Raw genomic sequence first — 61304 nt, 5'->3', positions numbered from 1 at the left:
GCGTGCTCGCGGCCGTTTTGCTAGCTCCACGTATACTAAATTTGGTATCACGTGACGTGAATAAATGAAGGTAAACGACACATCCAAACATAATAATCTCGACACGGAAGTCATGTACGACATCATTTACCTCCACCTCGTAACGTTGTGCTGATTTTAAAGGGACATATCAATATCTCTCATTCGTGCTTCGCACATCATCGATTCCCAGTGTACGGGGATGTGTCAATTTTTTTTTTTGTGTGTGTGTGACCGGTTCGTAACTACCTAGTTGTATGACTAACTCAGCAGGTGGTACTAGTGTGAGTGACAGACAGACGGGCGGACGGACGCACGGATGAACGCTTCACCCCACTCATTTACTGGTAAATATACTACGATTTTTTTTTTGCTAGCATACGCTGCCTGCGTCGGCCTTGCGAAGCGAGAGAGCGGGAGCAAAGCGACAGCTCTGCGGGTGTTTTCCTGGACCCGCACGAGACGCGAGCGTGCGCAGTGGGGGTGTATGGAGGGACAGCGTTACACAAGCTAGTGAAAATAATTGCTCCACATATATTATCCTGGCCGCACGCTGCGCAAACACCCTTGGCTCACATATTCATAACCACGACTACCAATGAAAGTTTTCTGACGAGGCTCAAAAAGCGCGTCAGGGCTTCCTTACCACCACTGGTCCCTAGGTGGGGCTGGAGCATTTGTTCCACTGACGCAGCGATACGCTAGAAACTAGAATGGCATATAATAGCTCCGCTGCGAGAAACCACTATTGGATTTGCATTGTGATAACAAACCATTAGGTCATGCAGAAATCCTTGTAAATGTATAGTTCTCTCCAGTACAAGACCTTATTGCAAGCTTGGGAATAAATAAAGTGGGGTCCAAACGTTTGAGAAGTGAAGATAATAACAAGGTTTGGAGAAAGTTTTTATTACAGGAATGTTGTTAAAATTTAAATAAAAGAAGTCAAAAGCTAGCGCGCAATATTTACTTGTGCTAGCATCTGTTCGAGTGGAAACATTCAGGTTAGTTGTGAATTGTTTATAAATAGTTTCAAACAACAGTTGTTATAGCAAAATGTGCGATAAGTTCCGCGAATATATTTCTTAAAAGGAGACACGCATGCGCGAGTAATAGCCTACGTAAAAGGTGACAAAGTTTGCTGACGTGGCAGTTTAGACATGTTGCTGATTCGTATTAACTTCGTCTTCAAACACGCACAGCTAAACTAACTTCACTGCAACTTGCAAAAAAAGAAAATGCAGCAAGGTGAGGCGCCAAGCGTGTAGACTCTGGTGCACACTTTTAGAAAGCATGTACTAGCTTTTTTTTTTACCCGGTAGCTCCGAAACAATTAAGTTAGCGCGAATGTCCGACCTGAGAACCATTAGTCGTTCTCACGTGTGAAAGAGCAGACCATATAGTAGAGATTACAGGGCTTGAACTGTCGTTCCGTATTACAGCCGTAAGCATACGCTGCGTGCTTTCGTGCAGGTGAAGTTTTCCATTGTCCCAGCGACGGCCTCCTACTCGACGTTTGCGTAGTTACTGAAGTCGGGAAGGGACAGGGTTCCCCCTTCTCCCTGCGTGTCTCGCTGGAAAGCAGCGCCAGCGGCGGCCCTGGTGGAGGCGTCGGATGGGGCCTCGGTGATGACGATCTTGATCGGAGGCCGGATCCTCTCCGGAGGAGACTTGACGGCGCCGAACCGCAGTTTCACCCGTGGCGTGGTAGCGGCAGCAGTTTCCCTGCGTGAGAATGTAGCGGAAGAAGATAACACTGTGCACTTCCCCGCAAACAACAACAACAACAACAACAACAACAACAACAACAACAACAACAACAACAACAACAACAACAACAACAACAACAACAACAACAACAACAACAACAACAACAACAACAACAACAACAGTATGAACGTGCATCCCCGCTCACTTTAGGAATCCGCGGTACGCGGAACTATATCCCACCGTTATCAGGTATTATAGGTGAAGTGTTAACAGGTGAACCATGTTCATAAGTGTAACAGCACGAAGGAACCGAAGGCACAGGACATAACATTCTGTCCTGCGTCTTCTTGATGTTTCGCCTGTGACCTAAGCACCGCAACATGTCTTCAGCAAATGCTACTGAAAGTGAAACGATGTGTTTCGGTGCGGCGAATGATTTCGTGTCAGACACAAGCGTGTAAGACTGCGATAAGGAAAATCGTGTGACGTCGACATTATTTCTTCACTAGCCGTTCGTAGCAAAACCGAGTCATTATGAACATCATGTTCTACATATATGTACCGTAAAGCGCGCATGGTGTAGCCGTGGGGAGGGGGGGGGGAAGGGGAGGGCAGGTTTAAGCTCTTCCCGAAAATTTTCAGTTTTCATCTTTACATATGCAGCCACATGCACAAACGCACGCACGCACGTACATAAATTATTGCTGACCCCTCTCCCCCGCTTTTGAGAAAAGATGAGCGTAAATAAGAGATGGAAATAGCACTGTGATGTCAGCTACGATGAGCCATAAAGTAGTGCGTATGTATGTGTACCTTAGTGGATTGCCCGTCTGTTCATCAGTGGCGCCAGATGAGTGCGTCCGGACAGCCCCGCAGCCTCGATAAAGCGCTTCTACGGTCTATCTACCCACGTTTGCAAGTGGCCGGCCGCAAGATAAAGCTTGCTTCACCGTGAAACCCGGTTGCGTATTGTTTTCGAACGGCCGCTTTGTAATTATGTCACGTACTGTTATTTTGCAAAAAAATGTATTCGATTTGCAGCACATGAATAATGGTGCGGTTGCAATGATGAGTTAGTTGCATTTGACGCATCACTACTTGTTGCTTGTGAACAGGTGAAATGATGGACCGTAGTTTTTTTTTTTTTTTACGCAGACTGGCAATGTCACTGACTTCAATCAGAAGTATTTTGTTTAAATGAAAATTGCTTTTTTTTTGTCTACGACATACGTTTCATAAGGATCTTGAAGTGGAACGACAGGTGCCAAATGCATGAGGATTTTTTAAAGAAAGCGGAGAATGAAAATAATTATTTACCGAGTTTTGCAACCGTTAGTCTAACTTTCACCCAGCAATAAATCTATAATGGTGATCAGCACCTCAGAAAGCATGGCGCTTCATTTTGTCGATAGTTGAAAGCGCGCATACAAGGCAACCTTTGGCAAATGTATCTTCCGCGCATACAACTTGTATGCTCTATGACGATGGTTTATCATACAGCATTCAAGTGGCACATTCATGACTAGAAGAAATTTATAGATAAGAAGGTTACCTTCACGCCTCGAAGCATCACTATCTGATATTTCTGTGTGGTCCTGTACAAGCTGTCGTGACTGCAATCTGAAAAGCCTGCAACTATCGGGAATAGAGCTTAACAGTTGTTGATCCTTCGAGACATGGAATCTATAATGGTTTTGTTGGACATTGTATCTAACAACGTATGTCATGCCCAGAAAGACCAATTGCCGGTCTAGAATGCCATGTTAGCCGGTGTTTTGACTGCAACATCACAATTACACTATATATGAAGGAAAGCCATTGTTCCTGTTTCGTTTTTGTCAACCTTTCTCAATGCAGTCAGTTTTCACTTTAGCCTAAATACCATCCAAGAAAACAAAAACAAGCACAAACGCTAAAAAAAAAAAAAACAAAAAGAAATGGAAGGGAACTCGCGCTTACCTCGCACCTACAGAACCGCTAAACATTGAGTCCGAGTAGTCGAGGTTTCCGCCCCAAGATCGGCTTTTCCTAGGTGCCCATGAGCCGATGAATTGGTCCACTGAATAGCAAAGTACACACTTACGCGGATGGCTCAACTTTCAAAAGTTTAATCTTGGTCTAGATGAAGCTTGACGTTTTGTTGCAACTGATTACAGTTTTGTGGGGGAATACTAAGAATGAAGAATTCATAGGCATTACATGTAAACGAATTCAATCTGAACGGATGATGCGCAGCACCATAAAGCTGTTCTCAGTCTCACAGTATATGATTTCACCAGATACGCAAAATTTCCCGAAAATTCCTCGTATAGATGTTATGAATTAAAAGGAATCCTGACATGTATTTTTAATGGGGCGTTTGTTTTCGAACTTCGATGCACATTAAGTTAAGCGGTGTATGATTACTGAGCGGAAGCTGAGCTCTGTGTCATAGCGTCACTGTGACGTCATTCACAGCCAGTCCACTTTCAAATATGAACTTTAGTGTAAAATTAGTATATATCAAGCGTGATTTCTAAAATACACTTTTCAAGTGTGATTGTTTCAAGCAAGAAAAGCATGTTATCAGTTTACTACAACATCGCAATTATGTGCTCAAAATTAATCATTTTAGATTTCTGTATTTTATTCCAAATGCTTGTTCACAGTTATAGCCGATCAGTGTGCCAAACATGCAGAGACATAGACGCTATAATTGTGAATGCGATAATGAATGTCAGCTTATTATGTGGATAGTAATCGAAACCAGATCTCGCCATCAGGTTTGTATTCTCGCGATTAATTTTTAGTATCTAAAGATATATGTTATATATTGCTGCAAAAAGACAAGCATTTTGTACAAGTGCGGTTTTGCTTTCCTTACTTATATGAAAGCTCTTCAGTAAGCTAAGGAAGATAAACATAAGGGCTACGTATCTCCTTTGTTGGTATTTTAATGGTCTATAATAAACGCAACAGACAGTGGTGTTTTCCGAGGGAATGCGCTGTTGCGTTATGAACAACACAAATGACATATACCTGTTTTCATTCTGTACTCCTCTAGATTGTTCGCCCGATCAAGCTTGGCTTGAACTTCGGCTTGTGACTGGTCGACACGATTTACAACAATCGCAATGCACTGAAATGAAAAGACTTGGATTGCAGTAATATGTATAGATGAAGGCATGTATATTTTTCTAGGTTTAGGACAAAGCCAGGCAACGGAATCTTAATCCACACCTGAAACACAAATTTCGAAACACGATCAGAAAGATCATAGCGGTACATAACCATTGACTGATTACTTATTTGAGTATGGTTACCTTTAACCACGGTGTAAAAGCTATTTCTTACACCGTGCATTTAACACTGTGTACCTAGGAAAGTTTTTCCGTAATATTAACGCAAAGGGATCTTCACAAAGCACATTAAGCTGAATTTCCGTGACTGTTTGGAACCCAACCGCGGTAAACCGAAAACCAGCTGTGCTTGATGTGATATGATTGCGAAAAAAGATGGGAATGGTTATCAGTAGTTAGGTTCGAAAATCGGGTTCAGAAATTTGACTGGTCCCCCATCAATGTCCTGCTAAAACCGTATGGCTAAGCAATGCTTTCATAATTTTCGGTCTCAAGTTCATAAATAGGCCGTTATGGGCGTCACAGTACGCCACTACTTATTGGTTTAAATCCCCAAAAAGTCTTTTACGTGTGGTCATAGGACGTAACTATAGTATTTCAACTCTGTTTCGACAAGCACGCTGAGCCGGGGATGAAACGTATCGCTATAAAAAATTACAGCATATATCCACGCAGTGAATGATGATGACTGGGGCGAAGCGTCCATCCGTCCATGTATCCGTCCACGTACCCGCCCGCCCGCCCGAAGAATGGCCGTCTAGAGACTGGCCATCCTTCGCGTGCCCCAAACATAACTACTCCTTAGTAGACAATGGACTAGATAAAGGCTGGTGATGTACAGCTTTGTGTTGTTATATAGGAATAAAGTGTTAGCTCATATACTGTGAGCAATGCGTGCGTATAAACGCTTTATTGCAATGTGAACTTCTGCAAGTTAACTGTACACTACCATGTTATCTTGACTTGTTCCAGTGTGCTATATAGCCTGTATGTGTTTTAGCTGCTCATTGTTCGTTCGAGGTAACTATCCCCCCTCCCCTTTTTGTTTTCTCGCTGCAGAACTCATAGAAATGGAGTAGCCGACGTAATAAAACGTCAATCTCTTCATAGCAAAACAAATATAACGTAACGGAACAGTTGTTCAGTTGCATAAGATACACACTGTTTTGCGACACGACTTGGTAAATTCATTGCTTGTTTTGTACTCACCTGGGCTACACTGGATGTCAGAAGCAGGCTTCCTATTGCCGGTATGAGCCTGCCGCAGACGAAAATCATGTTCTTCAGACAGCCCTTTGAAAGAGGAGAAAAAGATAAGATTGCTAGATGACGTGTCTATGCAGAAAAAATGCTGCTCTCATTCACCGGTCTTCGAAGCACTCTCCATTTGAAACCACGTGTCACTGCTCTTGCGAAAGTAACACATGGACAAATCATATTGATACGCAACCACCGGCACAGCCTGTCTGGAAGAAAGAGAAAGACGACGTTCGTGGCTGGTTGTTGATGAACTGTCGCCATCTTGTTAACATTTCTTTTTATTCTGTCATCGTTATTCTTATCAGAGAAAAAGATTTTTAGTAACCCCATTACAAAAGAAGCTCGGAATACAAGTAAGTTTACCAGTAATTTTATCACTTGGCGGAACTTCATTTGGTTACTGTCACAGGGATGTATGCTCCGCTGTGTTTGATTACATTAACGCAACTAAACGATTACCATGCTAGTGAACCACTACCTTTTCAAATCTTTAGTTTATGATTCGTAGTTTTGTCTTTCAAAAACAAAAGATGGTTTGACCGCTTGCTCAGCACACATTTTTGTTTTTTTGGTAGTATTATTTTAAGCTACTTTTTTAGATTGGCTTCATTTTCAGTTTAGTTTCATTTAAGTATCCTGCCGCCCGGTTCTTGGCCCATCCCCCTTTGTGGGTAAGCGCCATCCATAAAAGGCCATCAGCATCAGCATCAGCATCAGCATCTTGTTCGCCGAGCACAGTGCATCGTATTTAACTTATTAAATACGTTACCCGTAACATTATTGGTGGAGGTGGACGACTCCCGTACCTCGATGGAGACGCGCAGCGGTCGCAACACCGGGGACTCTTCGGCTACTTCAACTGCCAGTGCCTCATCCCCACCGGTCTCTCGATCCGAGTCAACAACCTACGTCACCCTGCCACCCCTGCGGGATCCTGGAACTTTCTCCGCTGACGGCACCATCGACGTTGACTCCTGGCTGCACCGGTACGAGCGAGTCAGTGTTACCCACCGCTGGGATCCGACGCTCATGCTGGCCAATGTTGTGTTCTACCTCGACGGCACGCCGCGGACATGGTTCGAAACCAACGAAGCCGAAATCACAAGTTGAGATCTTTTCAAATCGAAGATCCGTGATCTTTTCGGCGATTCATCTGGTCGTCAGCTCGCTGCCAAGAAGACTCTCGCCACTCGCGCCCAGACGTCTACTGAATCGTACGTGTCATACATTCTTGACGTCTTGGCGCTTTGTAGCAAGGTCGATCAGCGCATGTCAGAAGACGAAAAAGTTAACCATGTCCTCAAAGGCATTGCTGACGATGCCTTCAACCTGCTGGTTTTTAATAATGTCACGACCATCGACACGATCCTGACAGAATGCCGCCGTCTAGAACAGGCTAAAGCCCGCCGCGTCACCCACGGCATCACGCGCCTGCCGAACACAGCTGCTACTTCCTCGTGTGATGACTCCGTCCGCCAAGTTCCCCGATGTGACAACCTCACCCGCATCATTCGTCGTGAGGTCGAGGCAGCCCAACCAGTAGCTACTCCATTTCCAACGCCTGATCCTTCACCGACCACAATCTCACTGATACAAGCCGTCGTTCGTCAAGAATTATCGAATGTCGGCCTACACCCCATTCAACCAGTCTACTCTGCCGAGCCTTTTTATCGTCGTCCATCCGCTCCTCGATATGGTTCCAACTACTCTCGACAGCGCAATTTGTCCGAATGGCGTACACTGGACGACAAGCCCATATGCTTCAACTGCCGACGTGTTGGTCATATTGCTCGCCACTGCCGCAATCACTGGGCTCCGCCGGCACGCTATGGGCCTCCTACCCAAGCCACTTCTGACCACCAGGCGTCCTCAACATTTGATTTTGGTTCCCCTATGCCGACCACATCCTCTGATCCTGCCGCACCTCTGACGAGACCTCGCTACGCCCGCTCGCCATCCCCTGCTCGCCGTCAATCTCGTTCGCCCCCACAACGCCGTCCTGCCTCTCCGACCTATTCGCAGCGCCCCCGACCGGAAAACTAGGCAGTGCAGCTTCTGGAGGTGAAGCTGCATTGACGACGACCTCTGCAAGAAATCCTCGTGTGACATTACCGACCACCCGGAATCTGTTGAACGTTACTTTAGACAATGTACCTGTGCGCGCGTTGATCGATACTGGCGCGCATGTGTCCATAATGAGTGCTGCTCTTCGTCGCCGCCTAAAGAAAGTTCTCACACCCGCCTTGAACCGAGCCGTTCGAGTCGCCGACGGGGGAACTGCCGCGATTATCGGCATGTGCTCCGCCCGTGTGACTATCGCCGATAGAAGCACTGCTGTTCTTTTCACCGTTATAGAAAACTGTCCTCATGAAGTAATTCTAGGCATGGATTTTCTCACCGCTCACTCGGCCCTTATAGATTGCTCAGCCGGCTGTCTTGACCTTGAAATGCCTCTACTTTCTGATCTGACCAACCCACCCCAAAGTCACCTTTGCTGCATTGATTTCGCACGCCTTCCGCCTAACTGTGTCACACATATCGACCTCTTCTCTACACCACCTGTACCTGACGGTGAATACATGGTGGCACCAATTCATGCCGTGATGCTTACGCATGGCGTCGCTGTTCCGCACACCATTTTGACAATCGTTGAAAACCGCACATGCCTTCCTATTGTCAATTTTTCCCTCACAGCCCAAATTCTTCCACAAGGTATCTCCCTGGCTGAAATTACTACTCTACAAGACCATACGGTTGAACCCTTCAGAGTGGATGATTGCTGCACCTCAGACAATGAACCAACTCTATCACGGTTATCGGGCGTCGACGTTGACCACATGGTACCTACAGACCTCGCTCCTGATCAAGCGGAAGCCCTTCGTCACGTCCTAGAGTCCTATAGTGACATTTTCGACTTCGCCAGCACAACTTTAAGCCGAACGAGTGTTGTTACTCACCGCATCAATACTGGTGACGCGAGTCCCATTCACCGACGTCCATACCGTGTTTCCGCGTCCGAGCGCACCGTCATACAACGGGAAGTCGAAAAGATGCTTGCAAAAGACATAATCGAACCCTCTTGTAGCCCCTGGGCTTCTCCTGTCGTCCTGATCAGAAAGAAGGATGGAACATGGCGCTTTTGTGTAGATTATAGGCATCTCAACAAAATTACGAAGAAAGATGTTTATCCGTTGCCTTAATCGACGATGCCTTAGACTGCCTTTACGGTGCTACGTATTTTTCCACTATCGACCTTCGATCTGGCTATTGGCAGATCGCTGTGGATGAGATGGACCGTGAGAAGACCGCATTCGTCACTCCTGACGGACTTTATCACTTCAAAGTTATGCCCTTTGGTCTCTGTAATGCGCCGGCCACATTTGAAAGAATGATGGACTCGTTGCTCCAAGGGTTTAAATGGTCAACCTGCTTATGTTATCTAGACGACGTTATCGTTTTCTCGCCCACATTCGACTCCCATCTCAAGCGTTTATCGGCGATTCTTGAAGTTTTTCGTCGAGCCGGACTTCAACTGAACTCGTCGAAATGCCACTTTGCTCGTCGTCAAATAACCGTACTTGGCCACATCGTCGATGCCGCAGGAGTCCGCCCGGATCCCGAGAAAATTCGCGCCGTCACGGACTTTCCTGTTCCGAAGTCAACAAAGGACGTTCGCAGTTTTGTGGGCTTGTGCTCCTACTTTCGACGGTTTGTTAAGGACTTCGCCATCATTGCACGCCCACTCACACACCTCCTGAAGAAGGACACCCCGTTTTTCTGGGGCGCTGATCAAGCCTCATCTTTTTCCCAGCTCACGACGCTCCTTACAACACCGCCGATTTTAGCCCATTTCGATCCATCAGCTCCAACCGAGGTTCGCACTGACGCTAGTGGGCATGGCATCGGAGCAATGCTAATGCAACATCAACGCGGCCATGACCGTGTTATAGCATATGCAAGCCGCCTGCTATCTACAGCCGAGCGCAACTATTCAATCACGGAACGTGAGTGTCTCGCTCTCGTGTGGGCAGTCGCCAAGTTTCGCCCATACTTATACGGGCGTCCATTCCGGGTAGTTACCGACCATCACGCGCTATGCTGGCTGGCCTCACTCAAGGATCCCACAGGACGCCTCGCTCGTTGGTCCCTACGATTACAAGAATACACGTTCACCGTAACGTACAAAACAGGGCGGTCACACCAAGATGCTGATTGCTTATCACGCTACCCTGTGGAAGAGGCTGCCCATACTGACACCTTTCCAGACCTTCTGTCTGTGACGCAGCTACTCAACCTTGGCCACGAACAACGCCTGGATGCTTCACTGCGAACCATCATTAGCAAGCTTGAGTCAAGGCCTCGCGACGCATCTCTACAAATGTTCTTGGTAAAAGACGGCATCCTGTATCGCCGTAACCTCGATCCATATGGCCATGACTTGCTCCCCGTCATACCAGCACATCTTCGTGCGACTGTTCTCAACCAACTTCATGACGCTCCTTTGGCGGGCCACTTGGGCGTCTCTCGCACATACGACCGTGTACGTCGTCGTTTCTTTTGGCCTGGTCTTGCCCGCTCTGTTCGACGCTACGTCGCCGCTTGTGAACCCTGCCAGCGCCGCAAAAAGCCATCTTCGCTACCAGCTGGATTCCTTCAGCCGATCGACATTCCCTTTGAACCTTTTTTTCGAGTTGGCCTCGACCTGCTTGGCCCATTCCCGATCTCCAGCTCAGGCAACAAATGGATCGCTGTCGCCACTGACTATGCGACACGGTACGCTATCACACGAGCACTTCCGACGAGTTGCGCAACCGATGTGGCGGACTTTCTGGTATATGATATTATTTTAGTACACGGAGCTCCACGCCAACTTCTCACTGACCGGGGCCGCACCTTCCTATCAGCTGTCGTTGAAGAAATCCTGCGCTCTTGCTCGGCCAAGCACAAGTTTGCCACTTCGTACCATCCGCAAACGAACGGTCTTACGGAGCGCCTCAACCGCACCATAACCGACATGCTTTCCAAATACGTAGCGGCCGACCACCAGGACTGGGACGTTCATTTGCCATTTGTGACGTTCGCATATAATTCGTCACGTCACGACACTGCCGGCTATTCACCATTCTATCTTCTATACGGCCGAGAACCCGCCCTACCATTTGACACCTTGCTGCCCTCGGTCACGGAGTATGCCGGCGAAGCCATCGCGCGAGCCGACCACGCACGCCAACTCGCCCGCAGCCGCCTGCAGGCTTCACAGGAGCACCAAAGACAGCTCTACGATTCCCATCATCGAAACGTGCACTTTTCACCGGGTTCCCTTGTCCTCCTCTGGTCCCCCACTCGGCGTGTAGGGCTTTCTGAAAAACTGCTGTCACGCTACACTGGACCATACCGCGTCGTTCGCCAGGTGACTGACGTTACATACGAGATCGTGCCAGCCGATTCAACGTCATCATCGTCACCTTCGAGTGACATCGTGCACATAGCCCGACTCAAGCCCTATCACCCTCCTTCTACCGCATCCGAGTTGCTCAAGCACCGAGACGGTGCTTCTACCGCCGGGGGGTTATGATACGCAACCACCGGCACAGCCTGTCTGGAAGAAAGAGAAAGACGACGTTCGTGGCTGGTTGTTGATGAACTGTCGCCATCTTGTTCGCCGAGCACAGTGCATCGTATTTAACTTATTAAATACGTTACCCGTAACAATATGACGAACCTCTCAACCTTTTCCATTCATATCACACTCTTTCCCGAACACACTTATTTATATTGTTTCAGATTTTTTATGAAATGTTGCTTTTGCCAGACTGCATGATGTGGAATACTACAACAAAAATGAGCACTATTTTCCACATACTGTCCATACTGCTTAGTTGACAGGACTAAGTTAAGCACGTGCTTGGTTACATTTCACCATGGTGTAAGAAAAGTGATACACCATGCACTGCACTAAAGCAACAGCTTTGAACTATATGGCAGCACTAAAAAAGTTGACGGTCATGAATAATAAACATAGTTAAAAGAGCGACACAATTTCTAGAAAACGAGACAAGGCGTTATATTACGTGTGATAATGCATAAATATTGTATGGATGGCGAGAATCAGCTGCAGCCATCTCGCGGGGTGCCGCGCAAGCCAGCAACCATGTGTGTATCCCTCTTGTGAGCCACGTTGATTGGCCGAAAAGTGCGACGTAGTAGTCTGACTTCTGACAAACAGAAAACCTGACAGAGCTACATGGCGCGTTTGGGACGATTTTGTCGGTAATGACAGCAAGTTCATTACGTGCCAAACGTCCCAGTAGTTTTCTCGACCCTCTCAAATGTGATCGAATTTAATTCTCTGGTTTGGCGCATCGAAACAACAAATTTCTAACATATTCCCGAGGGAGCAAAATTTTTTGTCCCTTGGGTGAGTCTTGCGAACTTCAAATGTCATCCTACTGACTTCTGTTAAAATTCTGAGGGTACCGTTTTTTGCTTCAATGCCAAATTTCGTTTGTGAAATGATTTAAACTCCAACCAAGAAGTTCGTGAAGCAACTCGACGTTTCGGAACCGACTCGGTTCCTTCCTCAGGGGAAACTGAGACTACGTAGCAGCGGCGTCTTCAAAGCACTCGTGGGGCTGTTAATGACCCCCCCCCCCCTCTCTCTCCATGGTCTGCGCTCCACAGCAAAACGAGCTCCAAAGTATGCTTCAAATCCACAAGGTCTCATGGCATGAAAATCAAGGTTAATGCTGTTTTATCACTTGACTAGAACATACAAAGAGGCTCACTTTGCAGTTGGTCCTTCCTGGCGGAATGTCGTTCTTGACCTGCAAGAATTCGGAAAGAAATCGCGTAAGTGACCGAGTACCTTATATACAGAAGAGGGCGTGTTTTCTGAGGGCTCATTTTTTCCTCTTTTAGGCTCAACACAATAAAAAAAAGCTATCAGAAAATGAAACTAGGGATTGATTTATTGATAGATATGTGGGGTTTATTGTCCCAAAGCCACCATATGATTATGAGAGACGCCATAGTGGAGGGCTCCGGAAATTTCGACCATCTGGGGTTCTTTATCGTGCACCCAAATCTGAGCACACGGTCATACAACATTTTCGCCTCCACCGGAAGTGCAGCCGCCACAGCCTGGATTCGATCCCGCGACCTGCGGGTCAGCAGCCGAGTGCCTTAGCCACTAGACCACCGCGGCGGGGCCTGAAACTAGGGAAACATTAGGGGACAATACTTGCTTGTTTAACTGTAGTATAGTAATTATTGCATAAATGGAAAGGGTTAAAGGTGATGAAAAATTAACTTGGCCAAGTGGGGACAATACCTACAACCTTCGGACTACAGCGCTACTGCAGTACCTGAACTCAACTAATCTGAGCGACCGCCTGTAGGCTGCATGCGCTCCCCCAAGTGTGATCGAAGTTATGTGTATCGTTCTTCCCTCTCCTCTGTCTCTTTTCCCCCTTTATATCTTCCCCAGTGCATGTTAGTCAACCGGACGTGCCTCATGTTAACATGCCCGCCTTTTTTTCCAATCTGTGTCTCGCTCTTCGGCTAACGCCAAATTCGCAGTTTGTAGGTTTGGTCCCTGGTGTCCCTGTTTGCGGCAAGCAGGCTATTCGTCTTGTTTAATTCTTTTTCATTTAATAAATCTAATAGTATGTGGGGTTTTACGTTGCAGGATAACGATACGACTTTCAAGGACGCCACAGGGGAGAGCAGCGGAAAGTTTGACACGCGAACGGGCGTAATCACCTCGAAGAGAGAGGGGTGGCAATTTTGACGCGGTTCCATATCATAACGACCGGTTGTTTTGCTCGCCACTGGATGACTGGAACAGAGGCTGTGGTTGCTATCGCTCCCGCTTGAACGCGCTACAAACAGCCCCTTCCATTAAAATTTACACTGTACAACGAAATCGTTACAACTTCCACAACTCACCATCCTAACAGTGCTAACAGCTACGATCCCATGTCTACAGACAAACCCGGCATCGCCTTCCGGCGAGCGCTGTCAGCTGTACTTACCGTCCCGCGCGTGACGTCATGGAGTATCGACAAATCACAGGTGGCGGCGAGACTCGCGATAGCGGCCGCGGCGCCTCTCGCTTGTTTTCGGCAAAATAAAGTTATTTACGTTGGCTTATGCAAATTTTCGACTTGATTTTCAAGTTCGCCACGCTAAATTATGTATCATGACATAATAAGCTCCTGTTTTTTTTTTTAAATGCTTAGTGTCTCTTTTTAACGCACATTCAGCTTTCGTGTGCACTGCTTCTTCGACCTCACCTACTTCAGTAAATTTTCAGTTCACACAAATCCGTCGGCTGTAAGCGATAGCTTGTATTTTGTAACCTTCTTTTAAACTCCGCCTGGGCCGTTTATTGATATGCTGAACAATTTAGTTGATGATGGATTGAACGCAGATATATAATCCAGCAGCGTTCATTTTTTTGCAACGTCAACTGCAATCGTTAAAAATATAATGTGTACAGTCGTGAGCACGCTTAGCAAGAACACGGGAACGCCTGGCGCGTGGTACTTCCAGCTACGCGTATAACTATACACTAACGCGAGGCTCGGCACATGCACAGTGTGTAAAAGATCATTTCATTTATCACTTGCACCATGCACGTCATCGGAACGCGCCTTGGTTGAAGTCACTCACCGATCACGTGATGCGCGATCGAGAAATAAGCACGACGCTAATGCACTGCGTATTTTCCGAGACCAAATGTGTACAGCCTGCGTGAGAAGTCTAGCGACCACATGTATCAAGAATTAAGGCACATACATATTCCTGCTGCTTTGGCAGACACCGTTTCACGGCCCTTTTTGAAACACGCTAACAACATATACTGAGCCTGTATAACGACGTGACTGAGACATTAACTGAATAAAGCCACAAATTGCGGGAGTTCAGTGCTTTCTCATAGGTAGTGTGCTGAACAATGCAACTGTACATGAGTAACGTTAAAAGGTGACTGCGAGTGTTGTATATAGATTTCGTAATAAGTTCCAGAATGTAATCTCATATGGCCTCTCATCCCGCGATATTATTACGTGAACATTCTTTCACTTTATATCTGCGACACCAAACGAAGAGGCTACGATAGTAGAAGTGCTGCGACCGTCGACTTCGCATTTTTTTAGCCAATAAAAATGCTCACAAGAAAAAAAAAAACGTAGTGTAAGCAAGTGAACATGTACTTCATATTCATCCTGTTCTGTGATGAGCTCCGCAAATTTTAGTGGGCTGTACGTAAAAATATCACCAAATATGGCCTGTCCAAATAAGCATTTTTCACTCACCCATATCATTAAAGTGAATCCTGCGGAAGCAACTCCAACTTGAGCCAAAATTAGGACGCCCGCAATGACATCCAGCTAAAGAACAGAAGAGCATTTTTTGTTTGAATACAAGGTCTCGCATCACGTTAAAATGCACAAATTACGTTGCATCGCAGGCCAACAGTACCGCTCTATACAGGTTAAAACACAGCGTGCACTTATATATTTTTTGAGTGCACATTATTGACAGTTGGCATGGTAGATTTCGTGCATATATGCATTACCAGTGATGCCGATATTACTATCAGGAAATATGTTGCGGAATAGAATCACGATAGAACACAACTAGTTTTTTTGAGAACGTTGTCAGGATAAAGGAATGCCGAACGAATATGTGGAACATTTTAGTTTTTTAGCTAAATGTATTTAATGAGAGGCTGGCGCCTATATGTGACTCCAGCCGCTCCAAATAGTTGCATAATAATTATGTGAGAAAGTGGACATGCACAGAACTATACAAACAGACACAGACGAAACCTTACTCAATAAGTAACCGTGCTTTGATGCGACCTGAATGATCCTCAACAAAATGCCAACATGTTAACGTGATTCTTTCCCTGACATGAAGCTCGCATGGGTTTTGTTCGCAAATGATTTACAAGCACCGGCCTGTGTTAGAATACGGGGCTTGAATCTCATTCTCAGCGGGATCTTTTGTATCTACATTTATTTTATTATTTCGCGCAGTAGCGGTTACACTATAGTGGAGCTGACGGACAACTATAGCGTCAAGAACAGCCATTGTTGTGATCACATAACTATTCTCGCTTTAAAATAACTTTCATAAGTGAGCTTGTGTCCATCAAAGCAACTATAGCGCTTTAAAAAGAGGGCATTTAGACCAATCGTCAGCCAGAAAAACCTGGCCTACTTGTCTTCACGCGCACCTATTCGTATATGAGCCGTCACACATGCAGTGCATACAATGCTTCTGCTGCTAGTTCACCACTATTCAATGTGATTGAAAAAAGCCTTTGATCGCAAACTCCATATGGATATCAAGAAAAGTTCTGAAACATTCTGCTTCGACAATACTATCGCGACGTTTGCAAGGCGATGAAAAGCAGTCATCTCAAGAGTAAATACTGCGCATGCGTCAATGCATACACTTCCCCAGGTGCATGCACTCACACCACTGAAACACGAGGAAACAACCATGAAATTTCATAGCAATCCCTGACTGGAAATAAAGCGTCGTGACAGCGTTCACCATCGTGCGTCTGTAATACGAAGAAGGTATGAAAGTATGAGCACCAGGTCACACCAAACGAAGCCGTATTGGCATCGTCGTTTCTGGCATTGGTTCTCGAGCAAGCTATCGTAGTCTTCCTTGCACATTGTCAGGAATGAATCGCTAAAAGTAGACAGCTAACAAATGAAACGACGACGAGAAGTGACATAGTGCTGGTCCTCGTCGTTTCCTTTGTCTGCAGTCTGCTTTTGGGGCTTCAATTGTAGCAATATGGCATTCCAACCAGCACGCACCACACTTTCCTTGCACAGCACTGCAGTGCAAGGAAAGGTAGGTAGGTAGGTAGCGCTAAAAGCCCTTAATTAGACACGAACCACAATACTGATAATCTGACTGATTTGTCGTCAGGATACCAGCGACAATGAGCTATAGCTTATCTATGTATTTGCAGAAACTTAAGGCATTGATTATAAGTCGCTGGATTTCTTCATGTTTCTCCGAAGAAAGGTCCTGCCTGCGCTGAAGTTGGTTTTTGTCATTCGTTACAGTGACCCTGTTACAGAACTAGGATTGATTATATTGTTACGAGGTGTGGTGCCTGAGCCGCGCAGTGGAAGATGAAGAGACGAAGGAGAAGGCTGGAGTGCCGCGTGAGATTCTGGCGGCTATGCAGTGCCGCCAGAAGCTCGCCAAAAATATTTTAAATATATTCGCTTCTGCCTCCCTTGTGGCTTCGTGTTCCCCGTGACAATATCAATAAATACGCCCCCTATGATAACTCCCATGACAGGTGAACAATCGATGCATCCCATGTTTCTCTAGCAAGTTCAGTAGGCCGCGCTTACCACCAGGTGAGGTCTTCTCGCCAGCAGCGCGTCCACGCAGCCAAGCACGGCTGCCAAGGCACACGCGGAACCAAGCACCACGGTGGCGACCGCGAGCGCCGCAAGGTGTCGCTGGTGTTCGTGGAGTCCCCAGCGCCGACTATCCGTGCTGAGCACGTTGAGCCTGGTCAGAGACGCATAGCCAAGCACGGCGACAACCACGCCGCTGCACTGCACTCACGTGCGACAGAGGTACACAGGCATGGTTTTATGGCAGTCTGTCCGCCAGGGACGCGTATCGTCACTGAAAGATGGCTAATATGCATATATATCATTAACCACAATCTTGAGTGCGGGCGTGAATAATAATAGAGTAAAGAAACAAACAACCGAAATTCACAGTGAACCGGCCGTTATTATGCTACAAGATTAATGTATTCTAATGAATTTATGAATGCTTCATAACATACTTACTTGTGGTTCATCATTTCTATAGATCTCAAAGATGCTGCACAATGAAATAGCACAATAGAACGACCGAAAGCATGCAAACTGACATCTTGTACACACACAACAACACAGGGGAAAATGACAAAAAGCAGGCATGGTGCATGCATAGAACCAGTTGCTACAGGCAAAGGCTGAGTGACGTTCACATTAGTCTGTCAAACGCATGCACATACTCTTTTCGCCGTTTTCTTTATCACAAGAGAAGCTGTAAACAAGTTGGTTTCATGAAACGCAGCACTGTTTTTGTTCCTTCGCGTATCGAACTCTCACGAAGCCATGGGGCCAGTTTCTCTCCCGTGAATGGTCTGTAATGTAATTTACCTAGCGAAAAAGGAAGGAAGGAATACAAAAGGGGTAAAGTAGGGGAGGTTAACTAGACAACAGTTTGGTAACGGACGCCGAAGGACAAGTGAAATGAAAGATGAGAGAACCAGTGAAAGAGGTACAAAATAAAAAGAATATCAACAAATACGCTAACACATGGAGCGTTGGCACTGCACAATAGTCACGGAAGTTCACGAATGCCTAAAGCTTCAGGAAGAGCAAGGGTGTGGCTAAAATTATTTGGAGGCCCCAAGACATGCATGAGACGGCAGCTATAAAGCTATTCGTACCACGTAACTATCGTGGTCGCAGATAAAGGCTTGAAATTTGCAGGAAACTCGACAAGCGGCACAATCACGATACGCACGAACGAAAAGTTCCTTCTGGGCCGAAAGACAGGTGTAAAGTTTTTATCGCTAGTGAGGATAGATTACGTACAAAGAAAAAACGTATCTATTGCTCTTCGAATATTTGACTACAAGGCAACACTACGGATGCAGCCTGAATTGCGCAAGATGTGCCTATTTTGCTTAAAATATCTCAGATTTCTCAAGTTCTCAGAACTATAAATAAAACTGTTGCGACTTTGTTTACTCCTGCGAACCAAATTTTGTAACGCATGAAAATGAGTGAATTGCGCAATAAAAGACAGAATATTAATTTTAATAAACTTTGTTGCTGAACTGCTGTCGGATGAGATAGTAAATTTGAGCACAATTTTTTTTGCGTCATTACTCGCCGCAAAGTTACTGTGACATTTTTGTCAAATCATTAGAACCTGTTACACCAGAAAAATTACAGCACGCCGTTTACGACTTGAAATTACCGACGTTAAGGAAATGTATTAAGATAAATTATCATTAAGAAGGCGTTGAGCAACGCAGGTTGATACATTGCGAGAACGGATAAAATACCAGCGGAAAACCCAAAGGAGAACAAGCTGGCACTCCCAACTGAAAGAAAGAAATGCATGCAAACTAGAAGGATTAGTCCCTTCGTTTTCTTCTTTTTAATGTTTTGCAATGGTGGTCGTTATTGTTTCACGCGATAAGATGCTTAAAAAGGTGCGGTTGCAATTAGAATGCATCCGGTACGAATCTCCGTAAAAGCCTTGTATCGCCCAGCAAGGTAAATGATTATCGCACTATCTAAGCAACCATCAGCGTCCACTGTCGCATAGGTCACATCTTTAACGGACATGCCATGGTGATACATCTGCGTCCTCGTACTGCAAAACGAAAAGGACCATTGATTTTTGAGCGGCGAATGCGCGTGATGTCGTCAATAGTCAGGCTTAAGTGACGTATGACCAGTAAAACAGTCGTACAGAGAGGCGATCAATTATAAAAGTAAAACTTAGTCACATGTTATCCTTGTTCAAGAAAGTAAAATTGGGAAAGAGTAACACGATGCTTTAAAGCGTGGCGGCTCATACAAATGGAGAACAGATAAAAGGCACCCACATTCGTGATATTTTCGTTCACGCAAAAATATTTGCCTGCGAACGGCCACATTTGTAAAACATGTCCGACGTAAGGTAAAGACGAAGATTCAGTCTGACGAAGCATGCTCGCGTGAGCGCTATCGTGACTACAGCTACTCGCGAAATGTTTACTCGTCGGCCTTAATATATGCTTAAACGTTACGACAACCGTTGTGGCGGGACAGCTCATCGTACCAGGTTGATGTTCGTGATGGAGGACCCCAAGTGATGTTTAAAAGGCCACTTTCAAAGAACCATGGCTCTAATTACTCATTTCTGCGTGGATGGGCATTGAGCCCGAAACGTACAGGAAATGCGGGAAATCTCTGAGCCGCTCAAAATGATAAAACGGTTCGATCTGTGCTCAGAGTGCCTTCTTTCACGTGTTGTGGACTTGCGCTCAACTGTGCCAATAGTGATGCCAAGATTATCGTTCGAAGACGCCTACTGCTATAATTAGCCAAATATCAATTTCAAGTGGATGGCAGGCATGTATTTACAAGCATTAGCCGTATGCACTTAGTCTTGTCAGTTGTTAGCACTGATCACTGCCCACGTCAAGAAGTTCTGGTGCGATTAACCACGTGTTCCCCAAAGAAAAATTCTTGTTTTTAAAGTTTCCACACCTTCACAACCAATCGCATTTCGAACACCATCGATTATATAGGCACCACCGCATCAGTTTTGCGCGCGGAACTGGCCACGTCTAGAAATCTCGACTGCCTCCGTAATGCTGCATGGGTCACCCACAGAGTTGAAGGAATAAGCATGACGTGACTTGACATTGATTCATGTGTGGGATTTAACGTCCCCAAACCACCATATGATTATTAAAGACGCCGTAGTGGAGAGCTCAGGAAATTTCGACCACCTGGGGCTCTTTAACGTGCACCCAAATCTGAGCACACGGGCCTACAACATATCCGCCTCCATCGGAAATGCAGCCGCCGCAGCTGGTATTCGATCCCGCGACCTGCGGGTCAGCAGCCGAGTACTTTAGCTACTAGACCACCACGTCGGGGCTAAGGTGTCGGACGCCTTCTTGTCATAGGTGTCGGACGCCTTCTAATAAACCAGAATCACACGAATCACCGCATGTCCATCACTGCTAAATGAGCTGTTTTCCGAGTTTCTGAGCTTTTTATTACTCTGTCTATTTTACTCACATCAGGTATTCCACACGGCAGCTTGTTTACCAGCCTTGTCATCCAGATACGGATTACGTAATATAATATCAAAAAGCGCACATACCCCCCCCCCCCCCACACACACATATACTTCTTCAGCGCCTGTGATCACAAGATAGAATAAATGGAACTTACGAGGCACATGATGTAGGCAAACAACTTCAGGTATCGGCACCTCTTCATGATACACTCGGTGAATGCTTTTGCGACGGCTGGCATGACCTTCGTTGGCAGTAATTACTGGTCTTGTGTCTCACGGAAGCAATCTTTTTTACATCGCCAGAATAAGCAAGGAAGTGCGAGAAGCCTTGACGTTGAGAAGCATCTGGGCGTGCCCTGCCCCGCTGACACTTCAGACAGCTCGGCGGTCAACTGCTTTTCTGGATTGACCGCCAGGTGACAGTTTGTACTGCGGAAATACACAGGAAATGTTCCGGGATGGCTGTACCGGAAGCCATACCTAGCGAGTGGCTCAATTTATTATGGACGTACATATTGGTCCAGTTGACGCCATACGTACTGATAGTTTGTACAACGCTAAATTTATGCGGCCATAGTCCTTCGGTGGAATCGCAGAAAGTGATGGTGGCTGGATTGCAACAAATACACGGTGTTATTTGTAAGCGATAATAGCTTTTGAATGGAAGGACATATAAGCGACGCTGGGAGACAATGTAGTATTTTGAGCTGGTTCAAAGTCGGGTTGACGAAATTTATGGCGCCGACAAAACGTTCGAATTCCATAACAGTCGGTTGTCGGACAATGTTCTGCTTTTTAAAAACAGTTTTCCGGGCAGGGTCGTAGAGCGCCGTCACGTGGATGTGAAACGTCACAAGAAAAAAATCGTGAACAATAAGACCCAATTTAGTAGAACATGAGCTGGAAAACACTTTGATTACTGTGAAATTAAGGCTTGTATTGCCTAACATATCTCGCATGACAAAATTTTTACGGGTGTTCACATTGTCTGTCACTACGAAACGGCAGGCGATGACAAACAAAAATGCTTTAATTGTCTGCATAGCTGAAACATATAGCGTACGAAGTGCCTCATTATAATGAAATGGTGTTTCGTACAACGAAGCAAGAGATGAAGCAGTCATGAGCGTGACGTAATCACTGCCGACTACTTAAGAAATGCAGGCAAATTATACGCTATAGTAAACGATGCCTGTTGTCTCCCATGTTGGATTATTTAGTCTTAGCTTTATTGAATAGTGCCCGCTAAGCGCTATAGAATGTATAGCCGAGTAGTGTGCAACAAAATGATTATGTGCCCTTTTCAGGAAGCACTATATAGGTACTTTCGGCGTCAAATAAAACGTGAACAGCGCCGCGCATGGTTCCAGTATTGGCAAAGGTACAGTGAGTGCAGTCCACTCGTCACCATTTAACGCGCACCCATTTTGTTTGGCAGCACCGCACCACTGCACGGTTCCGCTACAGCCCGATGTTGTAACCTCTGTTCTATTCATGATAACCGAAACAAACTAAAAGAAAAGAGAAGTTAAAGAAAATAATAAAAGTGAAACGACCAAAAGTGCTCGGTATGCCTATGGCTGCAGCTATTACCACTACATCAGAAAAACACTCACAAACACGAAAAAAAAAATGCAGTATAGGGAATGGCGCAGAGCTGCAAATTGCACGTCCATGCGTGCCAGTGGCGGTGACTGTATGACTGAGCGCGTTATATAGCTTTGCTGATATTTTGGCAGCGTCCTCGCTGCCCACATTTCATTTGACGCCCATAGTACACTCAAAAGGTGCCGTAATGAATGCAACTGTTCCACTGTAGTGACAGACCATATCAAGGTAAGTTAAATTATAAAATTATCAAAAGTTAAAGCGACAACGTAAAGTACGCTAGGGAACGAGTATACGTGCTTGGACGGCTCAATGATTACGACGTATATACAATAAAGAATCACAGGGATTACATGCTCCAATTCGATGCTCGTCCTCATCGCGACACCTCCCCATGTTAGAACACATTCAAATTTTTATGCCACAGGAGCACCAGCACCGAGCAAGCTCATAACATCGAAACAGCAGGACACACTATATAGTGACAAATGTATGGCATCAATGATCACTGGCAGATTTCCGTTCCGTAATCCGTGCCCATCTGGTTGTAGCCTGAAAGCTCGCACGTAAGCTGTAAATCTAGATGACAGTTTCATTTTCATTTCAAACAGCCACCAAGAAAATTGAGTTATTATTGTTTAAGAAATACTGCTGGACTAGGATGGTTCCAAGGGCTGTAGTGCACTGTAATCAACAAGGGGAGAAAAAGTGAACTTGAACATTTAGCAAGTTCTGAATGTCTGAAATGCAGGAAAAGCTATTGAGGCTAACTACCAGACTCCACGCACCACCGCGTCGGTCACCTAGTGGCTAAGGTCTCGCGGCTGCCGACCCGCAAGTCGTGGTATAGAATCCCGGCTGCGGCGGCTGCATTTTCGTTAGAGGCAAAAGTGCTGTAGGCCCTTGTGCTCAGATTTCAGTGCAGGTTAAAGAACCCCAGGCGGCCAAAATTTCCGGAGCCCTCCACTACGAAATCTATCATAATCTTATGGTGATTCTTGGACGTTGAACCCCACATATCGGTCAATACGCGCTGCTACTTCGGCCTGTGAAGACTCTCGCTGAAGTTCGGTAGTCGGCGAGGTTGTCGACGCCTGGTATTTTACACCAAATCTACCTTATGATTAATCCATGTTAGAGACCACTATTATGGTCATTTGGGAAGTGCAGCTCAAAAACTTTCTGTTGCTGTTTTTTAAGCGTACCTCATCCCTTCCAGTTATGTGTGACATAAAACAGTAAAACGTCACTTTTTTCGCACCCATTATATTAATCTTTTCACCTTCTGCATACGTCAGTAATCACACGTGTCAAAGCTATAGGTGCGATATAGCATCATTTCACAGTCGCAAGCTTATCTACATAGTCGCAGGCAGTAAATAGATAGTGGAAGGAAACGGTAAACATAGCTGCTCGGTTCTTTGGAAAGAATGGTGCATACACGTGGAATTTATCATGCCGCAAATCAATCCCAGAGGGCCCTTGGGCCCCAAGAAGAATCGGTCGCTCAGCGGGCGGTGCACACGGAAGAGCCATGCCGTCCACCACAAAAACGTACAACCAATGCATATCGAAGCGAGGACATGCTATCAAGCTGTCTGCCTACGCCACATGCCTGGTAAGTGTCGCTTAGCTGCTTCCATGCGCGCAGTCCGTTGTAAACTTGGGCAGGTATTTGGCGACTTCTGAGCATTGCTGCTATAGGACCATCCGTCTCACCAGCACTGCTGAGGAACACCGTGTAAGCGCGTTGGCATGCACAAGAGTCCAGGCGTCTAATTCATCACACTTCGGTTGATGAAGGCGTTCCTATAGGTGATTGTGATGCACCCAAACACCATTGCATCACGTTGTAGAGCGAGCCCTGAAACGTGCACTTGCAGCACTGTAAAAAAGCAGCGATTTTTTCAGCTCCTAAACCATTTACTTCAAAGCACCTTTCAGATATCGAATTTCTGGGATAAGTTCTTTTAAAAAGATAGAGTGCCATCTATACGCTGAGGACTGTGAGGCATCAAACTTGTGTGGAAGCTAATGAACCGCCTGGTTCTGACGTTTTTGCAGGTGACGGCATCTATGGAGCTACGTGTTGTACTCGAACAAGTGTTTCACAGCAAGCGCATTTTTATGTGCGGGCGATGTTTACAGCCAATCGTAAATATTGTGAGGCAGAACAATGTTTGCATGAATTGCATTTTCAGCCTGCGGATGTAATCTGTGCCTCGCTGCTGCTGCTGTTGCACGAACGTGCCAACGAGAAATTGCACACAAACATGCCACCATATTTTGAAAGACTTACATGCGATGCACGACTTGCACCTCGTCGAGCACTAGTTGCCTTGCTCTGTTCTTGCCTCCAAAATACAGACATATGGGTACCTCTATTTTTCTTATAACAGTGTTTGTTCTTCACAACACCATGTAGCGGTTACAAATAATTATTTCTTACTGATACCTTACTGATCACTATACTCGGTTTCGACAGACAAAACGAATGCCTAGCGGCATGAGTTAAGGTCCAAGCGAGAACAGCAGCAGCAACAACAAAAAAGGTGCATGAATAGAATGAGTTGCCTGGGCAACAGAGTTCCCCATTATTAGAGAAAACTCTGGTTTTGCGATCGATTTGCCACCATGAGAATGATTAGTACACCGATTTCACTATTCTTCCTGCTTGTGGCTTCGAACTCTGTTGTGCTTTTGTTTACTCTTGCATTCGTTTTACCTAATTTTATTAACTTGTTTTGTAGCGTTGTGCAAAACATACCGACTTTCTTTAATATTGTTTATGTTTTAGTTACTATTTTTGACTTTTCCCAAAACGTGTTCGCTGCTATACCTTTTTTATTGCCATACCTGCTTGAATTATATAATAAATAGATAAAAGCATAGGTCTTTGTGAACTTCATGACCACATTTCAATTTGTGAGTCTAAAAAAAAGTTCAAGGTGGTGAAGTAGAACTGCTGACCGTTTGCCGAAGTTACTTTAGTGACAAAGTGAATGCAGGCTTAGAATAAGAGAGTGTTGAGCTAGTTGGTCAGTGTTCATTGTAAAGGAGAGCACGTGCGAACACGGAAACAAGAAGTGAAGACACCCCGAATGCGAACAGACAACGAGAAGGCGCACAACGACGAAAAAAAGAAGCACAAAAACTTATCGGCGCATGCACATGTGCACGTGGCGAACTTAATAATCTGGCACGAGTGGGAGTGTACGTGAAAAATAACTGTTCAGACATTTGATTTCATCTTTCTGTAAGTTAATTGATGGTTGCTCCACGCATGCGTTACCCATATTATCAATATGCCGAGCCTCAATCATAGCACGCGTTTTTTTTTTTCATTCTATGCCAACACAAAACTGCGCATTCATCAAATTTTAGCTTGTGCTTGCGGTATCGTCAATGTACAGAAATAATAAGTGAGCCTCCCGTTAGCTTTCTTATGTTCTCATAATCTGATTAATTTGGCAGCCCGGCTGTTCTGCATACAGGAGGCCGCAGCTGAAAGGAACCTTATATCCCGCACCGCACCTGCATGGCAATCAGTGAATTTGTTGGCGTGTTTTTCGAAACAAATCTCGGTCCACTTCTTGTTTTTCACTGGCTCATTTTTTCTGTGCGAAGCGGCAGAAACCTTACCTAGCCTATTGGCAGCTGTAAAAGCATTAACGCCCCGCAGGAGCACCTGCGCAAGTAGGCGTTTGGTGTGTAGCGACACCACGGACCCGAGCTAACGGGGGAGTTTCTACTCCCTCCCACGCCTAGCCATGCGTGGCTTTGCCGTGTCCGGGGAAAAGGGGATCCTGGGGGTTGAGCCGACGCTGGGTGATTGGACCTTTAAGGCCCCCCGGAAGAGGCAACACACCCCTTTGGCCCCGGCTTCACGTAGAAGGCACCCCTGGGCTGACCCACCCAGGGGAAATCGGCAGTCGCCTTTTCCTATCTCTCTCTTCCTACATCTTAGTCTTTTCTCGTCTTTAAATCTATCCTGTCTTCTTCTCTCTTCCATTTACTTCCGATTTTTCCTGGCGGCAAGGGTTAACCTTGTGTAATTACTCAACCTTGAGTAGTTATATTTGGTTATAGTGGCAATGTACGGCTGGCGTCTGCAGCCTTATGCTATTAAGTGCTTCAGCGTCCCCTGGTTGGACTCCATGGTGGGTGGTCGCCATTGCTGCCGAAAAAAAAGTACACTACTATGGGAACACCTGCATTTCCCCGTCTACTAGATCGTCCTCCACCTAAGAGGGGACGCACCGATGACATCTCAATTTTCAGCCAACCCAGACAATGTTTTCCCAAATTCCATGTTGTGCACAGCGAAAACCCAACAAAACAAGCCAGAGCCATATCTCCATTTCTTGTTGCTAAATCTCTGACTGAGGTCTTTGGCCCAGGATACAAGGTTACAAAAATGGCTAGCGGAGACCTTCTCCTTGAGCTGCCTGAAAAACACCACTATGAAAAAATTGGCAGTCTCGTAGCATTTGGTAATATCCCAGTATCTGTTTCACCTCATAGATCAATGAACACCTCACGCGGAGTTGTTTCAGAAGCAGACCTTCTTGAAATGTCTGAACAGGAACTGCTTGAAGGGTGGAAAGAGCAAAATGTCACAGATGTGAAACGAATCGTTCTGAGACGAGAAAACAAAGAAATACCTACCAAACATTTAATACTCACCTTCGCATCTAGCACACTGCCTTCATCTGTAGACAAAGGCTACATCAAACTATCTGTCCGTCCCTACATTCCCAATCCAAGACGGTGTTTCAAATGTCAACGATTTGGTCATGGCTCGCAGAACTGCCGGGGTAAGGAAACTTGTGCAAGATGTGGTAGCCACGGCCACCCATCTGATAACTGTGTTACTACGCCTCACTGCGTGAATTGTGACGGGCAACACGCCGCGTATTCGCGTTCATGTCCTGACTGGAAGAAAGAAAAAGAAATAATCACTCTTAAAGTCAAAGAAAACATCACATTCAAAGAAGCAAGACGAAGAGTGTCGCCATTTTACGGCGCAACATATGCTGATGCGGCGCGTCAGGGGGCACCGCCGCACCAGCCCTCGCCACTCCTTCGGCCCGCGCATACCGAGCCGGTGGTTGTGGCACCTGCCCCCAAGGCGGCTGTAGCCCAGGCTACACCGCCTACTCCCAAACAGAGACCGGAGACTCCAGAGTCCTCGGGTCTCAAGGCCTCCCCTCACCAGGCGAGGCCCGTAATCCGAACTAACAGCCCGCACGTGCGGGCATCCAGTGCCTCCGAGGAGGCAATGGATACGTCGGTACCCTTGGTGCCGAAAGAGCGGCGTGGCTCCTTGGAGCGCGCCAAGAAAACAAAAAAGCAAATAACAGGGCCTGGTGGTGGCCCTGTTAAGTGAACTCAAACTCCCCCGTCTAAACAGCCACTCGCTTTTCGTACACACAGCATTATTTTACATTCACCATGAACACTCAAATTATACAATGGAACGTCAGGGGCCTTCTCAGAAACCTTGACGACATCCAAGAACTCTTACAGGAACACTCACCAAAAGTGCTGTGTGTACAAGAAACACACCTTAATTCAAAACACACAAATTTTCTTCGTAAACACGTTATTTTTCGAAAGGACCGTGATGATGCCATGACATCATCCGGAGGTGTTGCCATCATAGTGAAACAAGGAACTGCATGCACACACTTACAAACACAAACATCCCTTGAGGCAGTGGCTGTTCGAGCGCTTCTTTTTGATAAACTGATCACAATCTGCACTATTTACATTCCTCCTAGCTATCAGCTGCGAAAACGTGATTTACACTCCTTAATTGATCAACTTCCGGAACCTTATGTTCTCCTTGGAGACTTTAATGCGCATAGCAGGCTATGGGGTGACTCTCGGTATGACGCGCGAGGTCGACTGATCGAACAGTTTCTTCTCTCGTCGAGCGCGTGTCTCCTAAATCGAAAAGAACCAACCTATTATAATCTCGCCAATAACACCTATTCCTCCATAGACCTAAGCATAGTATCTCCATCTCTTGTGTCTCTATTCCAGTGGAAAGTCGTCAGTAATCTGTATGGAAGTGACCACTTCCCCGTAGTTTTGAGCACAAATACAGTAACTGAGTCTCCACCACGTGTTCCCAAGTGGCTCATAAACAGAGCCGACTGGGAACAGTTTTATACCATCGCTCGTCTAGGTTGGAATGACATATGTACTTTGAACATTGATGTTGCTGTCAACTCTTTCACAGCGTTTTTAATTGATGCCACAACAAAATGCATCCCACAAACAAATGGACACCCTGGAAAACGGCGTGTGCCATGGTGGAACTCTGAATGCCGAAACGCGCGCAAACAGCAAAACAGAGCTTGGAGGCTGCTTCGGAACTCACCGACAGCCGAAAATCTTGACACCTTCAAGAAAATAAAGTCTCAAGCTAGGAGAACGCGTCGGCAGGCCAGAAGAGAAAGCTGGCAGAAGTTTTTGTCAGGGATCAATTCTTACACACAAGAGGCCAAAGTCTGGAACATGGTCGGTAGGATAGCAGGGAAACAAGTACACACACTTCCACTCGTAAACACTCAAGGTGATACCTTGGAAGATCAGGCAAACTTCCTCGGGGCACATTTTGAACGGGTATCCAGCTCGTCCCACTATACTGACACTTTCCAAAAATACAGAACAAGATTAGAAAAGCAGAAACTCGAACACAAATCCACTAGATACGAGACATATAACCAAGCTTTCAGTCTAGCGGAGCTCCGAACATCTCTAAACTCCTGCAGTACTTCTGCCCCAGGTTCTGACTGTGTGATGTATGAAATGTTAAAAAAACCTACCAAACGAAACCCGAAAAACCTTACTTTGTTTGTACAATGCTATTTGGTCTTCTGGCACTATTCCTACCTCCTGGAAAGAGGCTATTGTTATTCCCATTTTGAAAGAGGGCAAGGACCCTTCTTTACCCTCGAGTTATAGGCCTATAGCACTTACAAGCTGCTTGTGCAAAGTCTTCGAAAAAATGATAAACTGCCGACTTGTACATTTTCTTGAAACAAATAATTTGCTCGACCCATTTCAGTGCGGGTTTCGAGAAAGTAGATCCACCACAGACCACCTTGTTCGTATCGAGGCACAGATCAGAGACGCGTTCGTCCATAAACAATATTTTCTCTCTGTGTTCCTCGATATCGAAAAGGCTTATGATACTACATGGCGTTACGGAATTCTAAGAGACCTGTCCCACCTTGGTGTGCGCGGAAGAATGTTTCATATAATCGAAAGTTACCTGTCAAACCGGACATTCCGTGTCCGTCTGGGCAGTGTGCTCTCCCAAACATTTGTCCAGGAAACAGGCGTGCCACAAGGTGGCGTGCTTAGTTGCACACTTTTTATTATTAAAATGAATTCTTTGCACTTGTCCATTCCCCGCAATATGTTCTATTGTACATATGTCGACGACGTTCAGCTTGGCTTCAAGTCATGCAACTTGGCCATGTGTGAGCGGTAGGTTCAGCTGGGTTTAAATAAGATCTCCAAATGGGCAGATGAAAACGGATTTCGACTTAACCCACAAAAAAGCACGTGTGTCTTGTTCTCTCGAAAGAGAGGCATGCACTCGGAACCCAACATTCAACTGAACGGGCAACAACTGTCCGTCAAAGCCGAGCATAAATTCTTAGGCTTAATCTTGGACAACAAGTTTACCTTCGTACCCCACATAAAGTATTTAAAAACAAAATGTTTAAAAGCCATGAATGTTATAAAAGTGTTGTCACGTACTACGTGGGGTAGTGACAGGAAATGCCTCATGAACCTGTATAGAAGCCTTATTCGCACCCGCTTAGATTATGGGGCCATTGTTTATCAGTCAGCGACTCAAAGTGCTTTGAAGATGCTGGATCCCGTGCACCATTCGGGCATCCGCCTTTCTACGGGTGCTTTTCGCACCAGCCCCGTAGAAAGCCTTTACGTTGAGTCAAATGAGTGGTCGCTTCATCTGCAAAGAACCTACATGTCCTTTGTATATTTCCTTAAGGTGAAAGCAGACAAGAGGCACCCCTCATACTCTACTATTAATGACTTGTCGAGCTCCATTCTTTTTCAAAACAGGCCTTCAATGAGGCAGCCCTTCTCAGTTCGCCTGAAGGGTCTAGCTGAGGACACTGGAGTGTCACTCGAACACAGTTTAATGGCTCCTGTAGCATACCCGCCACCGTGGCAGTGGCAGACTATAGATTGCGATGTGTCTTTTTTAGAAGTTACTAAACATGCGCCTATTGCCCATATTCGAACATACTTCTTGGAACTTCAACACAAATACACACGTCCTGAGTTTTTTACAGATGCCTCTAAGTCTAACTCCTCTGTGTCCTACGCTGCTGTTGGCCCTTCCTTTTCGGATGCTGGCCCTCTACATCCAGGCACAAGTATCTTCACAGCGGAAGCTTACGCGATACTTGTGGCAGCTAAACACATCAAACAATCACAAATACAAAAAGCAGTAATTTATACAGACTCCCTCAGTGTGGTAACGGCTCTGCACAGTCTTAAAAAACAAAAAAACCCTGTCCTCGTTTCACTTTACTCCATTTTATGCACCCTCTACACACTCAACAGACATGTTGTTGTGTGCTGGGTGCCAGGGCACCGTGAGATTCAAGGCAACGTGATGGCGGATCAGCTTGCTGCATCCGCCCACGAAAGCACCGCCATTACACCGACATCAATCCCGGCCCTTGATCTTAAGCCGTCTCTCAAACGAAAACTCAGGGACTACTGGCAGAGCAAGTGGGATACACACACACAAAACAAACTACACGTTATCAAGCCACACCTTGGCCATTGGCCACCAGTATCAAAATCACGTCTAACAGAGGTAACACTAACAAGACTCAGGATAGGACACATATACACGACACACACACATCTTTTGTCCGGTGCTGATCCACCATTGTGTGATAAATGTGGTGAGGCATTAACAGTTCTTCACGTTTTAATTCAATGTAAACATTTAGACACTCTAAGAAGACAACACTTCGCACTATCCTACCGACAACATATACCTTTACACCCTGCAATGTTCGTCGGTAGGAACCGCTTTTTAGTCACAAATCATTATTAGCGTTTTTTAAGGAAATTCATAATTTTGATATCATATACCCGGGCATTCCGTAGCACGACCTCTCCAGAGAGGTTTTTGCTGCGGTGGCTACACAGGAAAGCACTTGCCTCACGATCCTTGCACGCAAGGGTACTAACGTGTGAGGTACTTGTGCTAATGCCATACATGTCCACCATCGTTTTTCATTATCACCAACTTTTGTCACCTATTCACACCACACACACCTTTCACGGCATGGTCATGATTTTATTACTTGTATGTTTTTACCCGCTTTACTGCGAGGAATTTTATGGCCCTTATACAGCCGCTAATCACAACCATTGTCCACATTCCTGTCTCATGAACTGGCGCTCTTTGGCCATCAAATGGCCCTTGCGCCAAGAAAACACCATATATCATCATCAAAAGCATTAACGCCATATCTACCTTCTACTTTGAGATACGCAATGAACGTACAGTTTCTTCCTAACGCTTTCTGCAACCAGGCTCGAACTTTGCATAACGGACTTTGCATAACGTTCAGCGACAGTGCCCATCCCAACACGAAGGTAGAATACATCAAAAAGACACGTAGCCGTAGCCTTGAAGCTATCACTCATTTTTTTGCTGGCACGACTTAGTAAGGGCCACTTCAAGGCAAAAATAGTCATACCATTTTTTACAACAAACATTTTCACAGGTTGTAAAAACCCTTCTACGCATGTTCATGCGTGCGTTTGTATGTGAGCGCATTCACACACGCACACGCGCACATGCACACACACACACAGAGAGAGAGGTGGGGGGCGCAGGTCATGGGATCCAATCCCGGCTGCGGCGGCTGCATTTCCGATGGAAGCGTAAATGTTGTAGGCCCGTGTCCTCAGATTTGTGTGCACGTTAAAAAACCCCAGGTGGTCTAAATTTCAGGAGCTCTCCCCTACAGCGTCTCTCATAATCATATGGTAGTTTTGGGACGTTAAACCTTGCATATCATTCAATCACATTCAGGCATGTTAAAGCGAGATCTAGACAAGAAAATGACACGTTTTCTGAAATACACAATGACAGCTTATTTGCTTGTCATGTGATGTGCCCATCTGTCTCAATCTAGAGACTGGTGCTGGTTTCTGAAAGAAGGAAAGGAGTGGTGGCCTCGTGAATATTTTGCTGGAGATAAGACAGGCGTTGTGCCAATGTTGTAGGGCTCGCTTGCACACAGCTCGTATGAGAGGCTGATGTAAACACCAAACACTACACGCAAAGGCACTGGTGCAAGAGAGACGACTGCCCACTTTCCTTGACAAGACGATGCCACAACGCACCTCGCTCAAATTTCATCGTTTTTTTTGTCACTGGAAGTTGTGGGTTGACGTAACAAAACGCCCGCCTTTCGAGCACTGTGCCATTAATTTCGGTAGTGTCCTTAAAAGTTGGTGGTGAATATCTCTTAAGTTACGAGTGACTATCGTCATGCATAAGTAAATGGGCATGGTATAGATTGCGACCGCTTACAGCTTTGTTTTATAAACTAAGACCTTGAGAAGTCAGTAAGTGAAACGAACAAGTTTTGGTAATTATTCACTTTATTGCCACTTTGGCTTTGATAAAAAATTCCCCCCTTGATGCAGATTGTGTGTGCGAAGACTGCCACAGAATTACTACAAAATATGTATTTTTCAACAAATATTGCAGGAACATAATATTTAAATGTGGCTCTTTTATTCTGTTTTCGCTACATCCGTATTATTTCTTAGGGTTTTCTGCTTTCTTTGTTTGTTCTTTGTAGCAAAAGGAAGTCACTGTTCAGGCCCAGAGCTGTTCATGAGCACACATAGAAGTGAATGCAAATGACTGCGTCATTTTTTCAAATTATCTGTTTTTTGTGAGCGCAGGGAAGCAGTTTGTTGGTGGCCTCACTTGGTTTCTGCCTTCGGCATCGACTCGAAGTGCTCGCCATCTTATGGAACCAGACCATGGACCAGGGACACCAGCGATACTTGCTTGGACTGGCTGTCATAGCCGTGGTGCTGGGTTTTAGCTGCGCCCTGGTCGCCGTTGTTGGTGTCACGATTTCGCTGCTGGACAGGAGCACTCACATGGCGGTAGCTGTTTCTAGAAAGTTCCATGGTAGTATAGTCTTGTGCTAAAGCCCCACTCGGCAGACATGCGAGCATCCCTAACGAGAATTATGTTGATGCGAGCGCCTTAGGTACATCATAAAATGCGAACATCGACAGCTGACCAGTGACATCAACACGAGTGATGCAAAAAAAAATCATAACGGGGTGACGTCTCCACATGGCGTCATCATGGTTTCACAGATCGAGAAAATTTGTGATGAGGTGGCATCTCAATGTCGTCAGTGAGGTTACAACACGTGTCGTCATGAAATGACGGCATCAGTGGGTCGACAGTGGGTAAATCACGGAGGCATTGAAGCATCAGGTGAGGTGCCTCCGATCCCGTAGGTAGGCCAAAGGGAAGGTTACGTGCAGGAATCTTTTGGTGGGTCTCGGAGCATGTATAATACATCGACTGTGAAGAAAAAATCTTTTTCGAGCTTTCATTGATAACCTATTCATGTATAGTGAGGTTATTTGTAATTTTCTGCTTGTTTTGTACATTACAAAGCTTTTCGTGCATAGGATAAACGCATGTATGCATGCAATGTTGTGCGCCATGGAGGAGCTGTGCTTATGGGCTCGGCTGATGAGCCGTAGGTCACGGGTTTGATGCTGACCGCAGTGGTTGCCTTTCGATGGAGACTAATTGGTATAGAGGTCCATGTACAGTTGCTATACAGTGCGATATCAGTTCGTGTTGAGACACAATGGTCGATATTTCCTGATTTCACCACTACAGCGTCTCTCAAAATAATATTGTGGATTCGGGACGCAAAAACCCTGACTTTAATAAACACGTGAACTGCAATAGTAGTCATGAGAGCGTACAGTGGAAAATACCCACATTTAGATGGTCTAAATGCAGTTAATCTCCCACACTGAAGCAGGATGAAATGTTGCCATCTCAATATGCAACCATTTTTCACGTATTGATGGAATGAGCCTGATGGATATATCCTAGAAGTGAAGCCATTTCTTTTTTTGTAAGAAGTGGCATTTGCACTCCCGATGTTACACGAACCTTGTTTTTCTGTATTAACTAACTTTCAGCTCTATTTATCTTAGTAACCCAACAGTAGGAGAAATAACAGAAATCCATTACGATTGGATAGGAAACCTAGCCCTTGAGAATTGCCTCAACCAGTATGTTGATATTGATCTATTCTAATGCGGCACTTTTGACGCTGACACGCCTTCGCCTTAGCATGGACGCGAGGCGTCAGATAACGATGCTGACATCTGTTAACTACAGCTATGCTTACAGATGCCATGATTGGTCGTGTAGGGGCCGTGCTGATAAATTTCGAGCTCACTTACTTTTTACATCATCGATGCTTATCTTCGTCAAACATTTCATCTTCTTTCTTCAGTTGGACGTCATTTTCGCAGTCCTAATCCTGGCTGAAGTCGGAATTGCTGCAGCAAGCTTCATGCTCATGACGTGGGTATGTGAAATTAATATACTCAGTGTGCATTTGGAGCGCACTGTACAGTCACTACACATGGCAGATTATGAATGCCGATGGTGACCATAAGTATACATCAACAACGAATGCAAATTCTATGACATGCTAAAATTCAAACAAAACGTCTGGCACTAATGTCTTGGCCGTGGCATTGTTCGAAATCCCGCACCTAAGTCATTTCTGCGTAGGTCTCGGTGCAGTTATTAATGCTCATTTATTGCATCTCGGCTATCGCACGCTATAGCTGAGGCGGTGATGGATGCTTGCGTGGCGTATCAGCTTCAGAAGCGTTTTTCGCGATTACAGGTAAGCTATTACGATTGATGCTTGTTTTTATTTTCCTGTTCTTCATGTTATCTCAGACTTTGTTAGTTCATTCTGCTCTAGTTTAGTGCATTTTTGGGTTCGTTTGAGCCTTGTAGTGACCGTTGCTTGACCATGCGACATGGGAGAGTGGATGGAGGACAAGGCGACCCGGGTGCCTAAAGTAGTACGCACTAAGAGGTAGTTCAGGTCAAGCCACTTGCCTGAACTGATGAAATACATTAGCAGTGGCTCAGCTCGGCAACGCCAGATTATATGTAGCGTGGGCTACGGACCGGCGGACAGACTAGTGATGTGTTCGGGGGTCTGCCCATAAGACAGGAGCCAGCCAAAGTCTAGGTGAGATGTCGAGGTGAGAGCCGGTGCGGTTAACAGGAGCGTTTATTTACATTATATACAGGTTCAAGACAGCGTGATACTACAACATTTTTGGTAGCATGCCTCGAGCGTCTCTGTGCTCGTGTTTTTCAAGTACATGTCTTCCCAGGATCCCTTGCAGGGGAAACAATGAAACCCAGGATGGTCCAATCAAATTGTCCTCTTCACCTCCGCCCTCGAAATGGGAGAGTGTAACACCACCTCCTTCCCAACCCAGGGAAAGAGGGGAGAAGCACGCCCAGTTCGTACCATAGTGAGAGAGAAAACACTGCACAAACACTGCACCAGACGCACGACACAGCACAGCGCGAATATGTTGGGTTCTATGTAGAAATCAAGTCCGTAATCCGTTGCAGTGAGGAGTCAACGGCGCCAGGCAAGCCGTGGTTTGTATAAAAGGTGGCATGGCGGCAGCACAAAGAACTTGAGAACGCACTCGAACATGGATCTCAGTCTCTTGGCCCATTGTTCGCGGCCCTCCGACTAGCAAAGACGTACAAAGATAACCACCCTTTTTAAGCCGCTTTGATTGTAAAAAGCCCTGCATAGACTATCAGTCGGGTGGGTAAGTTCAAAGGCTTCTACGAGGGGAGAAGTCTGCGCCACAAAATTCCAAGTACGGTTGGCGTGTCTTTGTCGCTTTTGGTTCACCTCTGGGAGCGCTGTCCAGCAACCATCTCACGTCTAAGTGGTGCCATGCCAGGGAGGCTGATCACAACACTAGCGAGCTCACGCGAGTCAAGTGTCAGCTACTCCATGAGCTTCAAGGCCTTCTCTGGTGTGCCATCTGTGCGTTATGTGACGTCACTGCTCCTCAGGCATGCGCAGCACGGCTCTCGATAAGCCACGCGAAAATGGTAACCCCGCCAGTGTAGCTTAGGCTATGAAAATAATTCAACAAGAAATGTCCCTGCAGACAACTTTTCCCACAAATGGACTTTAATTCGTAAGCGTAGTGATTGTCTTCCTTAGAAACCAATCTATTTGCAAGCATTTCTCGCTCTCCACCAACGTCAAAAAAAAAAAAAGGAACGGGAACAAGGGCGAGCTTGATCACAAAGAAATGGAAGAATGGAAGAGGGAGGGGTGGTACTGAAAGCTTCCAGTTGCAGCACTAACGAAGACTCGCTGTCTCTTGTCGGCGCGTTGCCTCCAGTGACACTGCCTGTGAAAATTGCCTTCACTCCGTGATTGCGAATCCTATTTAGCTGAAACACGGTTGTATAGAGTCCAAATAAAAGTACATTTTAAAGTTACTTTGTGGCAGCATTAGCTTCTTGTGTTTGCGTTGTAGTTTGCGTTGTTGTTGTAGCGCTGTGTGTGTTTGATCCTGGGTGTGTGCGTGTGTGAGTGATCGTGTCGTGTGTTCGCGCTTGAATTAACTTTTAGAAATGCTGTACCAACTATTCCAGCCAATTTTTTTTAACTAGGTAAAATTCTTTTTAGCTAGGTTCTGTGACAGCTAGGTTTTTACCTAGGTGTCACAGAACGACCTTTCGCGGCATACAAAGTGTCGCACACACCAACCGAAACAGCATAAACGAACCGTGAAATAAGCCGCGGACCGGCCATTCTTCGTTTTATTGTTGTCCTGGATAAAAAGTGAGACCGATGTATATGGTTAGGATATAGCTTTAGGCAGGGCGAATGCTCTTTTTGGCCTGGACGAAATCCTTGCCTATGATATACTTACTATAGTGTTGCTCAACGTGATTTTGGTCTTTTGCACTTTTCAGATTCACACTGACGTTGCCCCTGAAAAAGATGACTGCGAGGTAAGCTGCTTTTGAAACTTTCGCAGTTCACGTCTTTTGAGTACGGAATGCGTTGCATATGAGCAAAGCGCTCATGAAGGGAACTTCACTTAGGGGCCTCCTGTTTTAGCCTCTTCAACTTAGTGCACGTGTCACCTCCTTTTAGGTTCCGAGTCCTAAATTCTAAGCGTTATTTGGCACCAGAAAGTAAAAACTTTAATATCTTCCTTATTACGACATTCTTAGACACGAACAATTCCAACTTCAAAAGCACAGCATAGCCAATAAGGGAAAGCAAAGCATAGCCATGGTATGGCATCAGGAGGGGGGAAATTATTTATTGCATGGCATTGTATAGCTATAGGTATATCGAAGGTGCGGGAAAGAACAGGCAGGTTGAGGATGTAATAAAAGAGAAAATGGGGTAAAGGATAGCATAGCCGTGGATGGCACCACTCAGGCAACACCATCTGGGGCACAGCCATGTTAACAAAACCATTTGAGGGTGAGAAGACATATAAGGAAAAGAAGGGTAAATCATAGCTGTGCATAGCACAGTATAGTGCAAGGGAATGAGAAAGGGAAGGGGAGCATATGTGAGGTTGAGGAGGTTGGAAATGATGGAAAGGGAGGGCAAAGGATGCAACACAGCGGGAAACTGGGCAGGTTGGTACAGGAGCTTGTAGAAGGCAAGCAAGGAGGTGGGAAGAAAGCGCCACTGTATCACAGATAAATGCTTCCCTTCTCGCAATTAATGACACGCAGGCTGCACATTTAGGAACTCCTGCACGTGTTTGCCCGTAAACGTGAGCGTCTCTGAAGGCAGGTGAAGAGCCTTCACGCTGACTGAAACTGCATACATTTTCCCTATAGTTGATTACAGGGACATATCTAGTGGTACAAGTGCAGAATTTGAGCAAATAAACCTCCCCGACTTCAAAATAATTACGGTTTAACCATGGAGAGCGCCAAGGTAGCGTTTTATCAGCAGCAGTATTGTTAATCTGTGTCATTGATTTGCCCACTGACATTCGCGCCTGCTTCATACTTTTTGCAGGCCACGTTGTACACTCTGCGATCACGCCTTGAAACTTAGTCTGGCGAATTTTTCCTTTATTTCGCTCCACAGGAAAGCCTGAGGAACGTTGTCATCGTCACCGACAAACTGCTTCCAGCGATTGGCAGCCTGTTCTTACTGTCTTCTGTGACCCAGGTGAAGCACTCATTGCGAAATTTGCACGGATAGCACATAGTTTCATATTCGCACACATAGGAACATTACCCCTTTCAGTCACGGTGTGCACAAATGGAGACACACTTCAATAGCACGTCACGCACCACGTGTTTGATCAAATGACTTGTAACTTAGTATGCACATTCGAGCAGGCCTCCTGAGTAGACAACTGGCGTTTATTTAACATCATTACGCTGTGTAATACTGCAGAAGATCACTTTGCTGGATGTACTATCATGTTCGACGATTGTTAGACTGCGCGTCACCGCGGTGGTCTAGTGGCTAAGGTACTCGGCTGCTGATCCGCCGGTCGAGGGATCGAATCCCGGCTGCGGCGGTTGCATTTCCGATGGAGGCGGAAATGCTGTAGGCCCGTGTGCTCAGATTTGGGTGCACGTTAAAGAACCCCAGGTGGTCGAAATTTCCAAAGCCCTCCACTACGGCGTCTCTCATAATCATATGGTGGTTTTGGGACGTTAAACCCCACATATCAATAAATCAGTTGTTCGACGTGACGCATTCCAAGACCTACGTGAAAAGTATTTTTTTCTTCACTCGAAACAAATTCAGCCAAGAAACAAAGTGTGTATCTACTTCGAGCCTAATCGCGGATTCTTTTTATGCAAGTACTGAAGCTGACTGGTGGCAGAATAATCAGGTGTTTAGTTACACTCATTAACATAATTACTGAAACTCACACGGCACAACGTCTTCCTTCATTTTGTTACTTGGAATGTTATACTGAGGGCCTAGGGATTTTGCCACGCGAATTTAATCTGTTTCTGACAGCACATCATAATTCGTGACTGAAGGGGGTAAACTCCGGTCAGTTTTATTCTGGTCGTTCCAAGCAGCAGCTGGCAGACTTACACACGCAATAGAACGCGTTTTTTTTTACCATCATGCTTTTAAGTCCTGTAGGCGACTTTGAGGCATCAAACAGACAATTATAGGTAGTTCTACTTCGCGTTTTAGATGCCCCGAAAACTCGGTGTTCGACTTTATTATGCGATGCCGCAACATCTTGCCAATCCCCACCAATAATCCCTTCCCAACGTGAACGGCATTCAGCGTATGACGCTGCCCGCTACCGCTCACGTCGGCTTGCAACGCTTTAGTGTATGTGATTTGGCCTAGTTTGACCGCCATACCAATACCAGACTATAATGAAACGAGAGTGCACTCGAAACGAGAGTGAATGTAGCACGGTGAGTTGTGAAGTGGGCCCACACACACATATTAAACCACTTTAAACGGTGAAAGTTTTATAATGCCTGGCAAAATAAGAAAAAGGCATTCTCACTAATAAAAACACCTTTAACACGGGTGACTTCCAACGCAAAAACACACCATTCACTGAAAAGAAAAATATAAAGGCTAGAGATTATTTAATAACATCGGTATTGAAAGCTGAAATACCACACTATACACGCAACAATACACAAGACAGCAAAATAAGACTCTACACTGAGAGACTGCCTCATATACGAAAACTTACGCCGACCCAAATGGTATATGTATAGCCATGATACCACTCAATGCCGGCGGGCCTGCTCTGCATAAGTAAAGAAACTTTCACAGAATGTGTGCGAAGTTTCAGTGGTCTTGTAGGTGGCTCTAAAGCAGACAGATCTTATTATTATAAATGTTCCTTATATTGGCGAATTTATTTTTATTTTGCAAATTTTATGGGTAACTGGCACCCTTTTGTGAAGGCCACTGTGCTTCGACAGTTCGTAGCGCCGTGAGGTAGAGGGTGTTTTAGGTAAAGTATACACGCTTCAGCTTATGAAAATGCTGTTTTTGGAAGCAAAACACTTGCTCCATCCCATGTGGAAATAATGCTTGTTTTACAAAAAGAAAGGGAGTTTAGAGTGCTTGAAAGGCAACAGGTGTTCGCATTGCACGTGTACATGTGTGCATGTGTGTGTGTGTGTGTGTGCGTGTGCGTGTGTGAATATCGTCACGTGACAATATATACGGCTCACCGAGGCGGCCAACAAGCTTGCTCTCGGGCGGATCCGAAAACAACGCATCGACTCTCAGAGGTACGGTTCTCGTCATCGCCATGTTATTTACCAACCCGGTGATCTGGTGTGGCTCTGGATTTCCTTTCGCCAAAGGGGTCACTCGAAAAGCCACTTCTACGCTACATCGGTTCTTAGAGTATTACTGCGCATCAAGGATGCCAACTACGAAGTCTTGCTTGAAAACACAGCTCGGCGATGTCGACGTTCCCAGCAGGCGGACATTGTTCGTGTATCGAGGATGAAGCTGCACATACCCCAGAACCACCTGACACTGCTTCATCGTGCGTGTGCACAATTACTTTCAATTCTAATCAGCATTACGTATCGGGATGGTATTTTTTTTTTCGAATAAAGGTAATGCCACGGGCATTCAATGACGCTGGGCCATGCTAATGCGTGTATGTGCCATTGTGAGAAAGAACAGTAGACGATGAGCTCGTCTTTCTGGTGACTGGTTCGGCTCGACGTCCACTGCTCCTGTGAACAGAGGTTGTGCTATCCATAATCATGTGACTATTTTATATATATATATATATATATATATATATATATATATATATATATATATATATATATATATATATATATATATATATATATATAGTGTGTGTGTGCATGTTTATTCCATTCTCAATCTTTCATCATTGTCTTCCTACGTCACAGGATTTCCCATCCCCCCAAAAAAGTGCGCGAGCTACAAACTCTAAACCATGAACAAGCGGATTCTCATAATAAGAAAAAATGACAGAAAATGCAGTAGTTCAACGTCACATGAAGGTTACATAAACTTGCACAAACATTTCAGATGAGAGGGCGTCTTTTGATATCCAGTGGAGTTCTGGTGGGCGTGGCTGGCTGTTGTGTTCTGGTCAACAGAAACACGGCTTTGAGGCCAAAATCGGTGATGACACAGCAATTTGCGAGGAATGTACAAGGGTGGAACGCCATGGTACACTCATGGCTCGAGTTTCGCACACGTCATGTTCTTTCTCGTGAATGGTACGCACGAGGCACTACCAGTTTGCGTATTCGTTCGCTAACGGGGCAATGCCTGCGTCTTTCTGAAAAACGGGGTGTGGTTTTACGCAGTATGTGTCGTTTTGTCTCCTGTTGTTTCAATCGCTTTTGGCCTCTTCTGGAAAAACTTTTTAGACGAGCCTCGAGAAATTTTCCTGGATTCGATGCTTTCCTTGTCGCGAGTGAGACATCTTGAATATGTCGTTGCTTCACTTTTCTTGGGCTGCGCCCGGATACAATGTCGCTTTGCTTGTGCTGACCTTGCTGGTGCTGCGAAAAATGCTAATGTGGAAGCCCTTCTGGAAGAGAACAATGTTTTCTTGGCAAAAGGACGTACTTGGTAGCCGTTGCGATTATTTCTGGGCAGTGAAGTTTGTAGGATAGGCCTGACTGGAGGACTGTGTGTGGCGCTTGCGATATTGTTTATTACGGAGGCTTCTGGCCCATGGCACCCAGTGAGGGATAGTGCTTCTGAGCCTCCTGTGTTTTGATTTCCAGGTGCCTGTGCACTGGATGGTGACACCGCAACAGGCGTGGTTTGGTCAGATTTAAGTTGGGAATGACCGTCTTTTTGTGCAACTAAAAATGCGAGCTTTTCTGGCGCATGACGCTCGACAGTAGGTCCAAGGCTTGGCTGAGTATCTGCCGAGTTCGTATGCTTTATCCCGACTGTAGTAAGCGTGTTAGTCGTGAGGTGGGTGAAGGGAGCAACCGAAGGGTCTAGTGCCGGAAAACCAGGTGATAAGCCAAGTGTTCGAGACCGGGAGCACAGTGCATTGGGTGGTTCCGTAACACGAGTCCTATGGTGAAGTAATGACGTAAAGGTCAAATTTCGCGCCGTAGCAAAACGCGATGGAACATTAACCCTTCGTGGAAACAGATCTGAATGTATTTCAGCGAGCGCATGTTTTGATTGGCTTTGTCGGAATGGCAATGACTGGCTCATTTAGGGTGTTCCAATGCGTGAAGACTGCTGGGGGTTGTGACAACTGAGATCAATTGCCTTCATATGACGGGTTGTAAGCGAGTCATCATCTTAGTCATTGCATTCTTCAAATCGAACGATCATTTTGATTTTTCGCCATGATTCATAGTTCTCGAATATGTGGGTGAGGTAAAACTTAAATGCCTCACCGGAGATGTAGTCAGTGAAGTTGGTGATCATCTCCCGTTCCGACCAGGATGCAGCGGCATCGTGGAGCTCGAATAGGTCAAACCAGTCCTGTACGGGTACATTGCGCGTTGATCCGGTGTACTTTGGGATGTCAAGGTCGTCCGATGGTTCTAGCATGGAGCTGGTCGCTGTGTACTGCTATATAATTCGATAGTCGATGTATGGTCAGCGCGTCTTGTGGGAAACTGCGTCGATGATGAACGACTGATGAAGGGTGGCAGGTCTTCATCCTGTCGACTTGTGTAACTCTATGATGACTGAGACGTGGCCCGACTGATATGCCATGTTTATTCCGTTCTCACTTCTTCGTTATTTGATTCTACCATCATTCACTGCCTTCCTGCGTCAGTCAGTCAGTCAGTCAGTCAGTCAGTCAGTCAGTCAGTCAGTCAGTCAGTCAGTCAGTCAGTCAAGAACTTTATTAAATGGTCCTGAGGAGTTTAAGGCAACGTGCAGGGTGTCCATGAGGGACATTTTAGCAGGCGCCATTGTAGGCGACGCCCGAGTCGGGGCGGGAACATGGTGGCGTTCCGCCAGTTGTTGGACCCTCTCGACTGCCTTTTGTTGGTTTCTGAGACTGGGGCTCCCGAGTGCCTCCTCCCAGTCGGACTCACTGGTGAGAGGTCCTCGAGGTAACGCGGGACATTGCCAGAGCATGTGTTCGAGTGAACAGTACACTTCTGAGCAGTCTGGGCATTGTGAATTTGAGTTGTAGCGGCTGAGTTGTAACGGCTGAGTGCAACTTAGAAGTGTGGCAGCTTGGGCTAGTTGGTATGGCATGAGGATAGTTATAGTGCGAGAACAAAACAAGGACACAGAGACAAGAAGAACACGAAAGACACGAGCGCTAGCGCTCGTGTCTTTCGTGTCTTTCTTGTCTCTGTGTCGTTGTTTTGTTCTCGCGCTATAACTATCGTCAGACTGAGTGCAGTCAGCGGTTCTTTTCAGGAAGTTAGTTTAACAATAAAAGAACCAATTGAGTTCTGAACATTCAACGTAGCCAACATGAAAAACTTCCAGGACGCTGGAGTTTCGCCTTCAAGAGCAGAACGCGATAGTCTAACCGGGTCCACGCGCCACCTTCTCAATCGCTATAGCGTAGCTTCGCTACTTGGGCGACACCTCGACCGGGAAGAAAAAAAAAAAAGCGACTGTGTGATTGCATATTGTCCCCTTCAAACTATCCTAGAATGCCTACTGCAAATACAATTGCGAAACGCGGCGACACAACTTTTTTTTTTTGCGAGTTGGCAAGTAATGCATGTCCGTAAAGCAACGAGCACTTCTGCGCAGCTTTACATTTGATGTTGGTATTTATAATGATAATTATGCGTGTTTTTTTGCAGTTAATGGGTTTCAAGACACAGTTTGTGCAACTCACTTGTTTTGACGCCTGGTACATGTCATTATACGCTTCTGTCATGCAGTATTGCGTGGTGATAACACTTAACGCACTGCATAATATTCACCTAGTGCTTTGAAGGAATTTCGAGCACACTGCAGGCGTGGTTCTGTGGCGTAAAGTCTGCTTGCTATAAAGAAGCCATTGGTTCGTTTCCTCTTGAGTCTAAGGTTTTATTGTTATTTATTTATTTCAATCTGTCTCGAGTTTTAGCTCACAGACAGCGCCGATTTTTCACTCGCAAAGAAGGGGGTCTGACAGCGACACACGAATGTCCGCTAAACAAGCTCATTATAATAATTACTATAAGTTCTTAACAGTCTAAAGCTGCTCTCGAAGTCGATTTTGAGGTTAGTGTTCATGTTGGCACTGCTTTTTATATTGTGTATTTATAGGCACTGATATTCAACTAGGGCTAAGATATGTAAATATATATATCTCGTATTTCCATTTTTGCAGGCTATGATCGTCCTGATTAACCGTCTAGAACAGCAGCAAGACCAACTCAGTAACAGTCTTGAAGGAAGCATCAATCTTCAGAAGGACGAAATGATCCCAAGTATGTGGTTTTTACAATGTTTCAGCAATACATGACGCATTAAACTCATTAGTCACGGTGAATGTTCGTTCCTTCTGTTTATGATCAAAAGCGTGCTTATTTTCCCCAATTCCTGTTTTAGATTTATTTAACAACCACAACTCACGGATACTCTATTCTTTATTAGATTATAAAATTTATAAGCGCGGACTTTTTTGTGAGCAGAATATAGGTGCAAACTTTACGCCAATGCAACGGTATTCTGGTGCATCGGTACGACGCTGGCGCTTTGCCAAATTTCGCCCTCTAGAATTTCTACTTCCTGCCCTTCTTACCCTCATGTACAATGAGTTACAGACGTCTAACCTTGTGCGCATTGCATTTGGTAACGTCAGAACCGCATATTTATATGTTGCCATGGATGCCTTTATGCCTTGTCATCCGTGTTGTTCTTGTTGTTGTTGGGGTGTAGTCACGCCGTGGATGACCAAGCATCACCAACCAGCCAAAATGTCAAATTTAAGAAGTAACCGCTTCCATACCACTCCGTCCACTTCCCTCTTCAGCTAAAGGCACCAGTCCTCGCTTTAACACTTGATGCAATCAACCATGTGTTTCATACACTCCGCTTCATAATGTGTAGCATTGTCCGCCAAAACATAATGTTTTACTTACCTTTACAGCAATGCCTTGCTATTTTCGGAGTTCTATCTATCTATCTATCTATCTATCTATCTATCTATCTATCTATCTATCTATCTATCTATCTATCTATCTATCTATCTATCTATCTATCTATCTATCTATCTATCTATCTATCTATCTATCTATCTATCTATCTATCTATCTATCTATCTATCTATCTATCTATCTATCTATCTATCTATCTATCTATCTATCTATCTATCTATCTATCTATCTATCTATCTATCTATCTATCTATCTATCTATCTATCTATCTATCTATCTATCTATCTATCTATCTATCTATCTATCTATCTATCTATCTATCTATCTATCTATCTATCTATCTATCTATCTATCTATCTATCTATCTATCTATCTATCTATCTATCTATCTATCTATCTATCTATCTATCTATCTATCTATCTATCTATCTATCTATCTATCTATCTATCTATCTATCTATCTATCTATCTATCTATCTATCTATCTATCTATCTATCTATCTATCTATCTATCTATCTATCTATCTATCTATCTATCTATCTATCTATCTATCTATCTATCTATCTATCTATCTATCTATCTATCTATCTATCTATCTATCTATCTATCTATCTATCTATCTATCTATCTATCTATCTATCTATCTATCTATCTATCTATCTATCTATCTATCTGTCTGTCTGTCTGTCTGTCTGTCTGTCTGTCTGTCTGTCTGTCTGTCTGTCTGTCTGTCTGTCTGTCTGTCTGTCTGTCTGTCTGTCTGTCTGTCTGTCTGTCTGTCTGTCTGTCTGTCTGTCTGTCTGTCTGTCTGTCTGTCTGTCTGTCTGTCTGTCTGTCTGTCTGTCTGTCTGTCTGTCTGTCTGTCTGTCTGTCTGTCTGTCTGTCTGTCTGTCTGTCTGTCTGTCTGTCTGTCTGTCTGTCTGTCTGTCTGTCTGTCTGTCTCTATATATCTTTGTCTGTCTGTCACATTTAGCTCTCCTGGCAGTTTCGATAATGGTATCTATACCAAACCTGGTATGACATAGCATGACTGTATGAAGAACATTTGATTAGTCATAACATGAAAATCATGACATGTATGTCATGAATGTCATGATTTACATTTCATGGTCCTGCAGCTCTTGCGGTGGTTTCGTTCACATGGCATGTTGGAAAACTGGTATTGTATGACATGCTTGCATTGCGAACACAAGCGACAGACCCTAACATGAAAATCATGACATGCGTGTCATGTAACAACATGACTACCTACATGCCACGCTCATGATGCGCTGGCGGCCGTTTTGCTAGCTTCTCTTATACCAAACTTGGTAATATTGGACGTGAATGGATGATAAAGGTACGATACTGGTGTAAACAATATAAACATGAGATGCGTGCCTTGTAACAACATGATTACATGCTACGCTTATGATGCGCTCACCGCTGTTTCGCTAGCTTGAAATGTACCAAACTCGGTATACGCAGCTAATTCGTTTCTGAAACAGGCGCTTGAATTTAACTGCGATTATATTCATTTCTTTGTTTTATGTGTTAAATTCACAGAAATTATCATGTCTCCTAAGTAATGTATCCAGGGCTGTCATTGAGCAATATTTCACGCACAATATGCATGAAATATAACTTTTGTTGGTTTTGGGTACAACTGTATATTGTTCTTAATTAGTTAACTAAGGTCAAGTGTCCGAAAGTATTGATGTTCCCAGTTAATTTCCTCCTCCTAGATTAGCTTCTACACTGGCTAAGAAGGGAAGATGTTTGAGGTTCGATATGGGTCCCCTCGATGACTCGAGAGCACGGTGGCAGCGCGACGGAAGAGCCGTAGTCTGCTGAAGAGACGCTTTATTGCAGCCTCAGGCGCCTGCCCGAGTCCAAGCCCGAATCTTCGCTCTCTCATTTGAGATTCAAACATTCTCTTTTCAACCCTCGGTTGAACAAATAGTCTTAACACAAGCCAATCACACGTTGGGACTCGTATCATCTCAACCAATTGCGGAAACACTTTCATAACACAGTTCATTGGTAAAAACCACGTGACCAATTACAACACTCAAAGGGATAGGTTCTCCGCGTGTCACACTTTCTCCCGTGCCAGGCCGTATCACGGCCGACCTCTGTCGGTAGCCATTCTCACGCTCGGGCTTTATCAACTTTCTCATTAACGTTGCTTCGTAGAAGCCTCCGTAAGCGCGCAGATTACAGTTTATGGCCCTGTGCGCTGACCAGGTGTGCATGCGACAGCGAGGTGCCCCGACATCCTAACAGCACTCGGTAATGACGTACAGCGGGGGAGGTTATGCTCGTCTCCCTGCCGCCACTACGTCTCGGTCAGCCAAGTGGTCGCGTCCCCGCGTCATTCTCAACGGCACGCGTGCTTGCCAACAATGGCCTAAACTCAGACGGTGGCGCCTGGCCTGCTTCTTGCCAGACGGTCTTCCAAGTAAGCCTTCCCCTTCTAATCCCGAACGGGGGCGACCTTGACGGATCTGCTCGTAAACCGTGTGAACGAAGGAGTCTCCTTCATTTCCCTTGCGCAGGTCTCCCGCGTTCGCCTTCGCGGAACCGATCAGCTTCGTTAGTTGACGGGTCGGGCACTGTCTCCGCGCTCTGCATCAGCCACAGAACACCTATCAGCCGCATTAATTGTGCTACACACAACACGCCGCCAAAGGTTACCTCATAATAACTTTCCCTTTAGGGCCAACGCTGTTTCATTACAAGTATATATATATATATTTACGTGTTATAGGCCAATACAGATTGACCGATCCAATTTTTCGTAGCAGCGTACATTCTGCGGGTGATTTTAACTGGTGTTGGCAAAGAAAGCCCATACACTATGAGAATAAATCCAGGTGATTTCACGCATGCGGTACTGTATTTTGGCACTCTCAAGTGTGCTTTTATATCCCATTTGAAAAGCATGTTGGTTGGTCGGAGGCGGTCTAAACTGATGAGATATTTGCGTTTGTACAATTAACGAGCAACTGCAGTCCTACGCGGTGACAACCATATACAAAGTTTGTTTTGTTTTTGCTGCCTTCCAGTGGAAAATGTTACCGGGTTCTCGAGTGTGGATGAAAGTAATTCCTTGAGTACTTATCTCGACTGCTCAACGACGTCGCTTGATCAGTCTCCGTCGAAAGCCAAACGGTGAGCTTATCGCTTTTTTACAGCGAAAGCTGTTATGAGATCACAACTAGGGACTCGCGCAAAGCCGTAGTTGTCCGCCGCCGCTGCCGGTGTGCGTAACCACATCGCGCAAAATTAGAAAAAAAAAAAAAACTTAGCGTGCTAGCCCAGCATTCTACCACTGAGCCACGCCGTTTTTTTTTTCTTTACTAACCACTCAGCCACGCCAATGCTTGGGAATCGTTGGCCAATTTTCCTTAGACAGGCTTTATGTCGAGAAAGCAAACGCGCTAATACGACTGATAAAGCGTCTTAAAACAGCGAAAGAACAAGCAGTCGTCGCACATTGCGAATAGCGTAACGAGTGGGCCGGCCAATGCTCCAACCCATTACAAAAAGCGTGTTCTGGTTTCCCTATTAATTGTGGTGCATACCCAGTTCAGCCATAATTCCTTGTCATCGTCAGCCACTGCATGAACAATTGGCACAAAATGTCTTGCAAGTGTTTAGCGGATACCACGCTTCTCAGAAGAATGACGAAAAACAGCCAAGTGAATGCCGGCGTACTAAACTAAAATTTTATTATTAATGCCGTAGTGGGCATCGAGCAAGTGTGCTTGCATCAGTTACCCAATGAGTGTTTAGAAAAGGTTCTGAAAGGCCGCTCTTCTGGCCTTCGCTGTGAATGTGCTGCGCCTTCCGCGCGGGCCTGACGTTTTCTTACCTTCGATCGTGCACGCTGCAGTCCTGAATAATTATGAAGAGATGGCGTTTTTCTCACAAGTATAAGCGCCTCAAGCGCAGCAACATTCGACGGGTTACAAGCATGATTGTTTGCTGTGCTTACTGCACAGAGCTTTACCTGCAGTAAGACAGAATCAGCAGTGTTATAGCATGAAAAGAAAAGCAATACATGGGCCTCGTGTGAATGCCGAAGTTGTGTAACGACTCGTGGTAAGTGTTAAACAAGAATTGTCGTAAATACGGCTATATTTTATTTGATAGAAAAGACGTGTAAGTTATGCACGCAAGAAATAATTCTGAAACATGAAGTCAATGAGATGTGCATTTATTTATTTATTTTTATTTAACAATGCTGCCTATGTCATCAGAGATTATAGCAGGTAGGACGTACGAAAACGAATATTTGTTTTCGCCAAGCCATATATGAATTAAATCACATAATCACACGGTCAAGTTTATTAAATGACACACAAAGTCACACATTAAACATTACCATTATAAGATTGCACAATCAAACCGTTTTAGTAACAACGAAATCACGGGCGAGATTAGCGCTAAAAATAACTTCAAAAAGATAATGTGTGCACTTGTAGCGTGATGTGCGGTCAGCAAGCACACATCAGTAATAAAAAAGTATGCAAAAATTTATTACTTGAAATCATACTATCCAAAAAAATTGAAAAACAGCAACTTTGTAGTAGTAACATGGCTCACTGTTTTATACTTCATGGGTTTACTGAGTTGTAATTTTTTTGTGAAGAATAAAGTTATTTAAATGAATAAAATTTCATTCAATCAATTTCGTTAGCGCTATTCGTGAGGCAAGCTATTGTTTTTCAATCACAGTGCTAAACAAGTTTGTGAATGATTCAGTGATTAGATTAGGTTTGAGTGGGTTCCAATCTTTAATAGTTAAATGGGAAAATGAATACTTGAGACAGGCAGTGTTGGAAGAGCATTCGACAAAAGTATTGTAATACTTATTTCGTTATGAAAGTGAAAGTATTCATTAGTGCAGGCCAGAGCAATCGGCACGTCAAATGGGAGAGAATAGCAAGAGAGGAGCCTAATTTAGACGTCAGATTTCGAGAAACACACGCATTATTATTTCTGCAATGACTAAAATTAGGACGTCGACTATGAAATGCAGAATTTTTGTTCCAGAGTGAAGTTTCAACTAATGTTGACTGCAAAGATGGCCTCAAGCAAAAAAAAAAAAAAAAAGAGAGAGAGAGAGAGAGAGAGAGAGAGAGAGAAGACCAGTCTCATCATGTGTAGCTTTGCGAGTACTATTTAGCAAAGGAACAAAAGCTTGTCCAGGGAAAAACAATAGGCTACATGTTTGAAACCCTTGTGCTATAGGCTGCGTTCTCAGGGGCTTCTGTCGCATATCGAAAACGCTTGTTACCTAAACTAGGAAAACAAAAGAAAAATAGAGGATTGTTCCGCATGACCAAACACTATCTGTGTTAGGGATAATGACAAACTTTCTCCAGAAGTCACTGCACAATCAAACGGCCTTCTCTTTTTTTTCAGAAATGAAGGGTATGTTCCAAAACTTGACCACTATTTCTAGCAACCCTAGCGACAGCATGGGTGAGCGCCTAACCGATATATTGTAAATGGTGATGCGTTTACAGAAAATAGACGAGGAACTTCTTTTCTGCACAGTTAAACGGAAGTACAAAGATTCTCTGGGCTACGTTTTGTCGTTCCTTGGGAAGTTGGGGATCGGGGAGGGGGGTGGTAAGGGTGTCACGCAAGCTTGAAATATCCCAGAGGAGATAGCCCAGTTAATGTCCCAAGAACAAAACTTAGATGCCCAGTGCTTCTTTTGAATCATCGCACCCATTAAAAGATGAATGAGTTACAGGAAGGAAAGGCTTTTCGGCGTTGCAGCAAGCGGCAGTGAAGAGCACAATTTCCTCAGACAAAATTATTTACAAGATAACGATGGTAGAACCACCTCGCTCATCAAATTCAAAAACACGAATGTGAAATTCGCCAAGTGGTGTTGCTGTAGCCGACGTTTCGAGAAGTGAACTCGTCTTCTTCAATGCATAGAGCTGAAGCCTCGAAGAAAAGTCCACTTGTCGAGACGCCGGCTTCAGCAACACCACAACGTTGTCGAAATTTTCATCATTCCCCCGAACTTCTTGCTGTTTCGAAAATGAAGGGAAGGAGTGATTTATCCGGTGAAGCACCTATGCTAGAGCACCTTATGTATTATGGTATAAAGTAGCTGCAGCAAGCACAGGACTGAGTTGACTGGCGGAACATGGGCGAGGCCTTTGTCTTGCATTGGACACAATCAGGCTGATGATGATGATGATGATGATAGCCGGATTCAGGTTTAGACGTGAGATTTTCTCCTTGAATGTGCGTGACACAAATCTCCAGGCTGACGTCACGAGTCGGGCTGCATTCCTTCGGAGAACATTGCCGAGAGCACGACCAGGACCATTCCGGAGGTGCGGCCACGCTTTGTCAGCCTGGGCGTCTTGGAACTTTTTCAGTAGCATCCGACTAAATTCAAAGACTTGCCAAAATACACCTTCTCTGGAGTATAAAAGGGTGTGTGGCATGGTTCCTTAGGTAGACAACTAATCCGCTTTTCATAATAGCTTCGGCATAGGCTGAACGTAGGCCCAACTGAGCAGTAACCGAGACGTTGCGGTGCTTCGGTGTGCAGGGTGTTCACCATTTCGAGCGCGACGCAACAGAAGTCCCATATCGGAGCAGCCGCGTCATCACTGGCAACCGCTCATTCAACTTCTCAAATTCCCACCACTGGAAGGCCACGAGACGCGTTCAACGAGGCCTCCGTGACTGCGACCATCCAACAGGAATTCTCGGGCCCAGGGCCAGGATCTGTGCATCCCGAGTTCAGCGGTTGCTACGACAACGAACAGTATGCACCGAGTCACCATAATGACAGCTTCGTCGGCGAATGTTTCATTCCATCAGCCCCACCAGCTCAGTAGATATATCTGTTAACTTGCACACTTGACTCCTTTGGTGGTGTAAACCGGCGCAAAACGAACTCCGTGGCATAAAAGCAAATGTTGAAGAAATTTTGCTCACGACGTTGTTGGCTCGTTTCTTTTTGTGAACGTTGAAATAACTGACCGATATTGAAATAAACACGTGCGGAAGACGGGTGGCTTACGTAAAAAGTGACTGCCTCTTTTGCTCCACCCGCCGGCGCCTATTTGAGATGCCACCTTCGCGCAGGATTCACCCCAGGCTGTGTCCACATCAGCTGCCACAATAGGTTAATCACAACCAGGGACGTTAGACGTCGTGGCAATATTTTTGTACCGCATTGTGTATACGTAGAGCACATAAAACTGCAACTACTTTTCATATTCTCCCAATCTTCCGCCGTTAACATTCTGTATATACTAACAAACGTGCAATCATTCTTCCTATACCATCGAGAGAACGTGGTGCACCTCGGGAACGGCACAACCTTGACGTTTTAGGGGCGACACTCCTTAAGTTGTGGGGCGTTTCTTCCTCTGTAATAGTATGTTGTAGTAGCCACTTCTAGCTTTAAGAATTGCTCACTAGATGGCACTGTCTATGCTATTATGTATCGTTATATGTATATGTGTTAACAGAGCAGTTCGGGCTGTCACGGTGGATGGACGTGTTTTTTGAGCATAACGGATAGACTGCGCAGATAAGTGTTTTTGCATGTTTTGAGCTTGTATTTCTAATTATTAGGCAGCGGTTAAAATCTTCGTAGCACTTACTTTATGGTACGGCCTTTTCGGGGGCCAGTCACCAGGTATTTATTAATTATTGCAGGTGTGTGTGTTTGAAATTTTTTGTTTTTTTTCTTTTGCCACCCCGTGCGGGAGGTGCGCGTACAGTGAACACGCAAAATTTTGTAGTAGAGCTTAGACTTTCTTTTTTTTCGTAGTGCAGGGCTCGAGTTTAGTAATTATCGAGTATAGGGACAATTGGTGTCAGAAAGACATGGTTAAAAAGACTGTAAAGTGTTCAGGATGTGGAGTGGGTTTGAAAGTTGATCCAAGCGTAGAAGTGGATAGAGAAGAGGCTGACGGGAAGTGTAGGCAATGCGAGGTCGAGGAAAAAATGGAGAAAATGATGGTTGCCCAGAGTGAACTGCTGATGAGAATCGCCGAGCTCGAGACTGCGTTGGCGACAGAGCAAGAGAAAACGAGGGCAATGGGAGAAATACGGAAGTCCGCCGAGGAAGCACTAGCGAAGCTGAACAAAAAAGCGGCCTACGGAGAGAACAGTAGGGAACCGGCAACCAGAACGGTGGAGAAGGAAGAGCAAGCAAGTTTGGAAAAAAACAGGTTCAGCCGGTTCAATTGTCACAAGGCCCAGCTTCAGCGAGGTAGTGGTGGGGCTGGGAGGGGACAAAGCAGCCGGCGTCACAGGTGCGAGTCAAAGTCAAAGTCAAAGTCAAAGTTTATTTCACCAGAGAAATTCTGGATGGGCTTCAGGGATAAAAGCTGCTCGAGGCAGCTTGACTTGGTCCCTGAAGACCCTTTACAATTGGCAGCATACGACGTTAACAGTACAAAATGGGCTTGTAAGATCATACGTAAATATACATGAGCAATATTGTAAAAATTGCAGTTTGAATTACATCAAGCACTGCAATTCAAGCAATAACAATAGCATACAGAGAGTCAAAATGAGATTATGCATTTAAACGTTTAGTACAGCATAAACAACTTTGTAATACAGAAAGGTACAGAAAGTATAGAAATTTTACGGAATAGCAATATCGCGTAATGATCAAACACAGAATATTGAAAATAGAAGAATGCGGTATGACAAGATAAGCTAAAGTTTGCATAGTCAAGACATATCAATGCGAGGGCTACAACATAGACGTAAAAAATTCACGCAACTGCCGGTGTGTAGCAGTAGTAAGTTCGGTATATTCATTTAGGATAGATGGCAAATTATAGTGCAATGCTTGTAAGTTGTATGTTGTTCGGTAATGAGGAACAAACCACGCTAAAGTATGTCTCGTACTTATGGTAGTGTCATTAAGTTTTAGGTGGGATATAGTTTCCAGGAATTTTTTATAAGTGTCGGAAAAGTAGAAAGCTTGTAAGACCCGAAATTTGTATAAGTGCTGAACCCGCATGACAGTGTATTCTTGAAAGACTGTTCTAGTTGAGGCCAGGTAGGGAATATCTGCAATATGTCGGAGAATCTTCTTTTGCAGAAGCAAGATTTTATTTAGGTTCTGTTTAGTTGTGGTGATCCAAACCAGGTTGCAGTAGTTGAGGTGGGATGCGAAGAGCGCGTAGTATATTTGAAGCTTTACCTTTGTCGGGAGCAAGCGTTGACATCGTGATAATGCTCCAGTAGTTGATGACAGTCTCCTACATAGCTCTTCTACATGCGAGTTCCAACTAAGGTGAGAGGAAAAAGTAACTCCGAGTATCTTGTGTTCGTCTACCACAGCAATGTTTTGACCTTCATATGAAATTGGGTTTAATAGTTGAACTGTTTTGCTTCTTGCATGAAATATAACAATTTTAGTTTTTGTTGGGTTTATCTTTAGTTCGTTTAGGCTGGACCATGTTGACAGCGTTGACAGTGTGTTGTTGCATTCAGAGACAAGATCACCCACATTAGGCCCCGAAAATAGTATGGTGCTGTCGTCGGCATATATGACAAATTTTGCTGACTTATCAATATTTACGAGGTCATTTATATATAAATTGAATAATAGGGGTCCCAAAATGCTTCCTTGTGGCACGCCTCTTGAAATAGAAAGAAATGGCGATTTAGAGCCCTGCAAGCACACGTATTGCTGGCGGTTTTGCAAGTAAGATTTCAATAAATCTAATGGTTTCCCGCGAATACCACATGCGAACAACTTGTCCGCAAGAATCTGATGACTGAGCGAATCGAACGCCTTGGAAAAGTCAATGAACAGGCCTAGCGTGTAAAGTCTCTTTTCGATGTTGTAGCCCCCAGGTGCAGGACGCTCCAGCTGAAAAGTCACAGCATTGATAATCGCCGGGAACTCGAATTTAAATCGATGCACAGAAGCCATCAAAGAGAGGGTAAGAGGTGACAAGAGGGTTGCAGTAGGGGCGTTCCCAGGACGCAAGCTTGAAGCAGTCATGAGGCAAGCGAGCGCAAAACTCAAAACCACAGCTGACAGACAAAACCTCGTCATAATTTCAGGCGGTTTAAACGATGTCTCAAATGAAGATACAGCAGGACTAGCAACCACACTGGCGAAAGGCGTCGATGACATGCGCGCCACTTCTCCTAAGGTACAGGCAGTGATATGCACGATACCGGAGGTACCGGTGCGTGATAGTAACCTGCAAAGAGCGGTTGTCAACGCAAACCAAGAGATATGGTGGATAAGTCGACAAAAAGGCTTTGAGGTGGTGGAAATAAACAGAGAGGTGCATAGGTGGGGTGGTTTTCAACGAGACAGATTTCACTTCGATGGGCGGCTAGGTCATGAGGTGGGTTGGCGATTTGCAGGACGCGCAGTAGCTTTTTGGGGGGGGGGGGGCAAGCGGGCCCTTCGGGGTGCAGGCTAGTTGGTAACGAGGAAAACAACCAGGGAGACTCTTTCCCAGGTGGTATAAACAGATACGATCCCAAAGTGGCACCAGTATCTAAGATAGGTAGAGTCCGGGGTAGAAATAGACGTAGCCACGAGCGCCGAGCCAATTCAGACATAGGGTATATTAACATGCAGGGTGGTAGGTACAGGCTGAAGTGGGAAGAGCTAGAAGAAAAGCTAAGGGAGGAGAGGCCGATGGTATACGGTTTTGTAGAAACACATCTCAAAGACATGAAACAACCTCCGAACAATCCGGACTACGCGTGGAAATATTGTAATAGAACAGAAGGCAGCAGAAAGGGGGGTGGTATTGGGGCATTTATTCATAAAAGTACAGACTGGCAAAGGGTCAAGCAGGAGTGCAAGGAACATTTATGGCTAAAAGGGAAAGTGGCAGGTCAAGTGACACTCCTTGGTTTCGTGTACTTGTGGACGGGAGCAAAGGCCAGAGAGGAAAACCAGTCAATATATCAAAGGACATTCAGGAGTTAGGAAGAGCGTGCGAGATAATTATACTAGGAGACATGAATGCGCACATAGAAGATATAGATGAGTATACCGACCCGACAGGCAAAATAATCATGGATATGTGTGAAAGACTTCATTTGATCATTTGCAACAGTACCGAGAAGTGTGAAGGGCAAATAACATGGGAGGTAGGAAGGCTGCAGTCGACGATAGATTATGCACTGATGTTACATAGGATGTATGATAAGCTCAGGGGAATGCACATTGATGAAGGTGGCTCCAGAAGTCTGGGTAGTGATCACAAACGTATCAAGCTAAGTTTTGCAAGAGCAGTGAAAGTGGGAAGGAGACAAGATGAGCAACTACAGGAAAATTTTTATCCAGAAAGGCAAATTCAAATAGCCAGTAAACCAATTGAGAAAATAATCATCACGGAGGATAATAAGACAGTGTGGACATACACGAATCTAATTAGACTCTTTGAGCTAGAGCTTGCTAAGACGCGTGACAAGTCACCCCGGAAAAGAAGACACAAACCCAAAAGTTGGTGGGATTAGGAAATTAAGAGAGCCATAGCAAAACGTCAGGAAGCCTCTAGGGAACACAGGCATGCTAAGCAGCGGGGTGAACCGACAGATGATGTTGAAAGAAATTGGGAAACCTTTCTAAGCTGTAGAAGGGATGCATCCCTTCTGATCAATGAAAATATTAGAAGAAAGGGATCTCAGTGGCTGGCAGGAGTGCATAAAAAAGATAGAAAGGCAGCTGCGAAATTTCGGAACCATCTAAACTCCCTAAGAAATGAGACGAGCCTAGAGCAGAGTTTTATAACTACAGCCCAAGGTGCTAGGCTAGAAGGGGACGAAGCTATTGAATATATAAGAACAAGGGTGACAGAAAAATTTCAACAAAGAAGTACTTATGCACCACAATAGACAAGGGCAAATCAAGTGGTGCAATGGCTCCATTTTCACAACGAGAGTGGGAAAGAGCTGAGAAAAGGGTTCCTAGTAGTACATAAACAGGCCCAGATGGCATTCCAATTATGCCGATAAAGACATTAGGTCCGAAGTCTAAGCAGGCTTTGAGAGAGGCAGTTAGCAAAATAATAATCGATGGTGAAGTTCCCGATGGATGAAAACTTAGCAGGATGAGCATGATCTATGAAGGAAAGGGGGACTGTGATATGTGTCGTGCGCGAAGCTTCAAAGTGCGCGCCATACAAAGTGCGCGCTTGAAGCAGACAACGACGAAGGTAGCACGAGAGCTGAGTAGCGTGGCGGCGAAGGTACGAAAAGGAACGAGGAAGACGGGGCTCTCGACTCGGCCGTTGGGTTCCGGACCCGAGCCTAGTAACAGTCGAGCCCGGCCTACCTGCCACGTTCTACCTGCCACGGCCGTGCGTCGCTGACGTGCTGCGGCTTCAAGGCATCCTGTGCTTGAGGACACGCGGAGCTGTCGGGCTACGGGCCCGAGTTCCAGCAGAGGTGTCCGGCCGGGACGCGGCCGGTGGTAGTGCCTGGTCTACCGCGCCAACTGGTCCACCTGGTCTACCGTGCGAGCAACGCGGAGCTGTCGGGCTACGGGCACGAGTTCCAGCGGAGGTGTCCGGCCTGTACGTGGTCGGTGGTGGTGCGTATACCCTTCAAGTTGCCGCCTCGTCTACCGTGCGAGCAACGCGGAGCTGTCGGGCTACGGGCACGAGCTCCAGCAGATGTGTCCAGCCGCGACGTGGCTGCGGGGGCGGAGCCTACCCATCAACTAGTCGCCTGGTTGACCGTGCGGACAACGCGAGCCAGCTCAAGACGTAGCAACGAACCTCGGTGAGACCGACCTCATGTCTTGTGTCCATGTTAAAAAGGAGGGACGGTTAGTTTAGGACTTTGATAGTTCACAGAGACAGTGAAGGATTCTTTAAATAGCCTGTCCATGTTATGTGTGTTCGTTTTTCGTGTGTATAAAGTGTGGCGTACAAACGGCCTCGTCTTTTCGTGGGAGTCTGGGGCGACGGCTCGGACACCCATTAACTAAGAACCTGCACGTTGCTATAACACCCACTGCAATGTAACACTGGCGTCCGCGACAGGACGAGGCCATTTGTATCGCTTGAGTCAGGCTGACGATTAGTGAGGAAAAGATGAGCTCGACAGATTTAATGGCGTTGGCCATGCGCATGGGTTTGGAAGGTGCGGAATTGAAAACTTGGATTGATGAGCGAGAAGCTCGAGCTCGTGAGGAAAGGGCGGCAGAAAGAGAGGCGAAGAAGGAACAAATGCAGTTGCAATTACAAGTCGAGGAGCAGGCCCAAAGGACGATCCAATTGCGCCTTCAACTGACTCAGACTGAAACCGCCAGAGAGCCTGTCGGGGCAGACATAGGTCGATCATCAAGGGTGTCTTCCAACGTCAATCCTCATAATTTTATACCAGGATTTGATGAAAACCGGGATGACCTAGATGCGTACTTAAAAAGGTTCGAGAATGTGGCGACAGGGCAAGAGTGGCCTAGAGACAAGTGGGCCACGGCTCTGAGTTTGTGCCTAAGCGGAGAAGCGCTAAAAGTGTTTGGTCGCCTATCCCCTGAAGATGCACTTGATTACGAGAAAGTGAAACTGGCTCTATTTCAGCGATTTCGCCTCACAGCGGAAGGGTACCGTGAGAAGTTCCGGCACAGTAAGCCTCAAGAGGGAGAAACCGGCCGGCAGTACGCTGCATGATTAATGAGTTTTTTCGACCGATGGGTGGAAATGTCGAAAGTGGACAAAGAATACGCGTCAGTTCGTGACCTGATTGTAGCTGAACAGTTCATCAGTAAGTGTCATGATCGAGTGGCGCTCTTTTTGCGTGAAAAGAATTGCCGTAAACTTGAAGAAATGGCTGAAGCGGCAGATCAGTTTTTAGAGGCACAGCGACAGTCTAACCTGCTTGTTTTCCGAGAAAAGGCTGAAAACGGCATGGCTGTGAAAAGTGGGAGCACGACCTCAAAAACTTCAGTGCAATGTTTTGTTTGCAACAAAATCGGCCATAAAGCCTCAGATTGTCGCGCTCGGACGAAGCAAACTTACTGTGGGCATTGTCGTAGGGCAGGACACGATACCCAAGTTTGCACCAAGAAACCCGCCACGTATAAAAAGGCTTCATGTATATTGTCCGAAGAGAACTCTAAAGACAATGATAACACATCCGGCGGCGGGCCCGAGAATAATGTGTCGGGGGCAGTAAACACGCAACAAATGGCAACGAAATATCAGATGCCAGTTCTCCAGGGTCTCCTATTTGGTAAGCCTGTCTCTGTTCTTCGGGATACAGGAAGTAACACGACGGTTGTGCGACGTTCCCTCGTGCCCGACGAAGTGCTGACAGGAGCTATGACGACAGTATTTTTAGCCGATGGGAGCAGAATAAAAGTTCCCGAAGCAAAAGTGGAGATATTTTCGCCCTATTTTTCTGGCACGGTGATCGTTAAATGCATGACTTCCCCATTGTATGACGTCATCGTGGGAAACGTGCCAGGATCCCGTGATCCCAATGATCCAGATAGCAGGTGGAGCGAGGGACTGTCGGAAAGGAAGACGAAGTCTAAAAGCGTCAAGGAGAGATTAGGGGTGATGAAAGCAGATCGCTACGAGAGACCAATGATCAGCGTAGTCAAGAATTCAAGTACTTCGTTGGATTCGGTGAAAGCAACCGCTTTGAATATCAACCAACGAATCTTCAAGATTGAGCAGGCGGAGGACAAGAGCCTAGATCTCTGTAGGAACAAAGTTGGGCAGGTGTTTTTTGGGAGAGGATCGACAGAATATTCGTTTGTTATGCAAAGGGGAGTTTTATATCGCCATTATCGGTTATCCTCCGGCAAGATAGTACAGCAGGTAGTTGTTCCTCGCAAACTGCGGAGCCAAGTACTGCAGCTAGCTCATGAAAGTCTGATGGCGGGCCATCAAGGCATCAAGAGGACAATTGACCGAGTACTAGGATCATTCTATTGGCCAGGAGTTCAGGAAGAAGTAAAGAGATACGTGCGATCCTGTGACATTTGCCAAAGAGCATATCCAAAAGGTAAAGTGGGCAAGGCGCCTCTGGGCGTAATGCCGTTGATCGACACCCCCTTCGAGCGAGTGGCAATCGATATTATCGGTCCTTTAAAACCTGTGTCGAGAAACGGAAACCGCTACATATTGACCATGGTGGACTTCGCCACGCGCTACCCGGACGCGGTGGCCCTGCCAGCAATCGATTCGGCGACAGTAACAGAGGGCCTGGTGGAGATGTTCTCACGCGTAGGATTCCCGCGTGAAATTCTATGTGATCAAGCATCTTGCTTTACTTCCGAACTGATGAAAGAAGTCAACGAGTTACTGGCCATTAAGCACCTCAGTTCTACACCTTACCATCCTATGTGTAACGGGTTGGTGGAACGATTTAACGGTACGTTAAAACAGATGTTGCGGAAGCTCTGCCAGGAGGAACCAAGATCCTGGGATCGGTTGCTTGCCCCACTCCTTTTTGCCTATCGTGAAGTGCCTCAGACCAGCACGGGATTTTCTCCCTTCGAACTTATTTACGG

The 61304-nt window shown here is 45.5% G+C and overlaps 2 protein-coding genes across 3 annotated transcripts; one reads left to right on the top strand and one right to left on the bottom strand.

The window, feature by feature from the left end:
* Positions 1-911: 911 nt before the first annotated feature.
* LOC119169413 (uncharacterized) lies at positions 912-21377 on the bottom strand. Its single transcript, XM_037420494.2, has 8 exons — positions 21119-21377; positions 17501-17710; positions 15425-15499; positions 12893-12931; positions 6057-6140; positions 4747-4846; positions 3688-3787; positions 912-1743 (listed from the first exon to the last, which is right to left on the bottom strand). The coding sequence occupies exons 1-8, from the start codon at positions 21200-21202 to the stop codon at positions 1524-1526; spliced, it is 912 nt and encodes a 303-aa protein (XP_037276391.1). The 5' UTR covers positions 21203-21377; the 3' UTR covers positions 912-1523.
* A 2648-nt stretch (positions 21378-24025) lies between these two features.
* On the top strand, positions 24026-52760 carry LOC119170722 (uncharacterized). Of its 2 annotated transcripts, XM_037421961.2 has the most exons (8): positions 24042-24189; positions 33567-33776; positions 35168-35242; positions 37702-37740; positions 38849-38932; positions 45036-45135; positions 48853-48958; positions 52374-52760. In XM_037421961.2, exons 1-8 carry the CDS (start codon positions 24106-24108, stop codon positions 52663-52665), a joined length of 990 nt encoding a protein of 329 aa, XP_037277858.1. In that variant the 5' UTR covers positions 24042-24105; the 3' UTR covers positions 52666-52760. The 2 variants fall into 2 exon arrangements, with proteins under 2 accessions (XP_075742946.1, XP_037277858.1); XM_075886831.1 differs by lacking the exon at positions 48853-48958 and having other exon boundaries at positions 24026-24189.
* The last annotated feature ends 8544 nt before the right edge of the window (positions 52761-61304 follow it).

This window comes from Rhipicephalus microplus, chromosome 2 (genome assembly GCF_043290135.1).
Source record: "Rhipicephalus microplus isolate Deutch F79 chromosome 2, USDA_Rmic, whole genome shotgun sequence".
Classification (NCBI taxonomy): domain Eukaryota; kingdom Metazoa; phylum Arthropoda; class Arachnida; order Ixodida; family Ixodidae; genus Rhipicephalus; species Rhipicephalus microplus.
The sequence above is the reverse complement of the archived record's forward strand: the minus strand, read 5'-3'. Positions and strand labels throughout refer to the sequence as shown.

Bases quoted from the DNA above. Each gene is read 5' to 3' on its own strand.
- LOC119169413 (XM_037420494.2), bottom strand. From the start codon at position 21,202: ATGCCAGCCGTCGCAAAAGCATTCACCGAGTGTATCATGAAGAGGTGC. The intron at 15,500-17,500 runs GTAAGCGCGGCC...TCTGTTCTTTAG, and splicing joins CGAGAAGACCTCACCTGGTG to CTGGATGTCATTGCGGGCGT. The intron at 3,788-4,746 runs GTATATGTCATT...TTTGCTATTCAG, and splicing joins GGAGTACAGAATGAAAACAG to TGGACCAATTCATCGGCTCA.
- LOC119170722 (XM_037421961.2), top strand. From the start codon at position 24,106: ATGCCGTCCACCACAAAAACGTACAACCAATGCATATCGAAGCGAGGA. The intron at 38,933-45,035 runs GTGAAGCACTCA...CCATTTTTGCAG, and splicing joins TACTGTCTTCTGTGACCCAG to GCTATGATCGTCCTGATTAA. The intron at 45,136-48,852 runs GTATGTGGTTTT...GCTGCCTTCCAG, and splicing joins GAAGGACGAAATGATCCCAA to TGGAAAATGTTACCGGGTTC.